This window comes from Lathyrus oleraceus, chromosome 6 (genome assembly GCF_024323335.1).
Source record: "Lathyrus oleraceus cultivar Zhongwan6 chromosome 6, CAAS_Psat_ZW6_1.0, whole genome shotgun sequence".
NCBI lineage: Eukaryota > Viridiplantae > Streptophyta > Magnoliopsida > Fabales > Fabaceae > Lathyrus > Lathyrus oleraceus.
The window spans coordinates 472,151,175-472,223,263 of record NC_066584.1 but is presented as its reverse complement, the minus strand read 5'-3'; the positions used below and the strand labels follow the sequence as shown (position 1 = coordinate 472,223,263).

General features: G+C 38.2%; 1 protein-coding gene, 1 long non-coding RNA gene and 1 pseudogene across 2 annotated transcripts; all 3 read left to right on the top strand.

Annotated features, from left to right (window-relative positions):
* Positions 1–19,059: 19,059 nt before the first annotated feature.
* LOC127092253 (histone H4) lies at positions 19,060–19,621 on the top strand. Its single transcript, XM_051031101.1, has one exon. The coding sequence runs from the start codon at positions 19,152–19,154 to the stop codon at positions 19,461–19,463; it is 312 nt and encodes a 103-aa protein (XP_050887058.1). The 5' UTR covers positions 19,060–19,151; the 3' UTR covers positions 19,464–19,621.
* Positions 19,622–24,160: 4,539 nt separating this feature from the next.
* On the top strand, positions 24,161–68,837 carry LOC127092251 (endo-1,3;1,4-beta-D-glucanase-like; annotated as a pseudogene).
* Positions 65,954–67,237, top strand: LOC127092252 (uncharacterized). Its single transcript, XR_007792139.1, has 3 exons — positions 65,954–66,133; positions 66,255–66,515; positions 66,781–67,237. It is a non-coding gene; the product is annotated as an uncharacterized LOC127092252 (long non-coding RNA).
* Positions 68,838–72,089: the final 3,252 nt, after the last annotated feature.

Sequence of the window (72,089 nt, the reverse complement as noted above, 5' to 3'; positions counted from 1 at the left end):
GTTTTAAGTTAGATTATTCATTAATGTTATTTCAAATTATGTTCGTATTTGTTTCTTTTTCGCATTTTTGTTTTTTTCTTCCAATGTTACATTATGACTATTTTATGAAGCTATTGATTTATTCTATTTTATTATGAATTATGCAATATCTATCAATAATGCTCTCTACTGTTGCTGCCTACATAAATTATTAAAAATATAATATATTTATGCACTATTATACAAAGTAGAATAGCATGCAGGGAAATTTAAATAGCAGAATAAAATAATCTGAAGCAAAACAAAATAAATAATAAAATAAATTACCAAAATCATTATGAAGAACGCAAGCAGAAACCATGTCAATATGACTGTGTGACGAGCGTCACACAATCTATCACGGACGTCACGCCAAGTGCTTGTGACGCTCGTCATGCCCTTGTAACGAGCGTAACACCCCTCTGACTAGGTGAACGTTACAAAGCCGTTGGAGACGACCGTTACACCTCTTCACCTTTTTACCTTCCCCATTTATTCACATTTACCCACATTTATTTACTTTTCAACCACTCCCTTTCCAACTTCAAATTTTTTCCTATAAATACCCACCATACCTTTCTTCCTACATCACAACTATTCTATACAATCAAATATATTTTCTTTTCTTTCCTAATTACTTCTTCCAACTCATTCATCAGTATGGCGGGAAATCAAAATTTTGGAAACATCATCTTCCGATCTGAAGATGATAACTATCAAAGAGAGAAATTCGAGCGTTTACAACAACGAGGTGTCACCTCTACCAGGTATCCTGATTCCACTTGTTTACAACAATTAGGATTACTTCAAGGTATCGAGTGGATGCTCCGCCTTACTGATTTAACCTTTCTATGCACGCATAATCAACCCACCTACCCATCCCTAACCTTAGAATTTTTAAGTTCCTATGCGTACAACACTCCCACCGGTGAAGACGAATTCTTAACCGGTACCGCAACCTTCCGTATGTTCAACACCGAATACTCCCTATCCCAAAACCAATTGAGCACCATGCTAAAATTCCCCATAGAAGGTCAAGTCTACCCCAGAATCCCTCCAAACTTAAACTGGAACACAGTTGCCGCTTTCGACATCTTTAGGAAAATATCCGGTGTAGATGCCAATAACTGGGAAGAGCTCCTTGTTTCCCATATACATAACCCAACTATCCGGTACTTTATCCGCATCCTACAAAACACAGTTTTTGGAAGACCGAACAACAACAAGGTCAACGCAAAGGAACTATTCTTCCTCGAATGCGTCTTCGAACCGAATGCTAAGGTAAACGCCGCCTCCTTCCTATTTCATCATATCCGCACCTTATGTGCTAGAGGCCGACAACCTTTTGTAATTGGTGGATTAATCACCACCATAGCACTTGGCTTAAACCTAGGGGACCGACTCCAAACTTTAGAATCTTTACCTCCCCTATTTATGGACATAAGCTACTGTCGGTCCAGCCGCCTAATAAAGAACAGAGTAGGCGGAAAATATTACCTTATGGTGAACAACCAAGAGGTCCCAAGCGTTGTTCTACCCAACATTGCCTTAACCGATGTCACCAATCCCAACCGCCATCTCTATGATCTTAATGCTCCCGAAGCTACCGAGCCTTCACAAGCAAACTCGTCCACCGACGAGTTTGAAGAAATGGAGCACGGTGATCAGATTCCTGCACAACAGTCAGTCCCGCTCAACCCTTCCGATAATGCAGCTGGCCCATCCTCACGACGTCGTCGACGAAGAAGGCCTGCAACCAATGACGACATCATGGATGCTATTGATGGTATGCAAGCACAAAATCTCGAAATGATGCAAATGATGCGCCAAATGCAACAACAACAAGAAGCGAGGAATGCCATAACCGACCAGCGGTTCACTGATTTGCTTAGCAGGTTTGATAACTTAGAAGTACATCAACGATCACCAGGTCCAAGAACAAGAGGCGGCAGGCAGCATTAACTTTAGTTTCCTTTTCCTTTCTTTTTGTACTTCATTTCTTTTCCTTAAAACATTGGGGACAATGTTTCATTCAAGTATGGGGGGGAAAACCGTGTTCTTTCTATCCTCCCTTCTTCAAGTATGTATCTTTCTTTTCATTGTTATTTCCCTTATAAAAAAATATATATATATTTCTTATAATATAGATTTATTTTAAGTTAAGTCCCTAGTGTGAAAAATTTATATTATCTATTCCCTCAAAAATTTTCATGAGCCATAACAAATATTCAACACACTCAGTAAGTATAAAGGTTGCTTATTTTATCAAAATTGAGACAAATTAAGACTAAAACTATTACCGCCCCGACACTCTAAACAAACCTCAACATGTTAGATCAGAAAGGCAGCTGTTATACAAGTCCCTGGATTTTTAACCTTATAGTAACCCCGAGTAGTTTATACAAGAAGTCAGCACCATCTTACTAGCAAACTACGTGGAGGGCCGATGAATATAAGTGAATGATTCCCAAAGTAACATAAAAAAAATATATATCAGGAAATGCACTAACTAAGTTAGGTGATCCTTACCAGATCATTTAATCTAAAGGTTGCAGATCATACAAAAGCATAATATGAAAGATCCATTATGAGTTGGTTCAGCAGGTATCTGGTACTGAACTTGGTAGGGCGGACTACGGTCCGATCCCCCGCAATTCGCAATGGACTAAATAACGAAGTTATCCGACTCATGTACCAGAGCTTCAAGCTAAAAAGGGGATCAGAATCACTAACCGGTCACTCCACTATGTGCGCGAAACGATAAAGGGCTTAATGTGATTTCGCTAGAATGAAAACGGGTGAAATAAGAGTAAAAGAACCAGGCTAGCTATACTAGCATGACTCGAACTGGCTTGCATGAGGTGAGATTATCTGATGTGGTAGCGGTAGTCCTTGCTGTCGAGATTAGACTCAAGATACTTTAAAACGAAATCTACTTGCAACCTAGTACGAATTGATGTGTGTTTTGGAATTTCATCTGGCTAAATTCTTAAAACAAGTTCTACACTGTATTTTGCTTGAGGACAAGCAAAGATCTAAGTATGAGGGAGTTTGATAACATGAAATGATATAACATTCTAGGACTCAATTTAATTAAATTATATTATTATTTACTTCAATTTATTTCATTTTATTAGATATTACGCGGTATTTTCTTTCTATTTATCTCAGGTGGTTTATTTGAAGCACAAGTATAAAAGGAAGAAAAGGAGGTGCAAAAAGGAATGAAAAGAAGCAAATATCAAAAGCCAAAGCCCAGCCCAAAAAGCACAGGCGCTGCACCTGTGACGAGCGTCACAAAGGCTGTGACGAGCGTCACGCTTTTCCCACTTGTGTGACGAGCGTCACACATGGTGTGACGGACGTCACACTATTCTCCTATATTTTTGGCACAAGGAACGCAACAGACCACGTTGAAGCCGACTATCACGCTTGACCGTTTGCAACGTGAAGGCTATGTACACGGAAAACCCTTGGAAGCAGTTACAAAAAGTACCAATATAAATAGTAGCTTTTGGAAAAGCTCTCGGGGCGTTCAATTTTCCTCCGTCGTTCAATTTTCCTCCGGCGTTCAATTTTCCTCCGTCGTGCAATTTTTCTTCTTCCAGCCGTGCAAGCATACCACTATTTTTCTTTACTGTTTTTGCTTTTAATTGCAGTTTTATTTTTATTTTCTTTTCCAGTTAAGCTTTCAGCACTTAATTAATTCTTTTTCACACAATAGTTTCTACACCGGAAACTATTGTGTATCTTTCACCGGATCTAACCTTACGTTAGAATCTAGTTTTTTTTATTCCTTTGCTTTTATTTTTCTGTTTGATTGAAGAATTCAAGAACAAATCCAACCGGTCTGTGGTGGAGTGTTCAAGACTGCTGTTAATTACTCAGGTTCTTTAATTATTGTTTGAATTTATATATGCCCTGCTTTACTGTTTATTTATATTATTTGCCTGAGATGAATTTGTTTATGCATGATAATTATTTAAGTCTGTTTAGCATGTCTGACTAATTTATTTAGGTATCGGTATGTAGAGTAAGCGGAATGAAGGAATCAAAACCAAGTTGGTTTAATTAAGTTTAAAATTAAAATCACTGTTTTCACGGTCTCAATTTACAGGTTTAATAACAAGGTTTTTGTATGAAAGTAAAAGACATAAAGAAGTTAAAAGCAATAGAACGAGAGTTTGAGTTTTTGACTGGACAGTGTAAATTGGACATTAACTCTAGATCAAGGCGAGAGCAATTTTTAGAGTTAATTAAATTCTAATCTTTTTCAAAAAGTATTTTTAAAGATTGAATGTGAGGAAGAGAGTTAAGCATTTGAATTTAATTATATAACCTAAGTCAACAGAGCGAGAGTTTGAGATAAGGGTGTTTAAACGATTAGTGTTTTCTTAAAAAGAGTTTCTACGGATTCTATTGTTTTCAAAAAGTGGTTTTTGACTTAACTAATAAGTGACAACTACGTTAATATAAAATCATAGTTTATTCAACAGAGCGAGAGTTTGAGATAAGACTTTTAAACAATAGTGTCAACTGAAAGGATTTATTTTAAAACCAAGAAACCAACAAAGAATTGATTCCTTAATTACGACGAACTACACACCGATATCCGTTTAGTTGATATTTAATTTAGATCTTATTTTAGTTTTAGCTTTTCCCCCAAACAATCAAAGTATTACCTGCCTTAGCTTTACGAAGTAACCTTAGATAATGGTATATCGATTCATAAGTCCCTGTGGGATCGATATCTTTTAAAACTACGCGATAGAACTGTGCACTTGCAGTTTGTACCCCAAATTCGACTCATAAAGTCGCGATCACTAAGCTCATTTGCAAATTTGCACATTACTTCATAATTCCCTAATCATGTTTAACCAATGCTTAATTGTGATTTCAGCATGATTAGCACCTCATATAAATAGCAAACCCTAACTGTATTTGCTCATCACAGAATTTCAGATCAAAATTTCCAAATTCCCTCCAATTTTCTCTCTCTTCGAAACTCAAATTTCTTCACATAAACCTTCAATTTCTTTGCATAATCACGATTATGGAGCACCACTGAGCAAGAATCAACGCGTGGTTTGAAGAATTCTGTCCATATTCAGGCAGATCGGGCACATGAACATGTCAATGGATTTCTGAATTTAAGCTGGATTCGAGTGGTTTCAGCTGCTTTTTCTTGCACAAAGCTTCTAGTCAAGCATAGAGGAAGAGATCTGGAGAGTTTGGAAGCCTGAGGACACGAGTTCATAGCGCTACATTTCAAGTAGGTGAAAATTCGATACTTATATTTTGCTGTTTTATGTACATGATTGTGTAGATCTTGCATTGCTGAGCATGCTGATATGTTTAATTTTGAAAATGGATGAATATTGAAGCTGTATGATGAACTTTCAGTTTAGATCTTGAAAATGTTTTTGATCGATTTGCAAAACCTAGCATGAATTAGGTTAAATGAACATGATATTTGGATTCCTCTTTGCATGCTGGTTCGAATGATGTACATTTCATGAATTTCTGGAAAAATATTGTTGAAGCTCCGCCGGAGACGGCTGGAGAAGACGGTTGCTCCGCCGTCTGCAATTTTCCTAGGGTTTGTGCCACCTGTATCCACGTGTATGCTTACCTGTATGAACCATTGGCTTGTGCGTGTTTGACTTGCTCGCGTGTGCATTGACCTCACTGATGTGTGTGATGATTGTGTAAGTGAAATGCACCGTTTCACTTAAGTGATGTGTATGCCATGTGTGTGCTGATGTAGCGCTTAGGTGTGTGAATGATTGGCTGTTAATCCTTTGGCCATGCTTGTGTGTGCATTGACCGTTGATGTGGATGCTGATGTAATAATTGAAACTCTATGTTTTGCTTTTTGAACATGGACCGTGAGATGTGTTTTCGCGCCAGATCCAATGGCTCTCATTAATTCCTGATTTAATTCAAATATTCATTTCCCTCCATTTATTTTACATATTTCATTTATTTGCTTATCTTTGAAAAATCATAAAAAATAGTAAAATAGTCCAAATTGACTCCAACTTTTTTTCATGATCTTGTTTTAATCTCTAGTTTTTTACAGCATTTATTTCATGATTTGTTTGTTTCTGTATTTTTAATTGTGAATTTTTGATTGAACCTTATGCCAAATTGACATGTTACATTCAATGCCTTGTGAAATGCTCATTGTTAATCCAATTGATCTAAATTTTTCTGTGCTTAATCTCCACATGTTATATGAGTTTTTGGTAATTGGTCTGAATTTTTTCTCATATGCTATCACTGTTTTGGACACATGAAGATATAGTGTGACAATTTGTGTCACATTTTTGGCATTCATTTTGTGCATTTTTGTTCACCTATCATTTGAACTCTTCTGGATTTGATTTGTTGCATGATGCTTATTCATAACACGAGAATCTTGTATAAAAAATTTCATAGCCTTTGCATGCTTTTCTGTTTTGATTTGGATTTCCTAATTTGGATGTCCATTTTGTGCCCATTTGCTTGCCTTTGCATTACATGGACCATTTGATGCCTTTCCTTTTTGAATTGATGTTGGTCCTTTTGAGGACATTTTATTGAATGTTTGAATGTGCAATAGGTAAAAGATTGACTTCTGTTTTGATCATTTGGTTTGGTTTTGGACCTAGTCTTTGTACTAGTGTTTTGTACATGAACTAACCTTGACTTGTGTTTCAGGTTTGGACATTTAGCATTAATGGTTGAGTTGCTCACCTTTTGAGATGCAAATTGGATTGTGTCCTAACTTCTTTGTGTTTTGTAGGAATTTGAGTTGATATGTTGAGCTCATTGCCTCATTTGATTGCTTGAACATTGCTCATTGAATTGTGTAATAGTTGGATGGTTACACTGTTTGTTTTCTGATTGGTTTTCTGTCTGAGATACTAACTGTTTAGCTTTTGTACAGGTACATTAGTTGCTTGCTAGATTTGCTTTTGCTTAAGCTTTGGAGTGTGGTTCATACACCACTTAGGTAGTTAGCCTCTTACTCCATGTAGTCTGGAAGTCCTGTCACCTTTTTGGCAGGCATTTTGCTGGAAGTCCTCCTTAAGAGGCTCTGTTTGTGTTTGTTTACATTTGTGCCAAAGACCTCCAGGTGAGGCATGTGTTACTTAATAAGTCCTCCTAAGTGAAGAGGCAATTGACAGATAAAAGGGATTAGTAGCCAATCCCCCGTTATTCAGTGTGTCGTTCATTATGCTCGCACTACGTGCTGATGCTCTAGAACATGTACCCAAGATCTTTGTCCAGAGTCTGTCAAGTGGAATAGGATCCCACTTTCTGGATCCCCACGCTTTCGATGTCATGAGCTCACCCTAGCCAGGGTTAAGAGCATGAGGTCTCATCCTCATTTACACTTTGATCAGCTTCACCCTAACTCTCAATGTTAGTGGTTAAGAGCTCACAGATTACACTTGTACAGTTTGACTTGTTTGTCGAGGTTGATATGACCCCTCTTGACTAAAGCTCACCCATTGTTTGAGCCTCTTGTATGTATATAGTGTGTGATGCTTGTTCACTTGTGTTGGTGTGTTTATTTGCTTTCCTCTTCTCATCTCCCTTTCTGTAGGAGTCGTACGATTAACTTCTGAGGATGCTGAACGTATGTAGAGGATAGACTTGAGTTGACTCACTTCCTGTGTGAGTTAAGTTCTTGTTAGAGACCTCAACTTAGGGATATTGATTGCATGACAACTATTAGGCTCGAGTCTTAGTCTCCCTATTAGTTTGTTGTTTCCCTGGTCTCTGGTTAGAAGAGTGTTGTACCCCTGTTCAGGGGAACTACGTCGCCTTGATTCTCATACCAGATGAGATACGTAGGCAGGAGGTTGTGAGCAATCTCTCCGGGCAACCTTTTTGTTTCTTTTAACGTCTCAGCGTCTCTTTTTGTTTGTGTGACAACTATTAGGCTCGAGCTCTAGTCTCCCTATTAGTTTGTTTGTTCATCCTTTTCCCCTGTTAAGGGGAACTACGTCGCCCTGATTCTCATACCAGATGAGATACATAGGCAGGAGGTTGTGAGCAATCTCTTCGGGCACCCTTTTCTTTTTTTGAGTCTATGTTGGTTCAACCTTTTCTTTTTCTTTTGTTGTTTTGTGTGTGTTCACCCTTTGTTTGTCTTCTTTGGTGTGAGTACTTGTTTGTCCAGCGTGGGCGTATGTGGTATGTTTATACCTTGGGGTTCATCTTTGAGACTCACTTGGGGTTCATTTGTGACGGTTGTCACTCATTTGGGGTTCATTTGTGATGATGGTTATCGTCTTTGGGGTTCATTTGTGACGGTTGTCACTCACTTGGGGTTCATTTCTGATGATGGTTATCATATTTGGGGTTCATTTGTGACGGTTGTCACTCATTGGGGTTCATCTTTGGATATCTGTTTACTTTGTTGAGGTTCGTTCTAAGAACCTTTTTCTTTGGTGTACGCTGGTTAGCGTTTATTGTTGTTAGGAGTCGGATATAAGTCCATGTATTGGCATTCTGTTTCCTGTTTGTTTGTTGTTGTTAGGAGTCAGATATAAGTCCATGTATTGGCATTCTGTTTCCTTTTGTTTGTTGTTGTTAGGAGTCGGGTATAAGTCCATGTATTGGCATTCTGTTTCCTTTTGTTTGTTGTTGTTAGGAGTCGGGTGTAAGTCCATGTATTGGCATTCTGTTTCCTTTCTGTTGTTAGGAGTCGGGTGTAAGTCCATGTATTGGCATTCTGTTTCCTGTTGAGTGTTTCTTTTGACGTCTCAGCGTCTCTTTTTAGTGTCTTGTTTCGGCGTGCGTTAGCCGAACTACGACAGCTCTGATTCTCATTCCAGATGAGATACGTAGGTATAAGACGCGATGTCTTAGCGAGCATGCCTCCATTTCCCCGAACTACGTTGACTCTGATGTTTGTTTCTGACAAACTACGTAGGCTCAGGATGCGACATCCTGCCGAGTCTCCTTCCTCCGTTTTCTTTCTTCTTTCACCTGTGTTATTATTCCAGTTTGTTCATTTTCTTTGAGCAGTTTATTAGCAACCTTTTTCTATTCTTTTGAGCGTGGATCCCGTCGAGTACGGCGGACGTGAGGGGTGCTAATACCTTCCCCTTGCGTAACCGACTCCCGTACCTTGTAATCTCTGGTCGTAAGACCGTTCCTTTCTCTTTCTTAGGTTAGTCCTGCGCTCCCTTTCTGTCATAGGATGAATAGCGTCGGTGGCGGCTCTGTATTTTTTCCGCCGGTTGTTTTTCGCGTTGCGACAGCGTAAACCTTTTTATAAATCTTTTTTTATTTATTTTTATTTTTAATTATAATTCTGAATATTTTTGCACGAGAGTGAAAACATTAAGGTTTGAGTCAACAAAACGAGAGTGTGAGACTTGAACTATATAGTAAAAATCAGACATTAATCTTAAATACAACATGAGCGCTTTAGGATTAATTAGAATTTATTAATTTTCAAAAAGTATTTCCTGATGCAAATGGGCTAACGAGAGCAGACATTTGATCTTGAGGTATAACTAGAGTCAACAAAACGAGAGTGTGAGATAAAGGATTTTAAATTAATATTTCTCTACTAAAAAGTGATTCAATATATTAACACACGCCAATGAATTATTGAGTCCCCGAGGTACGTCGGGATCCATTTTTTGGGCTTTCCTTTCTGCTATATTTTCCAAACTTTATTTTAATTTTAGTACTAATTTCCCCCAAATTAAATTTTCACATGCCTTAGATTTACATAGCACCAATAGATATCAATAAGTTGATTATTGGTCCTTGTGGATTCAATATCTTTTAAAACTACGCGATACTATTGTGCACTTGCAGTTAGATATTTCGATAAACTCACTAAGTCGCGACCAATGGTTTTGCAATTTAGGTTACAGGTGATAATAAATCCTTCTATTGCCTGCCAACTTTGTTGTTCCTGGTTTTTGAAGACACCATTATTGAAGATTTGAACATTGGAAGAGGAAAAGCTTGTGTGAGTTATTTCTGAGAAAGAATCGCAAGAGAATCAGAGGTTATGAGCTCAAGAATGGAAAAGTTTTCGAAGGAGGAAGATGAAGAATATTTATAGAGGGAGAACAAGTCGTTTACATTTCATTTAAAGTGACAAGTGGAACGAGTAGTGAGACGTGTGTATGTTTTTCACTGGTTTAGTAGTCGATTGTCCTTTTAGTTGCTACATTACTCCCATAATATAAGGATGATGGTGGTATTTGCAGTTCGCATGTCTCTGATGAGACGTTTTGGAAAAGTGGTCATGATGACCATGACGTCACATCAATAAGTTTTGTCGCGTCAAAGCTTTCAAAAAATGTTCGTTTCTCTATATGGTCGAAAACGATATTTTTTGGGGGCAACTTATTAGTTGTAATTACGATGCTAAAAAAGATATAAGAGGTCAAGTATAAAACTTAAGGAAATATTTGGAAAATCCAAGCTGACTTTGATGGAAAGTTAGGCAAATCCTTTCGACTAGAACTTGGCAAAGAAGTTGTCATACTGTCGAAATAGCATTATAATAGGACTTAGAAGTTATTGAAACAATTCAAAGATGAGTTCAACAAAAATAATTCAAAACGAGGCTAATAACCATAGTTTAGCCTTACCCATTCCTTTAAAGGACGCGTGGAGGCCTATGAAAGGCAAAACACATGCAAGCGAGAATGTGTCATTTTCTAGAGAAAAGACCGTTTGTTACCGTTACTGTTGAAGTAGTATAAATAAAAGTCTTAGCATTGGGATTCAGGGTGTTCAATATTGTATCAAACTCAAAATCACTCAAAGTATCTAGTATTATTGAGAAAAGAGTTTATGAGAATATGTAGGTATGAAACACCATATTTTCATTAGATGTCAATCTATTTACATTAAAGTTATTTTCATTCCATTTACATTCCTGTCGAAATTATTTTTCGTCTTTATACTTTTCATAAATCTTCTTTGCATTACTTCTAAATTTAACATTATTGTTGAATAACTTACTAGTAAGAAAACTTTAAACAAGAACTATACACATATGTCCTAGGTTCAATCTAGTCGATCCTATAAGTAACCAAAGTATCAATTTTGGAAGACTAGCGCTTGTTTACCAAAATCCAAGGTAAACAAATTAGCATACTCGGTGGAACCCTTGTGTCTAGTTTTTTCTTGTATTTGAAACAAATTCTGCATTAGTTCTTCATACAAATTTTTCTCAAACTTTGTTGCATGATATTGAGAAGTGGTACGATAGCCATAAATAATGAATCAAGATAAAAAAGGAAGTATGTTAGAAAGATGGTTAATCCACCAAATAACAATGGAGATCAAATTCCTCATTTGACATGAGAGAAGACGACTGCAACGAATGTGACTGAAGATATGCCTTCTACAACGAGCACGGTGATAATACCGTCGAGCGCACAAAGTGGACCAGTAATATCATCTCTTGTGTGAATGCATGGGCAACCAGTAACCCCAAAACCAGTAGGGACCAATAGTTTTAGGCCTTATGTGACTGGGTTTACAATGCCAATGAATGGTTGTGAACAACCATATGGCAATGCCAACTTCTACGATGGAAAATTTTCATAATAGTACGTCAACATTTACTGATCCAATGGTGACCATAATTTTGCCATTACAAGGGTCAGGATTGGCCGTTAACAATTTGGGTCGAAGAACCCAACCCCCGAGGGTGGGATTTTCTGCCCAATTACCCGCTTTCACAACCAATAATCTTTCTAATCTTTAATTAATTAACCATTATGTTGCTATTGTCTTTCATTGCCTTGTCTCTTCATTATCTCAAATCTAATAGTGAGACCAACTTTTATGATTTTGATTGTTATGGTCGTTACACCATTACTGCCTTGTTCTTCAGTCTATATTTCACCCACATAAATTTCATCCTAAATCCATTGTATGACTCAAATTTTAGTTAATTTATTGCCTTATAATTGAGCCAACTGTTGGAGTAAGCCCTAATAACCAATCAATATTATTTGTATTTACTTTAGTTCATAACCTTGTGTAGTCTTATATTTATAAAGAACCTGGTTAGGGGGATGACTATAGGCTGCCTTCAAGTGAAGCGTCAATCATATATCGCCCTTAGGGAAGTACCATCTCACCCTTAAAGCTTCCTTATCACACATTTGCGGGAAATATGGGATAATATGTTTTTGGGGGTAAATAGAAGTCAGGGTATATAACCGACTAGCGTCCTCCTTGGAAATAGGGATTCAATGGTCCACCATTGACTAGGTGGGCAATGACCTTTTCCCAAGAAACCCTATTCCCATAGCCTTTATAAATAACTCTCCCCCAATGGGAGAGGTCAAATCTTAATTGAGATGAATATTACTCAAAGCACAATATTTCACACCTAGCCTATCATCTTACATGAGCAGGGCCTTTTAAGCCACCTAAAACACCACCGTATAAGGCTTCTCAGCGCCGTAGGTAAACCCTAACCATCATACAATGTAATATACCCACTAAGGCCTTTAAGCATCTCTGTCTTTTATAGGGCTGACACGTTCACCTGTACTTTTTGACAAGTACAACTTGAGATACATATTCCCTTGAGAGATTCTGGGGAAGCCATGAGATATTACATTTGCTGCAAACACCCGTTGTAGCGGGAAATTCATGATCATCAGGCTATTGACAAGCTAGAGATCAATTAACAAGAGTCGCCACCGCGCTTTTATTGTTTCCAAGGGAAAAGGGAAAAAGTACGAACAAAACCCAAATAGTAAGAAGTTTTCAAATAAAAACTAATAAAAGTCAGAGATCATAGGTAAGGGGGTTGGTTTCATAGAGGGGAGATGTTAGCACCAAAAGTGTCATAGGTACTCCTAGGGAGCCCTTTTTGTGTGCATATGTACTTGGTATAAAGTGATGTTTACAAACAAATAGAATGGAGGGATGAGAAAAGAATTCATTAATTACATTTTTTGTGTTTGACAAGACCTTCGGTCTTGTGCCTACGTACCAACATATGAATGAGGGATCAAAACCTCGTAGTTCATGCTATAAATTTCAAAAATAAGTGTGTTGGTTTTAACAAAATTTAAGTTTGAAAGGCACAAAGGCCTAAAATGGTTTGAGTGAGTTAGTTCTTTTTGACTTTTTGAAAGTTTAAGTCAAGTATGATTAAGTTTATTTGCAAATTTGATTTAAGAAAGTAAGTTTGAAAATGCAATGGCATAAGGCCAAAGTTTCTATCTTTTTTTGCAAAAAATGGTCAAAGTTTAGAACAAAAGTAGTTCGCACAAAGAAGGTTTTGAAAATGGAGGGAGTGATTTTGAAATTAAAGAAATGGGGAGAAGATGAATAGACTACCCTATGTATAAGAATTTAAAAGTTTAAAGTTGAAAAGATCTGACCAAATGGGAGCAATCCAATAGACAAGTATGTCAATGGAAACCCAAAATTCCCTTGGACTTTTAGAATCAAGTCATACACAAATGCACAGTTATATCAATCTTGAAGAGCAAAGGCATCAAATAAAGATGGCCTCATCCAAGCTTTACCCACTTCAATGATCTTCTTCAAAACAACCGATGTAGCAGATGAATTCCACAAGTCACAAGTTCAACGTAACAACTCAACAATGATCAATTTTTAGATGAAACTAGAGAGATCTTCAAAGATGTATCAGATGAATTCAAATTGCAAGTTCTTGGTTCTTCAACAAATTGGCATTGGCCAAGTCCATTAGCAAAGGAATGTTGCCTAAACTCTAAGTCCAATTGGGCAAGATCAAACCAACAGTCCACTCAAAAAGTCTTTTAGGGTTTTTGTTATTATTATGTACATTAATGGTCAAAGACCAAACAAGCAAACAAAGAATACACAAAACAAAATAATATCACACAATATGGTCCAAGTGGACAAAGTGAAATTTACATTAACATAAACAACTAGAATGATATGTATAATGACAAATGATAATAGAATACTAAAAATAAATTGCATTAAAAGTAAAAGCTTGAAAGTAAAAGTTAACAGTTAGTAAGTTAGTAGTTAGTTTTGTTTTGCTTTTTGATTTCAAGACATTCTTTGGAGAACACTCAACCCACTTGCCACAATCATGGATCCTTGAACCAAAACATCTTCCAAAGGAAGGAAAGAAGACCAAGTTTCCACACAATACCATGGAAGAGGGGAGACTTACAATCTCACTAACTAGAATGCTTATGCCTTTTATGTCACAAATTCAACGCTATGTTAAGCAATCATAATTGGACTTATGTAGAATTCACAACTATTTGAGGTCGGGCAATAAACTTTTGGTGTTAATGCATGTTGGAGACATAGTATTAAGAACTATGCTCATTAAACATACCACACATAAAAAATATGCAAAAAGTGTGGCCTAATCTCATCCATACTCATGTTAATCTTTCAATCAACTAGCATTAGGACTTTGAGATGTCATTGGCCAAATGGAAATGAATGGATGAAGAAGGGGAATTAGATGAAGAGGGAAAGGGATGAATGAGATCACAAATTGGTCAAAGGAGGACTTTTACTAAATTAATATTATTCATTCATTTTGGGAGATGGAATGTACATTCCATCAATCCCCTAAACCCAATAATATTAACTTGACAAAGTCAAATCAACCTTGACCAAGGCCCAACAACAAATAAGGAACTCAATTAAGTCAATACAAATGGTCAACACAATTAAAATGACATTTATTCAATTAAAAATAGTAAAATAATGCATTAAATTCAAATATGTTTTATCCAAATCCTAAAATCTCATCAAAACACCAAATAAATGGCCATGAGATTTATCATAGGTCAAACAAGGTCAAAGGACCTTGGAGAAAAAATTTCATAATTTTTGGACACTTAAAAATATTTTTAAACAATTAAAAACAAATGAAAAATCAATTAATTCATGAAAAATATTAATAATGATCCAAAAAATATTTTTAATTCAGAATTTGAAAGAGAAAAATATTTGATTTTTTTTTGTGAAAGTCCCATATTTTTTGGATCAATATTAAATTTATTATGAATTATTGAAGAAAATGGAATTAAAATGAAATTCAGAAAATCCAAAAATACGTGGACCATCAGATCTCCCTCATTAATTGAGGTGGCAAATCTGATGATCCAAAACATGCGTTCCACCAATGTCCTAGTCAAACACATTGTAACATGAGTAATCACAAGGCACAATCAAGATTAAAACGTGAGAATTATATCCCATGGTCCAGATGCAAGCCACATCATCGCCGGAGCCAGAGCTCCGGTCATCTTCCCCGGTGAGCTCCACTAGACTGGTCAAGATGAACCATCACTAAAATTCAAAACAGGGACATGATTTTAAAGAGAAAACATCATTGAGCACGAATATCACCTCCAATTCCTCTAATTCCAAATATATTAAGAGATATGTGGAATTAAAAAATGAGGTTCATGATCTGAGTTGCTTCGATTTGACCTCAAAGCAACTCAAACTCCTTGCCTACATTGGTAGGACTTCAGACAACTCAAGAATCAATGGAATTGAGCAACAAATTAAGAGAATCAAAGAGTTTAAAATTTCTACAAATTACCTTCAATGGAGGTCTGAGCTTGCTAGATCTTGATCTGAATAATGTTTGGCTTCACGCCACTTACTTGTAGGAGAGGAATGGAAAGGTTTAGAAGCAATGGACTCCTGGAGAATTGAATTCCAAAACAGTGGAGATTTAAGCTCAAATTCAAATGAATTTATCAGGGTTATCCTCTTAGAGTGAAGGGTTTTCAATGGAGATTTAAAGCTGGCGCCATGTGTCTGTTAATTTTGAGCATAAGGGCCTCAATTTATAGGGAAATCAAATGATATTTGCACACTCTTTCCACTTTCCAAATTTGGTAAAATGATGATGCCATGCTGCATGGGCGTGCATAGGCCCATGGAATGATGGTTTTAAAGTCCAAATGAATGATCAAATACTTTGAAGATGGATTGAATTGCAAGGTACATGTGCATTGTCACTTGAAGATTGATCCATGCCAAATGAGATCAGCCTGTTTAAGCCATGCGCAGTCTATGCATTTCTCATCCAAAATGAATGAATTTGAGCTATTTGGAAAGATGAGATCAAGAGGAACAAGTTTGATGTTGAACACTTTTTCATTTGGAGCTTGGAACTTGGAGATATTTGAGGTGGAAGTTTGGAAAAATTTGACATATCAAAATTTTTCTAAGTGTCAAGCCATATGTCTCAATATTCTACCTTACTTAACTTTTCATAGGAGCTTCAAATGAGAAAAGTGTATTCATAAAAGTTGTAGCTCTCTCAAATTACTTCAAAATGGTCACCAATTTCATGTCATTTGGATTTGAAATGATAGAGTTATGCATTTTTGAAGTTTGGAAAATCACTTGGTCAATGGTATAGGTCAAAAGTGACCTATAATGTAGCCTCATATCACATGTTCAAATAAGTTGAATTAGCTCCCACTCCAAACATCAAATCTTAATTAGACACATTGAATTTAATCGTGCAACTTGGAAATCTTTCATCTCATAAAAATTGAGCAAGTTATGGCCTTGGGAAGTTGACTTTTAAATTAGGGTTTAGACAAAATGATCTATAATGTTTCAACATAGGAAATGATTTTCCAAGAAAAACTAGCTCTAGATCTCAACATGAAAGTTGTTTATAATGTCATTTAGAGTAAGTTTTCTCTTGGAATCACTTTTATATGGTGAAAATTGTAGGAGATAGGGTCTAAGGAGACCCAGTTTTGATAAGATGAATTCATCTGTCCAACCACCATCAACCAACTTGCTAATTTCCAATTCTATTGACTTTCTTGGCTCATGGTAGGTCATATATGCATAAGATGATGAAATTTGAAGTGTCCCTTGAGAAACTTGATCAATTGGTGAGATAGCTTGTTGGAGAAGTTACTCAAGATACCTAGTCAAATTAGGGTTTCCAAGGCAAATCACCCTCAAACTCTTGAAGAAAACTTGATCCATATAACATGTAGAGAACATTGGGACTCATATATAATACTCATAACCATTATTGTATCAATTCTTGGTTGTGCTCTTTGTTCATGAGAGTCTCAAACCTTAGATATGATCAATGAATCAATGAGATCATACCCTACCTACAAAAGAGTTAGATAGATACAAAGGTATATTTTTGGTATTTTTGTTAGTAAAATGATAATATACAAGTATGATATAATCACAAGGTGCTTGGTGATCTCTCCCAAAACAAACCAAATGGAAGAGGGGTAAGGAGAATGCCAATGTGTGATCCCAATGCTAATGATTATGATGAAATTGCATGAGGGATCTTAGGGTCAAAATTGGGGTCTTACACCCGCCTCACATATTTCCTTTCGGAAGATCTAGAGCTACCTCCATCGGCAAAACCTCCGACGATAGTGTTTATGTTGTAGGTTATGGTTTTGTCGACCACCATCAGATGGAAGATGAAAGGAGTTATAGTAGTAATGCGACACAAGTTTTTTTTATTGGGGCTCAATGGTGGGCGCCACTGTACTGATAAAAAATACATGTGAACTTGTTTCTCCTGCAATGGCATGGAAACTTAAATGCCTTAGTAAATTTATAATAATTTGGATGGTTAGGATTTTCCCACGACGGTGAGAAGCCCTGTGTGGTGGTGTTTTACGGAAGTTTAGGGGTTCTGCTTACGTGCGGTGAAAGACTCTATTGATGACCAATGTGCTTAGGTTTAAGCTTCTTAGGGGTGTGATCGTACAAAATATGATATTTTGTAAGTGATATGCTTTGGGGTGTAATTATAAACATGACTTAATATCTTTCTGTTTATCCTACATAAGAGATGTATTTATAGAGGCCTATAGGGCCTAGGATTTTCTTAGGAAAGGTCCGCCCACTCAGATAATGGTGGACCATTGAATCCCAATTTCTCAGGAAGTAGTGGATTCGTTATTGGCACTGATTTCTCTCTGCCCCATAAACATTTTATCTCACTTTCCCACTACCGGACGATAAGAAAGTCATGGAATGAGGCAACACCTCTCTTTGAGCGACATTTTAATATCGCCTCTAATAGATTAGTCTAAAGACATAATCCTAAGTGAATCGAGATCCTTTACAATTATAACATTATCATTTTCATTTCAAAAGTATTAATATACACATAATATCAAACCGTGGTAATGTAGCTACCTACTACCTTGTATGAATATATTAAATAAGATAAAACTAATTAATAATTCTATTATTTTTTTTAAATCAAATAAAAATTCAATCATATACAATTTTATATATATATATATATATATATATATATATATATATATATATGTTATTTTTATTTCAAAATTATTAGTATATACTACTTAGGGGTGGCAAAACGGATCCGGTCTCCTGGGCATGTCTGTTTTACCCGCACTTTAGTGCGGGACAGGTCAAGGATTTAAACTCTCACCCTCTAATGTGTCTGCCCTGCCTCGCCTCGTTTTTTTCGTGGACTTTTCCGGACACGTGCATTTACATAAATTTTTGTATTTTTAGATTTAAAGAGTGCAGTGTCCGCAGACTTTTCCCACCACACCCTCACTTTTTTGCGGGATGAGCCTAAATTTTAGACTCACATCCTCAATTATGACCGCTCCATCCCATCCCATTTTTTTTGCGGGCTTTTGCAGGGCGGGTTTGAACGGGACGGACATCGTCTGCCACTCGTGATACTACTATATATCAAACCCATCTAATGTAGCTACCTTATAAAAACTAATTAAAAACTACTAGTATAAGATAAAAAGTAATTAAAAACTATAAATGAAAATTTGAAATCCTAAATCACCAAAACGCGGCTAGATTTTCAAGTGGGAGGAGCACTTTCATTCAAAATCAAAATTGTTGGCGGGTTCATTTCACAAAATAATAAATTTACACCTCATCAATCGCCCCCAATCTTTCCACCAATCAAAATCAAGCATTTTAAATCCAACGCTCTATCTTTTAAGTCCTCCTCTCACACGGATTGTTACAAATCCAACGGTTTGAATTAAGTAAACGTACCCTATATAATATTCCAAACTTTCATTTCTCCAACAGCATTCACATTCACCTTCAACTTCACATTCAGCTTAATCTAAACTCAAGAAATTTCAGCCATGTCTGGAAGAGGCAAGGGAGGAAAGGGTCTTGGAAAGGGAGGAGCCAAACGTCACCGTAAAGTTCTCAGAGACAACATTCAGGGAATTACAAAGCCCGCCATTCGCCGTCTCGCAAGACGTGGTGGTGTGAAACGTATCAGCGGTTTAATTTATGAAGAAACTCGTGGTGTTCTCAAGATCTTTCTTGAGAACGTGATTCGTGATGCTGTTACATATACCGAGCACGCTCGCCGTAAGACTGTTACTGCGATGGACGTTGTTTACGCGCTCAAGAGACAGGGAAGGACCCTTTACGGCTTCGGCGGTTAGAATATTACGGATTGCTGTATCAATTAGGGTTTCTTTTAGTTCGAATCTCAATGTTGATATGTATTGTGTAATATTTCTCGAGCTTAAGCATTGACAAGGTTTTTTTTAATACTTTTCTGAGTTATTAATCAATGATTTGAATTTTCAATATTTTTCAATTCTTATTGTCTATTGTGATTTTTTGTTAATTGTGTGGTATTTATACCCGGTTAGTCTAATGAAATACAAACAGATGGAATTATACCTGGTTGAAGTAAATAATCTATGACAATAGTCAACAGTGATTGAAGCGTATAATTTGCATATAATATGCACCGTCTGTGATAATGATATTCAATTTTGTAGTTCTATAGTGATTGAATTCTGCCACCATTTAGGATTAAAAACCAAATTAATTTTGGAGAATACCCACGGCAAAGTGAATCTTCCAACAAAGTGATCCTGTCCAGGAATTAAAAGAAGTTTGATGAAGAAAGGAGATTATGGTCTAAACAATTACATGAGGTGTTTTTATTTTGTTTTTAAATTTGTCGCCAGTGTTTTATTTCTTTGGTGCACCTTGCCCCCATTTATTATACTATTGTTGAGGATTATCCATGAGTGCCAAAAGTATTATGATCATACCATACAATGCCATTCTTCCACCAAAGATACTATCAAAATTGTATATGGCCGGAGATGTCATGCTACATGTAGAAACATGACGCATACCCATTTGGTGATGCGAGCAATCCAATGACGAGGAGAACGAGACATGCCTTAAGTATCTTGCTGACTAGCTTAATGAAGTAAGGGACATAGTTCAAAATTTGTAGCAAAACAAAGCCGTCATGTACTTATCAACGGAAATGAAAGAGGGCAATTAGAGATCTATTTCAGTACAATGTTGCTGACTAGCTAGTGGTTTTTGACTAGCTTAATGAAGTAAGGGACATAATTTATATATGCCTTTTGGTCTTGGGTTAGAGATCTAATTAGTGGTTTACCCTAACTTAATGACTAAGAAATGTGGTCATGGAAGGTTTTTGACTCCTTGGATCATGGAGGAAGAGGTTTCTCATTTTGATTGACTTTTTGTCAGTTAGTCATTGTGGGTCCATGTCATCACCCATCTTTACTGGCGAGTGGTCAGCAGGAACCTGCTCAGGCGGCCTCGCGACCCCTTTCGGATGACTTCATGGCCCATTTTGGACCGTCGGGGGCTTCGTCGGAAGACTAGCCCCTCGTCCCTCTGTTGGCCTCCCTCGCTTTTACATAGTTTGTCCCTTTTTAAGGGCTGGTAAAAATATAACACTACTTAATCCCTCAAGCACGAGGGCTTCATAAAGGGCGAATTAATTAAGAGTGCCCATATCTTTAAGACTCCAATTATACGGATTTATCCCAGGTGGACTTTTATTGATGATGGCTAGTCCCTAAAACAAAACTTGGGACGAGTCCCTTAGGCGATACTTAATCGCAGAGTCTTTTAGGCGAGGCTTGAATAGTCAATTCTCTTAGGTGATACTTTATGTTGATTCTCTTAGGCGAGACTTTATGTCACATCCCGTCTGAGGAGACTTTAAGTCTCTCAGACGAGGAGTTTAATTAAGCTTGTTTTAGGGGACTCTTAGTCCCTCAAGCAAAGTTATATATTTAGCCCGGTTGATGAAACTTCAAGTCTCTTAAGAGAGGCGTTAGACCTCTTGGGCATGACTTCTATCAAGCCATTCGATAAGATGGCTGATGAGTCTCTAAATCTCTTTGGCGAGGCGTTGAGATGAGTCTGTTGGGACTCTCAGTCCCTAGGGTAGGCATTTAGGCGAGCTTATTCGATGGGACTCCAGGTCCTCCATGCAAGATTATATGTTGAGCCTATTTGATGAGATTCTAAGTCCCTCAGGAAAGGCGCTTAGGTAAGAATGTTTGATTAGACTCATAGTTATCCAGACGAGGTTATATGTCGAGTCTGACTAAGGAGACTCAAAGTCCCTCAGGCAAGGCATTGACCCTTCTCAAGCAAGACTTCGATCAAGCCCTCAAACAAGACTTAAGACTAAGCCTCTTAGGCAAGACTTCAGTCGCGTCTCTTGGGTGAACTTTACATGTCTTATTCCCACCCAAAGAAACTCTAAATCCCTCAGGCGAAGAGTTTCCCTCAAGCATTGCTTTGGGCAAGTTTAATTTTGTGTATCATGCACATGGTTCATAGAATTTGGTGTTGATTATCCTATTTAAGGCATCAATGATTCCTTAATGATGTATTCTCCTCGTAGCGCGACAAGGATCCTTAAGTGAAGATCCAACATTTTATTCGCCTCGTAGGGAGACATGGACCTTTAGGTGGCAAGCCCGACATTTATGTATTTCCTTAAGAGACCGTTAAGGATCTTCTGTGGAAGTCCAGCGTATTTGTGTTTCCTTGAGAGGTGACAAGGATCTTCTTGTGGAAGTCCATCGTATTCATATTTCCTTTAGGTGCCACAAGAATTTTCCTATGGAAGTTCAGCGACGTGATTACTCTGTAGGGAGACGAGGATCCTTTAATGAAGATCCAACAATGTAATCACCTCATAGGGTGACAAGGATCCTTTGGTGAATGTCCAACACTTGTGATCGCCTCGTGGGAGACAAGGATCCTTTGGTGAAGGTCCAACAATGTATTCGCCTCGTAGGGCAGCAAGGATCTTCCATAGGAAGTCCAACATTTGTGATCGGCTCCGAGGAGGTAAAGATCATTCGGTGAAGGTCCAATAACGTAATCGCCTTGCAGAGCGACAAAGATCTTCCATTGGAAGTCCAACATTTGTGATTGCCTCGTGGGCAGTAAGGATCATTCGGTGGAGGTCCAACATTTCTCTAAGGTTTTATCAAATTTTCCCCAGCATATAACCCTGCAAAAATCGAAGCAAGATGATAATGGGGCACCTCATTACAAACCCTACCCACGTAGGGGAGAGAGTGTCGCCCTATTATTCATAGAAAACTAGAAGAGTTATTAAGTAAATTACAAACATCAAAGGCATTCACTCACCTTACAATATAAATACTTAATTAAAGCATTAACTTGGGTATGTCAAGCCTCTCGATTTTGTCGGCGATCTCTCTTGATAAAACTCATGTTGTCAAGATGTAATAAGTTAGCTCGTGTCTTGATATTCAAGATTTGACACTTTTGAACGAAGCCTCTTCCTTTTCGCAATTCATTCAGCTTTTAACTTTAAGTCTAAATAAGACAATGTTCACTCAAAATATAACCTATGTCTTTTTGATAAGATATTTTTGCTAAATCCTTACTGGCGACCTCAGTATTATTCTCGACTTTCAACCAGAGATGGGTACATAAATAAATAGTTAAACATATTTAACAAACAAAATAACCAACATGGTTATCAAGAGTTAGAATATATTATATTCTTATTAATAAGCTTATCATCTTGGCTCAAGGTTGTTTCTCATAGGGATAACACCCAACACACTAAATAATGATGTCAATGAAATAAATGTATAATAAAAATAACATAAGCAATATTGGATTTTTTTTGCTAAAATGCACTTTTGGTCTCCCTAGTTTGGGCATTTTAAACAATTGATCCCCCTATTACAAAATCAACGATTATGGTCCCTTAGTTTTGATGGCCTTCGGATTTTTGTGGTTCCTCTCCACTTTTGCATATGTGGCAGTGATGACTAGGATACAAAAATTATTTTTAATTATATGTCATTGGTGATTAAGATATTTTAATATTTAATAATATTTTTAACTAATTTAATATTTTTTAATACTTTTTTAGAGAATTAATTATTAGAGAATTGATTATTTAAATTGTTATTTAATTAATTAAAATTTTGGAAAAGAAATCAAGGCCTAAAGCCCATTTTGCAATATCTTATGCAATATCTTATACTTAATCAAGCTTTATAAACCCTCCCATAATACTCTGAAAAAACGATGTGGGACTTATGCAATACCTGATTATGGAAGAATTTCTTTTACTAAGGTGGAAATCCTATTAGTATTGAAGCATGCATGTCGAATCATTTGCATGATGAAGTTTTTTCTTGGTGAAAAAATTGGTTTGTAAACTCACCGTTTATTTGTATGAGGAATCATTTGCGGGAATAAAGTGCAAAGAGCACATAAATGACAAACAAGTTCATCTTGTACCTCAATCTCCACAACACTTTTCTTCATCCTCATCAAAATATATGTCTCAATCTCAAAGTCATAGTCGTCGTCTTCATCGTCGCCAAACATCGAAGTGCAATATTCAACTTGTTGTGCATTCCACAATGTTCAGTTTACCACAAAATTAATGATGTATTGTTTTGTATTAGACACGAGTTATAGATAAATTCAGTGGCGTGTATACATAATACAAATTTAAGTTTCTTCCTGTGGACAGTTGTAATTTGTGATATTAAGAAATCATATTTTAAGACTTCTATTTTAAATATATGGTTTTAATCAACTTATATGTTCTTTGTTTATTCTAAGGTGAGTGAAAGGAAACTTTGCAAAGGTGATGAAATAAACATTCATCACCTCAATGATTATGTTGTTTTTAGTCATCACCTCAATAATAAATAAGTAGTAAACTCAGAAAGTGTTACCATAAAATCTTAATCTAATGAACATCTTAGTTGATGGTTTATATATAAATATGAAAAAGAGAAAATGAGACCATGTTGTGAAGAAATTACATTATAGAAGAAAAATGGAAGGTACTGAATGTTGCTCAAATGCATCATTCCTCAAACCCAAACTCAAGGGTAGGCCATGCTGAAAAACTCGGTGGTCTAGACACCTATATAACCGGTCCCTACTGAAGCTAGCGGAAATATACCCGAATGTATCGCACGCTCGAACATACAATAAAGTCGCCATCGAACTTTATTTATTCCCGAAGGAAAGGGAAAACATCGATAAAACGCAGGGGAAAGAGATATGATGGGTAAGGAAGTCGGTTATGCAAGGGGAAAGTATTAACACCCCTAACATCCATGGTACTCCATGGGAACCATTTTAATTGTTCTTACCCAAATAAGTGTTATCTAAAGATTACTCGCGAAAGAATGAGGGAAAAGGAAAAGAAGTAGATAGAGTGCTCGGTGAGGATTGAGGCCCTCATGCCTACGTATCCTCATAGTGCAATGAGGAATTCAGAGCTCCGTAGTTCAAAGAACTAGTAGTGGGATATGAAAAGAATTGTGATAAAGGTATGGTCTGAACCAAAGGATAGTGTTTTGAACTCCAACAAGGGTGAAAACATGAACCCAAGAGTAAAACTGGTATGAACCAACAAGGGAGGGCCTACAACATAGTATCACTGTGTCGGAACAACCGAAAAAGAAGGAATTAAGTGTTTGGATACAAGCCAAACAACTCTTGATTCACAAAGGGATACAAGACGGAGCACAAATATATAGTGTATTTGGCTCAAAGATAACTGGTATATCACATGAAGTGAAGGAAGGTAGAATATGAACGCTTCATGGAAATGAATGGAATGAAGTGACCAAAGTCACAGAAATGAAGGTTTGGTAACAAGTGACTCAAGAAGTATGATTTGAAACCAAAGGTCGGATATACATTGGAATCCATAAGAGAAATGGAATTCGTACCATAGAGGGAAGGTGGCACGGACCACAAGTAAGGGCCTACAGCACAATGTGACTGTATGGTTGAGCCGAAAAAGAAGGAATTAAATGTTTGGGGACAACCCAAACAACTCTAGGTACAGATGTGGATTCGTCACTATATGGTCCTAAAAGGGTATTGTCATACCCTAAATTTTACCCCAACTAAGTCATTTGCATTCATTCATCCACATCTCATTATTTGAATCATTTTCTTATGACCATTTCATCTGATCATAAGGGTTTAATTTTCCATACATGATTGAGAACTCTTTGTCACTTTTGTTTGATTTATTTGTTCTGACCAATCCCTACTTTTCTCTATTCAGACCCATAATTAACATTGGTTTGAATTTCATTTAACCTTTGTTAGATTGATAACTTAAGTTTTTGCTATGTATTCCCATTAGACTTTCTAGTTGATTTTAATCGATCAGAATCACATCACTATGCATTCATGTTCACATCTATCATATACCATCTTCATTCATACGTTTTATTCTTTTGTACACTTCTTTATCATACATGTCCATTTGAGCATTTGTCTTGCATCATATAAGGTGTTTGTCAGCATGGATATTTAGAGATTTGTTTTGTAATTTTCATTAAAGAGATAGCCTTGATTAACTAGGTTTATTATCTTTACATTTCATTTCAAATTAAGTTAAACTTTTTTTTTATTTTTGTTTGATTTCTTTTCTTATCCATTAAATCCTAGCAAGGAAGTTTAAGTTTTTATTTTGGTTTTATTGTGTCAATTAGTATTAATAATAATAATGTCAGATTTAAATTGAATTAGAGTCAAGTAATAATAAGTATGATAATTTCATCTTTACTTTTGATTCTATTTGATTTGATTAAATGTCATACGGTGAACTGACTTTGTGTGTTTTTGCTTTGGAAAGCAAATGTCGCGGATAGCAAGAGTCGCCACCGACTTTTCTTTTATCCAATAAGGAAAGGCGGAAAAGAACAGGAAAGACCTTGATTAGATTTTGGGTTCGGGAGGTACATTATACAAAGGGAAGGTGTTAGCACTCTTTGTATCCATGGTTATCCATGGGCTCTTAATTGCTTAATCACTTATGTTTTTCTTGTTTGAAAAAGTGTTTGAGAAATGTTTAGAAAATGTTTTGAAAGGAGAATTTAACTTTGTAATGATTCTTGTATGAATGTATACAAAGTGGTTATCTCGTTTAGTTTTGAAAGTTGTTTAGAAAAATATAACTCGGTAATGATTCTAGTATGTGTAATACCCCAAAATTTACCCTTCATTTTTCCTAAAAAAAAAAAAAGTTAAAAATAAATAAATAAATAAAATATAACAATTTTTTTTTTGGACTTGGGTCTCCCTCATTTGAGCCCACTACCCACGAAAATCAGTCTATAAATACTGAAGTTTCAGTAGAGGAAAAGACACTTGGAGTTACATTGGGAGAAACAAAATACTCTGAGGTTTCCTTGTAACAAAACCCTGAGGAAAAAGATAGTGAGAGAAGAACTAACAGAGTTCAGAGCAGCCTCCAAACCCTGAAGGGAACTCAACTGCACATAATCACCTCTGCCTCACATAAACCCTAAAGATTGTTTTGTAAACCTCACGGGTGCAACTCAATTTCAATCAAGCTCTCCAATCAGGTTTGCCATATATCCATCATCTTTATGCCTTTAATTTGAATGCTCTAAATGTATGAGGTATTATGGGTGAATTTGATACCCTTTTGATGCATGTGTTTGACAAGAGGTTTAGGCCTCCTACCCTTGGTTGCTTTTTGTGAGCTTTTTGTGAATTTTGATGGAATTATTCATGTGGTTACATTTTGATTTGGGGGCAACTCTTGGTTACCCTATCTTGTTTGACTAACCCTTTTGTTGAGTTTTTGTGAAGGCACATGACTTTTGCAGGGATAACTTGCGTGGTTTCCCACTTTATTTGTGGGATAACCCCTGGAGGTTCATTCCGATTACCTGTACTGACCCACTTTCTTTGATGATGTTAGCTTGGAAGGATCTCAGGGTTTATCGTTCCTTTAATTGCTGTTACTTCAGATCTTTATCCGTGTGGTACTTTTACATTTTTCCCGCATTTTACTGCTTTCCTAGCTGGAAGACCTCGATAGGAGGCAATGTTTTTGTGTTTACTTTATGCAGGTTCCTTTGTCCAGGGTTAAGAGCTATGAGGTCTTATCCTCATTACCCTTTTGCATGCGCGTTCCTACAATGCAAACAAACCCTTCATTGATTTTTCTTCTCCATAACACACGTTTACTCCTTCTATTACAGGCGAGTAAGTCTCCAAAGGTCGAGCATCCGGTAGATTGCGTAGTGACGTCGTTCGTCCAAAACCCAATCCACAACCCCGTAGTTAGCCGAACTATGGCTTGCTCTGATTCTCATTCCAGATGAGATACGTAGGCATAAGACGCGATGTCTTAGCGAGCACACATCCCCCAACCCATAGGTCAGCCGAGCTACGAAGACTCTGATTCTCATATTCAGATGAGATACATATGCAGTGGATGCGACATCCGCGCGAGTCATTTCTCTTAACCTTTTTAGTAAATAAACACATTAGGTAAACCCACACCCTTTAGACAAAAACCACAAAAGTGGATCCCGTAGAGTACTATGGATGCGTAGGGGTGCTAATACCTTCCCTTCGCATAACCGACTCCCGAACCCAAGATTTGGTTGCGAGACCCCGTCTTGTCCTTTCCTTTTTCAGGTTTACTTCGAGCGTTTCCTTTCCCTCCTTTGGGATGAATAACGCACGGTGGCGACTCTTCTGTCTTTTTCTTTCGCCGGTTGTTTTTTTTGCGCACTGTATTTTTCAGATTGCGACAACTGGCGACTCTGCTGGGGAACAAGAAGTTGACCTCTTGCTGGTCCATCTTCCCTAAGCGAGTCCCTCCTAGCTTGTGTGATTTTCTTGTTTATTGGGTGTTCATGCTTTTGTACATTTATTTACTTACCTGCTTGCATTCATCTGCTGTATCTGTTGGATCTGTTGTTTGTTTGTTGGGATGGGGTGTTCTATGAGAGATAAGCCCATTACCCAGGCTTGAGTGTACACACAGGTTTTAGAGTGGATGATCATGAGGCTTGCGTGGCATGTTGTTACGTTAAGTCGTTCGTGAAGAACCACACCCAGACGAGGTTTCTTTTGGATATATTATGTCCTACGGATGTTCCGTAACGACATGATGTTCCTTTAGAAATCGTCGACTCTGGTGACCATTTCCCGAGAACTCAGTCGAGGCCTCTCCTCCGAGACGTGATTATGTTAGCTCTGGTGGGCGCATTCTCGCTGATCAATCCGAGGACCCCGAGACTGGGAACTTGCTTTAGGATGTCCTATTGAGGGGAGTCAGTGGAGGTCTTTTATCCCGTAATAATGTCAAACCTTCAGTGGTAAACGTATTATTCGCGACTGAAGGGCTGAAGTTGACAAACTTCTGTTCTTAGAACTTACCAGTGAGGGGCGGGCTAAATTCAGGAAACCTTAACCTCCAACCAACCCGGTTTTCTGGAGCAGAGCTTTGATCTTGTATTATATTCCTCAGTGGTTTTCTCTTCAGACAGTGTAACCCGACAGATGTTCAAGCAGATACAGCAATCCTGATTGACATGCCACTGCATTGCATTCACATCATCACATCATTTGCATTCATATCATTCACACATGTTTATCCATTTCTGTGGGGTTTATATCTTCTTCTTGATTCTAGTCGGGGTTTTCTTCTTACACTGTTTATCAAATGTGAGACTGGAATCAAGGGGGTAGAATGCCTTTTGGAATTGATAAACATGTCATTGCATTTGCATAGTCATCCGCATGTCTTGCATAACAGGTACCGCCACAGTGTTCTCAGTTGTTTGGTGTCCCACTAGCAGGATAGCTGACTCAGGCATTCACCGATACGGTACCCGAAGGAATCAACAGAGAGCGATGGAGAGCCTACAAGCAGAGCTCGCCGAGATGAAGATTCGCATGAATCAATTCATGGATTTGGTTCAAGGGGTGGCTCAAGGACAGCAGGAGCTTAAATTGTTGGTACAGAGGGATCCCCCTATCACTCAACCGGAGACGTTGGCTGATCCTCCAGCTGGAGAGGCTAATGGTCCCAATGGACCGGGGCCTATCCCGATCCCGCATGTCAACCTAGATCAACAACCCATTCAGGATGGTCAGGATGATCAGTTCCCCTTGCTTCAGGAAGACTTTGGCATGGACCCCCTGTTTAGAAGATTGGAAGAGAGGTTGAAAGCAGTGGAAGGACAAAATCTTCTGGGAGTAGATGTTGCTGACTTGGGGCTGGTCCCAGGTGTGAGAGTGCCACCGAAATTCAAGGTCCCTATATTTGACAAATACCATGGCATCTCTTGCCCCAAAACTCACATGCAAGCCTATTTCTGTAAAATGGTTGCATACTCTGATGACGAGAAGCTACTTATGTACTTCTTCCAGGATAGCCTAGCTAGGGCATCCTTGGAATGGTATATGAGGCTGGACAGAGCCCACATCCGTTGCTGGAGGGATTTGGCAGAGGCTTTCGTGAAGCAGTATCAGTATAATGCAGACATGGCTCCGGACAGAACTCAACTTCAGAATCTGTCTCTTAAAAGCAATGAGTGCTTCAGGGAATACGCTCAACGCTGGAGGGATACATCTTCCCGTGTTCAGCCTCCTATGTTGGAAAAGGAAATGGCCAACATGTTCATGAATGCGCTGCCTGGACCTTATCTGGAGCGTCTGGTGGGGTGCAATGCTTCCAACTTTGCTGATGTGGTCTCTACTGGAGAAAGGGTGGAGAATTACCTAAAGACCTATAAGAGCCAGAGTGGAGGTGGATCCTCATCAGGGGTGAAGAAGCCGTTCATTCAGGGACAGAAGAGGAGAGAAGGGGATGCAAATGCCATATCTTCTTATCAGAACAAGGATAACCGGAGGAATAACTTTCAGAACTATCATCAACAACCGTATGTTGCGGCTGTGACCATTCCAGCTGCAGCGCCACTACAACAACAACAATCACAACGTCAACCAGCTCAGTATCAACAGCAGCAGCAACCGGGTAACATACCCGCCTATCAACAGAGGCAAAGGATGATGGACCGGCGTTTCGACACCCTTCTAATGTCGTACGCTCAGTTGCTTTCTAGTCTTCAACAACTACAACTTGTGCAACTGCGCACTCTGGCTCCTCCTATTGGTAGACTTCCGGTGGGTTACGACGCCAACGCTAGGTGTAGCTTCCACTCTGGGGCACCTGGCCATAACATTGAGAACTGCAAAGCTTTTAAGCACGTAGTTCAGGACCTCATAGATTCAAAAGCCATCAACCTTGCACCGGCTCCTAATGTCGTCAACAATCCCATGCCGCAGCATGGTGGTGCAAACATTAATATGATGGAAGGAAAAGCCAAGTCCATTAAGGATGTGTTGAAGTTGAAGACTCCATTGTTGGATATCAAAGGATGCTTGCTGAAGGCCGATGTTTTCCTCGGTTGTGGGAAGGATTGTTTGGATTGTGCCACTCAGAGTGGAGGTTGTTTGAAGCTACAGCAGGGTATCCAGGCCTTGCTCGACAAAGGTATCCTCCAGGTTGAAGATTTGTCTGTCCAAGAGTCTGTGGAAGAGGTTAAAGCGGGTGCCTCTATCTCATCCTTTAAGCAGGCACGAGCCGTGGTGGATTCAGGTGTTGCTCCCGGTTGGGGGCGTCTGTTGGAATTACCAGTGAAAGAAGATAAGTTCGGGATTGGGTATCAGCCAGTTTTGACTTCTACAACACTTCAGGAGCCGATCACTTTCTCCAGTGCTGGCATCATTTAGTATGGTCAAGTCTCTGCAGTCAACGAAGAAGATGGGGATAGTGATTGTGACATTGACAACTGGGTGCGTCCGAGGATCCCGGGTGAAGTCATCAACAATTGGTCTTCTGAGGAGATTGTCCAAGTCACTTTTCTGAAGGAGTAATTTTCTTTGTTTATTCATGCATGTCCAAGTCTTACGTTCCGCCCAGGGCGTAATGACTCATTGTAGGGCTCATCTATGTGACACTTGCATTTTTTATCATAAATAAAGGACGTCTTTTTGCATTCAAATATTTCGTTCCCTGTCTTTCTATTTTTGCAGTTTTTCAAAATAAAAAAAATGGCAATGTTTTGTTTAGTTTCCACTTTTTTCTTTCACACTCATAAGCACATACCATCACTCATGCAGATGCACGTCACCGGATCCTATTGATAACGGTTCTGCTATGGCTCGCTTCGACTTTGAAAATCCAATCTTTCAAGCTGAAAAAGAGGGTGATGAAGACTGTGAACTCCCTGAAGAACTTGCCAGGTTCTTAAAACAGGAAGAAAGGGTCACTCAACCGTATCAAGAGTCTGTTGAAGTGATTAATCTCGGCACCGAGGACGCCAAGAGAGAAATCAAGATAGGGGCTGGTTTGGGAGATGATGTGAAGAAAGGGTTGATTGAATTGCTGCAAGAATACGTTGACATCTTCGCCTGGTCTTATCAGGACATGCCCGGGCTGGACACAGACATCGTGGTACACCGCTTGCCTCTCAAAGAAGGTTGTCCTCCGGTCAAGCAGAAGCTCAGAAGAACAAGACCAGAGATGGCCGTCAAGATAAAGGAAGAAGTGCAAAAGCAGTTGGATGCAGGGTTTCTAGCAGTCACCAATTATCCGCCATGGGTTGCAAACATCGTCCCAGTACCTAAGAAGGATGGAAAGGTACGGATGTGTGTCGACTACCGGGATCTGAACAGAGCTAGCCCTAAAGATGATTTCCCATTACCTCACATCGACGTTTTGGTGGATAATACAACTCAGTTCTCGGTATTCTCCTTCATGGATGGTTTTTCTGGCTATAACCAAATCAAGATGGCACCAGAAGACATGGAAAAGACAACTTTCATAACCCCATGGGGCACCTTCTGCTACAAGGTGATGCCGTTTGGTCTGAAAAATGCTGGAGCAACATATCAACGAGCTATGGTGACTCTGTTCCATGATATGATTCATCATGAAATCGAGGTTTATGTGGACGATATGATTGCCAAATCTCAGACAGAAGAAGAACATTTGGTGAATTTGCAGAAACTGTTTGAGCGTTTGAGGAAATTCAAACTGAGACTTAATCCGAACAAGTGCCCTTTCGGGGTGAGATCGGGAAAATTGCTGGGTTTTATTGTTAGCGGAAAAGGGATTGAGGTGGATCCCGACAAAGTAAAAGCGATAATGGAAATGCCAGAGCCAAGAACAGAGAAGCAAGTCCGTAGTTTCTTAGGGAGGTTGAACTACATTGCAAGGTTCATCTCTCACCTAACAACCACGTGTGAGCCAGTTTTCAAATTGCTGAGGAAAGATCAGGCTATCAGGTGGAATGAAGATTGTCAAAGGGCTTTCGAGAAGATAAAAGAGTATCTACAGAAACCTCCAATCCTTATACCTCCAGTTCCTGGGAGACCTCTGATAATGTACCTATCAGTGACTGAGAACTCGATGGGGTGCGTATTGGGACAACATGACGAGTCTGGTCGAAAAGAGCATGCCATATACTACCTTAGCAAAAAGTTTACCGACTGTGAAATCAAATATTCGCAGCTTGAGAAAACTTGCTGTGCTTTGGCCTGGGCTGCTCGCCGACTGAGGCAGTATATGTTGAACCATACTACCTTGTTGATTTCTAAGATGGATCCAGTGAAATACATATTTGAGAAGCCAGCTCTCACCGGAAGGGTCGCTCGTTGGCAAATGATTTTAACAGAGTATGATATTCAGTACACGTCACAGAAGGCCATCAAAGGTAGTATTCTGTCAGACTACCTTGCCGAGCAGCCGATTGATGATTATGAGCCGATGAAGTTTGAATTCCCTGATGAAGACATCATGTTCCTCAAGATGAAAGACTGTGAAGAGCCAGTTGTTGAGGAGGGACCTGATCCAAACGAAAAGTGGACTTTGTTGTTTGATGGGGCTGTCAATGTTAGACGAAGTGGAATTGGTGCTGTCATTACAACTCCGAAAGGTGCCCACATACCTTTCACCGCTCGTTTGACTTTTGAGTGCACAAATAATGAAGCTGAATACGAGGCCTGTATCTTGGGTATTGAGCAAGCCATTGATTTGAGAATCAAGACTTTGGACATCTTCGGAGATTCAGCTCTGGTGATCAATCAAGTGAATGGTGATTGGAATACTCTCCAACCCACTCTGGTCCCCTACAGAGATTACACGAGAAGACTGTTGACTTTCTTCACAACAGTAAAATTGTATCATATACCTCGTGATGAGAACCAGATGGCAGACGCACTTGCTACTCTATCCTCCATGATCAAGGTAATTCGTTGGAACCATGCTCCCAGGATCGATGTGATGCGCCTTGACAGGGCCGCGTATGTGTTTGCTGCTGAACTGGTAGTCGATGACAAGCCCTGGTATCACGATATCAAGTGCTTTCTGAAGAATCAAGAGTACCCTGCAGGGGCATCCAACAATGACAGAAAGACTTTGAGAAGATGGGCAGGCAGTTTCTTCTTGAACAAAGACGATGTGCTGTATAAGAGGAACTTCGACATGGTTTTGCTCAGATGCGTGGACAGACACGAGGCGGACATGTTAATGCAGGAAGTTCATGAAGGTTCCTTCGGTACTCATGCCGTCGGACATGCAATGGCTAAGAAATTGTTGAGAGCGGGTTATTATTGGATGACCATGGAATCAGATTGTTTCAAGTATGCTCGGAAGTGTCATAAATGCCAGATTTATGTTGATAAGGTGCATGTACCGCTGAATCCTCTGAATGTGATGTCTTCGCCGTGGCCGTTTGCTATGTGGGGCATTGACATGATTGGAAAGATTGAGCCGACTGCTTCCAATGGGCATCGCTTCATCCTTGTTGCCATCGACTATTTCACCAAGTGGGTCGAAGCAGCGTCGTTCGCGAATGTCACCAGACATGTGGTTGCCCGTTTCATCAAGAAAGAAATCATTTGTCGCTATGGGATTCCCGAAAGAATCATTACTGATAATGGTTCTAATCTCAACAACAAAATGATGAAGGAGTTGTGTCAGAACTTCAACATTCAGCATCACAATTCTTCCCCTTACCGCCCTAAGATGAACTGCGCTGTTGAGGTGGCAAATAAGAACATAAAGAAGATTATGCAGAAGATGGTCGTCACGTACAGAGATTGGCATGAGATGCTACCCTTCGCCTTGCATGGGTACCGCACTTCAGTACGTACATCGACCGGGGCAACCCCTTACTCCCTGGTGTATGGTATGGAAGCAGTCCTACCTGTTGAAATGGAGATTCCTTCTCTAAGAGTCTTGTTGGATGTCAAGTTAGACGAAGCCGAATGGATTCGGACAAGGTTCAATGAGTTGAGTCTTATCGAAGAGAAGCGAATGACAGCCATTTGTCATGGGCAGTTGTATCAGAGTCGGATGAAGAGAGCCTTTGATCGGAAAATGCGTCCTCGTTGTTTCCAACTCGGAGATTTAGTGTTGAAAAGGATCCTTCCTCCTCAGACAGATCACAGGGGCAAGTGGACTCCTAACTATGATGGACCGTATATTGTCACCAAGGTTTTTGATGGTGGGGCCTTAATGCTTGCAACTATGGATGGTGAAAACTTCACTTCCCCTGTGAACTCAGACGCAGTTAAAAAATACTTCGCATAAAATAGACCCGCTGGACAGTAAAAAGAATAGTCCAGGCAAAAATGGGCATCCCGACGAACCAAGAAAATGAAAAGGTTCGGGCAAAAATTAGGGATTAAAAATGAAAAGATCGTACACCCGGTAAGTTGAAAACCTGAAAAGGCAACTTAGGCAAAAATGGGTATCCCGATGGATTGAAAACCCGAAAAGGGCGATCTAGGCAAAAGTTAGGGATTAAGCGAATGACTGTGTTCTGAGTTAGTTCTGAATCTCATCTCATGTCGATGACTGGAAATTTTCGAAAGGTAGGAAACAGTCCAATCACCTTTTCAGAAGGCTGATCATCTGGAGGATCTTGAAGACGGGCAAGTCATAGCAGAATTGGAACCCAATAGAAATCCATTTCACATTGCCATTAGATTAATTTCTTTTTTTATCTTTTGTGCGATTATCTCTTTCCAGGGATTGCTTCCTGATGTAAATGCCTATTCAGAGGCCATTCAATCAATAAAATCATGTTATTCAGTATATCTCTGTTTTCATTTTACTGTTTTGTTTGCAAAAATGACGTCCGAATTTTTGATAAACATTGCATCATGACACATAAGGGCTTTACAGGTACATGCTTAATAAACATTTAAAATTGCTGTAAATTTTAAGTGCTTTGGATCGTCTATTCAGAATAGGTACCCTCGGGGCATTTCCTTAAAATCCCCTGCAGATGATCGTGAATATCTTCCCCAGTGAAGTCGCCAACAGACGAATCTGGTGTCTTATCCCTGCAGAGCTGATCAGAGTGTTGGATTCTTCAATCCCCAGCAGGTTCTCACCACTGTGCTTCCCTAAGCGTTTGTTTCAGAATATACACTCCCCAGTAGAGTTGACAGTGCCAGACTATATATCCCCAGCGGAGTTGACAATGCCAGACTGTATCTTCCCAGCAGAAGTGGCTGCTCCTTAGAGTTCGAGGCCAGATCGATAATCCCAATGCCAGATTCATGGTTTCTTTCCTTGAAGCAGAACCTCGGTACCGTATCAGTGTTTGCTTCCCCTGTTGAGTCATCTCTCGCAGATCGTGGTTGCCAGAACCACTATCGCTTTCCCCAACAGCAGGTGTTCAGTGTCGTTCTCTCCCCAGTCAGAATCTCGGTATTTCGTCATTGCTAGAACACCGTGTGGCGGGTCATTTCCCCACAGAATTCTTTGCGCTGTGCATCTCCAACAGCCTTGCCAGGGTCCAGAAGATGGTGATCATTTCCCCAGTAGATCCCCTTGCCTCAGCTTGGCATTCTACCCAGCATTTCGCATCCTTGCATGTAGAATCATATTGCATTGCATCCTTCCAAATCGCGTAGCATTTCCATTTTCATGGAGCATTACGTCATTGAAAAATTCAAACATACGCACGTAAGCATAAAACATTCTCGGTATCCCAAGTGATAAGCTAGAAGTTGTTTCCAGTACTCAGACTGAAGATTGTTCATGACTTACCTTTGTTATTCCCAGCAAGTGTCATTGGCCCATGCGCCGCCTCTATTATCTTTCCATATTTCTGCCGATGCTGACAGGCATGAAGTTTTTCCGGTATTCAGACCGAAGTGGCATTCAGGCCAATTTCCGATATTCAGATCGAAGTGGCGTTCAGGCCAGTTTTCCGGTATCCAGACCGAAGTGGCATTCAGGCCAGTTTTCCGGTATCCAGACCGAAGTGGCATTCAGGCCACTTTTCCGGTATCCAGACCGAAGTGGCATTCAGGCCAGTGTTCCGATGTTCAGATCGAAGAAGTTTCCGATGGTCAGGTCGATGCGACTTGTGGCATTCAGGCCAGTGTTCTGATATTCAGATCGAAGTGGCATTCAGGCCAGTGTTCCGATATTCAGATCGAAGTGGCATTCAGGCCAGTTTTCCCGATATTTAGATCGAAGTGGCATTCAGGCCAAGTCTTTCCGATGTTCAGATCGAAGAAGTTTCCGACGTTCAGGTCGATGCAACTTGTGGCGTTCAGGCCAGTTTTCCGATGTTCAGATCGAAGAAGTTTCCGACGTTTAGGTCGATGCAACTTGTGGCATTCAGGTCAATTTTCCGATGTTCAGATCGAAGAAGTTTCCGACGTTCAGGTCGATGCAACTTGTGGCATTCAGGCCAGTTTTCCGATGTTCAGATCGAAGAAGTTTCCGACGTTCAGGTCGATGCAACTTGTGGCATTCAGGCCATGGTTATTTCTGTGTTACCATTTATTTTGGTATCCAAGTTAACATTCTTTTTCGGTATTCAGACTGACTCTCACCGTACCAGACGGATTCTTCTTTCAAGACCACCTCTTTGCCGATTCTGATAGACATTGTTACTTCACTTCACTTCAGTGCAAATTTTTGGGCTTTTATTGTATTCAATCCCTTGATACCTCGAAAGTACGAAAGCAACTGCCATCTTCTTTCCGGGTCTCTAGTTGATTGAATAGGGGCAGCTGTAATACCCCAAAATTTACCCTTCATTTTTCCTAAAAAAAAAAAAAAAAAAAAGAAAGAAAACGAAAAAAAAAAAACGAAAAAAAAAAATGAAAAAAAATTTGAAAAAAAAATACGAAAAAAAAAAGTTAAAAATAAATAAATAAATAAAATTAATTAAATAAATAAATAAAATATAACAATTTTTTTTTTTGGACTTGGGTCTCCCTCATTTGAGCCTACTACCCACGAAAATCAGTCTATAAATACTGAAGTTTCAGTAGAGGAAAAGACACTTGGAGTTACACTGGGATAAGCAAAATACTTTGAGGTTTCCTTGTAACAAAACCCTGAGGAAAAAGATAGTGAGAGAAGAACTAACAGAGTTCAGAGCAGCCTCCAAACCCTGAAGGGAACTCAACTGCACAGAATCACCTCTGCCTCACATAAACCCTAAAGATTGTTTTGTTAACCTCACGGGTGCAACTCAATTTCAATCAAGCTCTCCAATCAGGTTTGCCATATATCCATCATCTTTATGCCTTTAATTTGAATGCTCTAAATGTATGAGGTATTATGGGTGAATTTGATACCCTTTTGATGCATGTGTTTGACAAGAGGTTTAGGCCTCCTACCCTTGGTTGCTTTTTGTGAGCTTTTTGTGAATTTTGATGGAATTATTCATGTGGTTACATTTTGATTTGGGGGCAACTCTTGGTTACCCTATCTTGTTTCACTAACCCTTTTGTTGAGTTTTTGTGAAGGCACATGACTTTTGTAGGGATAACTTGCGTGGTTTCCCACTTTATTTGTGGGATAACCCCTGGAGGTTCATTCCGATTACCTGTACTGACCCACTTTCTTTGATGATGTTAGCTTGGAAGGATCTCAGGGTTTATCGTTCCTTTAATTGCTGTTACTTCAGATCTTTATCCGTGTGGTACTTTTACATTTTTCCCGCATTTTACTGCTTTCCTAGCTGGAAGACCTCGATAGGAGGCAATGTTTTTGTGTTTACTTTATGCAGGTTCCTTTGTCCAGGGTTAAGAGCTATGAGGTCTTATCCTCATTACCCTTTTGCATGCGCGTTCCTACAATGCAAACAAACCCTTCATTGATTTTTCTTCTCCATAACACACGTTTACTCCTTCTACTACAGGCGAGTAAGTCTCCAAAGGTCGAGCATCCGGTAGATTGCGTAGTGACGTCGTTCGTCCAAAACCCAATCCACAACCCCGTAGTTAGCCGAACTACGGCTTGCTCTGATTCTCATTCCAGATGAGATACGTAGGCATAAGACGCGATGTCTTAGCGAGCACACATCCCCCAACCCATAGGTCAGCCGAGCTACGAAGACTCTGATTCTCATATTCAGATGAGATACGTATGCAGTGGATGCGACATCCGCGCGAGTCATTTCTCTTAACCTTTTTAGTAAATAAACACATTAGGTAAACCCACACCCTTTAGACAAAAACCATAAAAGTGGATCCCGTAGAGTACTATGGATGTGTAGGGGTGCTAATACCTTCCCTTCGCATAACCGACTCCCGAACCCAAGATTTGGTTGCGAGACCCCGTCTTGTCCTTTCCTTTTTCAGGTTTACTTCGAGCGTTTCCTTTCCCTCCTTTGGGATGAATAACGCACGGTGGCGACTCTTCTGTCTTTTTCTTTCGCCGGTTGTTTTTTTGCGCACTGTATTTTTCAGGTTGCGACAGTATGAATGTATACCAAGTGGTGATTTTCTAAAAGATGTTTTGAACGGGGTGAGGTGTGAAAAGTATTTTAAGTTGTGAGTAAGCATTTAAGAGTTATACCTACCCGAGGTCTTTATGGGTATTTCCTATCCTTATGAGGGTAAAACTGTCCTTACTATTGAGAAGTAAGTAGTCTTATCCTTTGGATGTAAAGGCACATCGTAGGGTCATCAATTGGTCATTGAAGGCAACATTTATAAGGATACCTTAGCATTCGAAGGGACAATCATCATTTAACCGTAGGCTACAACGACGGGACATCGAGGGACAAAATCATATATTCGAAGGCAACATCCGAGGGACTATGATTTATCTTATAGGGACATGATGATTTAACCGAAGGGTCTTTGCTAAGTGTATCCCCACATTCGCGGGACATGACCGTAATACCGTAATACCGTAAGGCAACAAAGAGAGGTCCAAGATCACATATTCAAAGGCAATATTTTATAATCAATTAGGTAATTAGGATGAATCTCCACGTTATAATCAATTAGGTAATTAGGATGAATCTCCACATGATAATCAATTAGGTAATTAGGATGAATCTCCACAAGGGTATCCCACAAATAAAGTGGAATACCTAGCAAGCTACCTTTTCGGGAGTACGTGAGCCCTTACAAAATTCAGCAAACAGGTCAGAATACCAAATCAGGGTGCAATTGAGAGTTGCACCAACCCAAAAGGAATCACAACAGTAATAATGTCAGGTAAACAATGCATGGTGATAATAAAACATGTCAGATGGGCAAAGATCAGATCAGAAAAATCAGCGACTGTCATGTTCGCTACTGCCTCGCCTAGCGAGGGCCTGGCGAACACTCGCTATATGTTCGCTTAGCGATGTGCTAACGAACGGCTGCGGGTTTTGGATTTCAGAATAGTACGATTTCAGCAAGCTTCACACCCTATGGCATCCATTACAGAGATTACATGGTTAAACATTCAAGATATCCATGCATACTTAAATCCACATGCAAAGCTTAAGATATTTTCATGAATTCAATCATAATGCCACATGTAAATTAGGAACATAAAGCGGTAACGGTAATGCAAACCTGTTTGCAATTGAATTGCAACCTTGAATTGGCAGATCCCCCTTGAGGTTGGTGCCGGATTGAGTTGGGCGGAGGTAACCTTTGTGCAGATGAGTTTCCTTCAGGGTTTCCTTTAGGGTTGCTCTGAATTCTCTGGGTTAGCCTCTAGGGTTTGCTGTCTATGTTTGTGTTTCCTGGCTAGGTTTTCTGTCCGTTTTCGTTCCCCTTTTTCTGAATGAAGCTTTGGTATTTATAATGATTTCTGTGACCTAATGGGCTCAGAATGAAGCCCAGAATTTCTGGTATTCGCAAGCTTCGCTAGGCGAGTGGTGTAGCGAAGGGTTCGCTAGGCGAAGGATTTGCTCGCCCAACGAGCAGGCCAGTTTGAGCCATTTTCTGGGTTTGGCCACCTGTGAGCTGGGTCTTTGTTCCTTTAAGATCAGTGTCTTGAAACACAAGTTGGAGTGCCTTGAAAAATGCCTTGTAATATTAACGGGCAAATTTTGGGGTATGACAGCTGCCCCTGTTCAATATTCTTGAACCGAGAAAGTTAGAATGGTGTGTACGCCATTCGTGGTCTGGAGGTGGAAGATTATTGAACACTAGAATGCCCCAAAAATTTGCACTTGTTAATCAAAGGTTAGTCTTGATGGAGATGGGCTTAAAGATGTCATCCAGGAAGTTTGATGATGAAAGATCAGAATGGGTCATACACTGCTGGGGATAAAGGATCAGAATGGACCATACACTAGATCGTATCTGAATCGCAGAATGACCCATCTATTAGGCTGCCTCTGGAGAGGTAAAGATCAGAATGGATCGTACGCTAGATCGTATCTGAGTAGCAGAATGAGTTATCCATTAGGCGGGTGACTTCGCTGGGGATGAAAGATCAGAGTGGATCGTACGCTAGATCGTATCTGAGTTGCAGAATGAGCCGTACGTTAGGCTGTATCTGACGAAGGTAGAATCAGAATGGATCGTACGCTAGATCGTATCTGAGTTGAAGATCCAAATGGGTCGTACATTAGACCGTATTGGAGTTGCAGAATGAGCCGTACGTTAGGCTGTATCTGAAAAGGGGTCAGAATGGATCGTACGTTAGATCGTATCTGAGTTGAAGATCCAAATGGGTCGTACGTTAGACCGTATTGGAATTGCAGAATGAGCCGTACGTTAGGCTGTATCTGAAGAAAGTAGTCGTACGCTAGACTACACCTCGGAATGTACCGTACGCTAGGTAGTATCTGAGGAATGAAGATCCAAATGGGTCGTACGTTAGACCGTATTGGAGTTACAGAATGAGCCGTACGTTAGGCTGTATCTGAAGAAGAAAGTAGTCGTACGCTAGACTACACCCCGGAATGTACCGTATGCTAGGCAATATCTGAGGATTTGAAGATCCAAATGGGTCGTACGCTAGACCGTATTGGAGTTGCAGAATGAGCCGTACGTTAGGCTGTATCTGAAGAAGAAAGTAGTCGTACGCTAGACTACACCCCGGAATGTACCGTACGCTAGGCAGTATCTAAGGATTTGAAGATCCAAATGGGTCGTACGTTAGACCGTATTGGAGTAATTGAAGGTCAGAATGGATCGTACGTTAGATCGTATCTGAGTTGAAGGAGTCATATGTTGAGCTGAATCAGAATGAACTGTACGCTAGGCTATATCTGATAGTATTTGTATATGTTGTATTTGCAATGAATATCTGGGGTGGGCTTAAAAATGCCACAATTGGGAGGATATCAGAGTGCTTGTCAGAATGAATGTTCATATGGATTATATCTGAGAGATGTAGTTGAATCCTGAATGTAATTGATAAAGATGTCCGTCTGAATGGACCTTTGTTTTGACTGTATCAGGAAGATAATTAACCTGAAAAATAAAGTTAGCTTCATGCTATGTCATGATGCATGATATGTTTTATGCTTTCGGAAGTAAATGCGAACATTGTATGCATGTGTATGCTGTGAAATGACGTAATGAATGAATTATGCGTCCGAGAAGTTCTGCCAGGGGAAAATAAATCCTGAGATTCCGGTCGGAGACATTTGTGCTGATGACCCTTTCTCAGCTGGGGGTATTTGATTTCTGTCTGATGGTAGAAATATTCACCAGAAGCCTGGCTGGGGGATGGAAGAGATGATCAGTCTGTCTAGTGATGCCAATTTCTTCTGGGGAATAACTGGCTTTGCCGGGGAATAGAATTGGCAACGGATTCATTGGAAAGCATGGTCAGGCCTTCTGCTCGATCCTGAAGTCTTGTAGTAATCACTATTTCTATTTTATGCATGCATTTTTGGTAAACATCGATCATATTCAAATGCATATATCAATTCAAATTAAATCAATGGACGTTTTTTTGCAAACAAAACAGAAAAAGTAAAACAAAAGCATCTTTTTGGAAATAAAGTTGTATTGATTTTGAAAGAGGGCCTATAAACAGGCAATTTGAATACACGGAGACAGAAATCCTAGTAAGTGGAAATTGTCGAGAACATAAAGAAAAAGCTATGAAGGAAAAGCCCTGTTGATTTTAATTCTACTACTGTCATTATGTCTTCAAGCATCTCATCTCCTACTGTCGGATTAGAAGTGATTGGCTTGTTCAGTCCCTTTGGCTTGAGTGAAGCTGACTGAGAATGGGACATAGTCATACGCTTTAATCCCTAATTTTTGCCTGGACCACCTTTTCAGGTTTTCAGTCCACCAGGATACCCTTTTTTGCCCAAGCCGCCTTTTCAGGTTTTCGACTTGCCGGGTGTACATTTTTATATGTTTATCCCTAATTTTTGCCCGAACCCTTTTGGTTCGCCGGGATGCCCTTACTTTTGCCTAGATACGTCGACCTAGCGGGTCTCTTTTATGCGTAGTATTTTTTGACTATGTCTGCGTTCACGGGATGCGGGAAGTCTTCGCCATCCATTGTAATGAGCATCATGGCTCCACCAGAGAATACCTTATTAACTACAAATGGTCCTTCGTATGTGGGAGTCCATTTGCCTCTGGGATCACCTTATGGTAGAATGATACGCTTCATCACCAAGTCGCCAACTTGATACACCTGTCTCTTGACCCTTTTGTTAAATGCCTGGGTCATGCGCTTCTGATATATCTGCCCATGACAAACAGCCGCAAGTCTCTTTTCATCAATCAAATTTATCTGATCGAGTCAAGTCTGAATCCATTCATCCTCATCTAAGCTTGCCTCTTTCATGATTCTTAGAGAGGGATTCTGAACTTCCACTGGTAAAACGGCTTCCATTCCGTAGACTAAAGAGAAGGGAGTTGCCCCTGTCGAAGTGCGTACTGAAGTGCGATAACCATGAAGAGAAAATGGTAACATTTCATGCCAGTCTTTGTATGTTACTGTCATCTTTTGTATAATCTTCTTGATATTCTTATTAGCAGCTTCCACGGGGCCATTCATCTTTGGCCGGTACGGAGAAGAGTTATGGTGTTTTATCTTGAACTGCGTGCAGAGTTCAGTAATCATCTTGTTGTTCAAATTAGTGCCATTGTCAGTGATAACTCTTTCAGGGATGCCGTATCGACAAATGAGATTATTCTTGATGAACCGTGCCACCACATTCTTGGTGACGGAAGCAAATGAGGCTGCCTCTACCCACTTTGTAAAGTAATCAATAGCAACAAGGATGAAACGATGTCCATTAGAAGCAGTAGGTTTAATCTCTCCAATCATATCAATGCCCCACATTGCAAAGGGCCAAGGGGCTGTCAACACTTTCAATGGAGCAGGAGGCACATGTACTTTATTCGCATAGATCTGGCACTTGTGACAAGTTCTGGAGTGATGGTGGCAATCAACTTCCATGGTAGACCAATGATACCCTGATCTCAGAATCTTATTGGTCATTGTATGTCCACTAGAATGAGTCCCAAAAATACCGTCATGCATGTCTTCCATAATCTTTTCTGCTTCCTTTTTATCCACACAGCGAAGCAGAGTCGAATCATGATTACGTTTGTATAATACTCCATTACTCAGAAAGAATTTAGCGGAGAACTTCCTCAGAAATTTTCTGTCATTGATGGATGCCCCTTCAGGGTATTCCTGAGCTTCTAAATATCTTTTTACTTCGTGGAACCAAGGTTTCTCTTCTACTTCATCAGTGTTAAGTTCATAACAGTATGCTGGTTCATCTAATCGTTCAATGGTGATCATGGGAGCTTCATTGTCCCATCTGACTCTGAACATAGATGACATGGTAGCCAATGCGTCTGCCAACTGATTCTCTTCTCGTGGAATATGTTCGAATGTAATCTTCTCAAAGTATGGGATTAACATCAACACCCGTTCTCGATAAGGGATGAGATTCGGATGTTTAGTGTCCCATGCTCCTTTGATCTGACTGATTACTAATGCTGAGTCTCCGTACACACTTAAAGACTTGATTCTTAGGTCTATAGTAGCTCTGAGTCCCAAAATACATGCTTCATACTCAGCCATATTATTGGTACAATCAAAACATAGTCTAGCAGTGAAAGGCGTATGGCAACCCCTGGGAGAAATAATTACAACACCAACACCATTGCCCAATGCATTAGAAGATCCATCAAAAACCATAGTCCATCGGGATCCCAGTTCGGGTCCTTCATCCGGTCCAGGTTCTTCATAATCAGTAACAAGCATGACATCCTCATCTGGGAACTCAAAATTCATAGATTGGTAATCATCCACTGCTTGATGAGCCAAATGATCAGCTAGCACGCTTCCTTTGATTGCTTTCTGGGTAGTATACTGGATATCATACTCTGTTAAAATCATCTGCCATCTTGCTATTCTTCCAGAGAGGGCAGGTTTCTCAAATATGTATTTGATAGGATCCATCTTAGAAATCAACAAAGTGGTATGATTCAACATATACTGTCTTAGTCGGCGAGCAGCCCAGGCCAGAGCACAGCAAGTTCTCTCGAGCAGTGAGTATCTTGTTTCACAGTCGGTAAACTTTTTGCTAAGGTAGTATATGGCATGCTCTTTTCGACCAGACTCGTCATGTTGCCCCAACACACACCCCATTGAATTTTCTAACACGGTCAAATACATAATTAGAGGTCTTCCTTCAACTGGTGGCATCAGAATTGGAGGTTCTTGGAGGTACTTCTTGATTTTGTCAAAAGCTTCTTGACATTCATCATTCCATATCATCTCTTGATTTTTCCTCAGTAACTTGAAGATGGGTTTGCAGGTAGCGGTCAAATGGGAAATAAATCGGGCAATGTAATTCAAACGTCCCAAGAAACCTCTGACTTCTTTATTTGTACGGGGAACTGGCATTTCTTGAATAGCTCTCACCTTGGCCGGGTCAACCTCAATTCCTTTACCACTGACAATAAAGCCCAAGAGTTTACCGGATCTTACTCCAAAGGTGCATTTGTTCGGGTTCAATCTCAGCTTGTATTTCTTCAACCTCTCAAACAATTTGTACAAATGGTCGAGATGTTCTTCTTCAGTATGAGATCTGGCTATCATGTCATCCACATATACTTCTATTTCATGATGAATCATATCATGGAACAAAACCACCATAACACGCTGGTACGTTGCCCCGGCGTTCTTTAAACCGAATGGCATTACTTTGTAACAGAACGTGCCCCATTGCGTCACAAACGTAGTTTTCTCCATGTCTTCAGGTGCCATCTTAATCTGGTTATAACCCGAGAATCCATCCATGAAGGAGAATACTTTGTGTTGAGCGGTGTTATCTACCAGAACATCGATGTGCGGAAGTGGGAAGTCATCTTTGGGACTCGCTTTATTCAAATCTCTGTAATCTACACACATTCGCACCTTACCATCCTTCTTTGGCACTGGTACCACATTAGCAACCCATTGGGGATAAGAAGTAACAGCTAGAAAACCAGCATTAAATTGTTTCATAACTTCGGCTTTAATTTTCTCGGACATTTCAGGACGCATGCGACGAACCTTTTGCTTAACAGGATGACAATCTTCCTTCATCGGCAAACGATGCACTACTATATCAGTATCCAGTCCTGGCATGTCTTCGTAAGACCAAGCAAAAATCTCAATATAGTCATGTAACATCTGAATCAATCTTTCCTTGACACTGTCTCCCAAGCCTGCTCCTATTTTGACTTCTTTCTTGTCCACTTCAGTACCCAGATTTACAATTTCGATCGACTCTTCATGCGGCTGTATAGTCTTTTCTTCTTGCAGTACCAGTCTGGCAAGCTCTTCAGGTACTTCACAATCTTCCTCACTTCCATCCTCGGTTTGGTAGATCGGATTTTCGAAGTCATAATTGACAGTAGCAGAACTATTATCAACAGGATCCAGAGTGGGTGTGGATCTGCAATTCGTTACGTGAGTGTGTGTAAGAAAACATAGCTTGTTCGAAAGATGACAGGAAAGATAAAGAGCGCAATATTTGAATGCAAAAAGGTCCATTGATTTATTGAATATGAATATGCATATGAAGATGACAAAACCCTTAACAAATTAGCTATTGTGCCCCGGGCACAGACACAATGCTTTAAGAAGTTCAATTTAAAAATTTGCAACACTAAAATAGACAATAACAATTACTCCTGACTAAAGGAAATCGAGATAGTGTCTTCAGCCTTCCAATTATTGAGTCCGTCTCCAATTGTTGGGAAAATCCAGCTATCCAAGTCACCATCGTTATCAGCATCTTCTACAGCATTAATTTGATCTTTGACCATCTTTTCAGAGTTAAACCCCAGACCAGACTTGTCAGACTTGTACGGTACGTTGATCAGTTGACCCCAACCAGTACGACCACCATTTTCAACCACGGCTTGAGCATCTTTCAGAGAAATCATAGCAGGAGGGGCATGAATGACTTCGGGCACAAGGGAAGTTGGCTTAAGGACAGGACTGGTCGGGTGAACCATTTCAAATGACTGAGAGGGAGTCTCAAAGAATTCGCCATCCATCTCGACGTATCTGAAGGCCTGCACACTACTAACAATATACTCTTCTTCTCCACACACAGTGACAATCTTGCCCTCTATCGGATGCCTCAGCTTTTGATGGAGTGACGAAGCTACCGCACCTGCCCCATGGATCCAAGGGCGTCCCAGCAAGCAGGAATAGGCAGGACGGATGTTCATCACGTGAAAGGTAGTGTTGAAGACTTGAGGTCCCATCTTGATAGGGAGAACCACTTCACCATGGACAACACTTTTCGCACCGTCGTACGCACACACCATAGTATCACTAGGTTTCAATTCGATGCTCTTACAATCAAGTTTACACTACGCCAAATAAGGGAAAAGAGGGCGCTTATTTTGGCCTATAACAGCGCTTTTAAGCGCCCTCTAATCTGGCGCTGGCATAGGTAAAGACAGCGCTTTGTTTTCCTGGAGAAAGCGCTGTCTAAAGGCCCACATTATAGTGCGCTTTATGAAAAAAGCGCCCTCTGGAGTGGTCCATAAAGGGACACCTTAGAGGGCGCTTTCTGGAAAAAGCGCCCTCTAAAGTTGTCAATGTAAAGTGTTTAGAGGGCGCTTTCTGGAAAAAGCGCCCTCTACAGTTGTCAATGTAAAGTGTTTAGAGGGCGCTTATTTTTTTAAAATAACTAACACTTTAGAGGGCGCTTTCTGCAGAAAGCGCCCTCTAAAGTTGTCAATGTAAAGTGTTTAGAGGGCGCTTTCTGGACAAAGCGCCCTCTAAAGTTCTCAATGTAAAGTGTTTAGAGGGCGCTTCCTACAGAAAGCGCCCTCTAAAGTGTTAGTTATTTTAAAAAAATTTGTTTGAAAAACAGTGGATATTTAATTGGTAACCTGTTCGCATGCTGCAAAAGTGTAAAATTCATATTGATTTCATCCTTTAATCCAATGTTATACACCATTAATCCATTGATATATACAACATGAATCCATTTATATACAACATTAATCCTCCATATATACAACATTAATATATGATTCTTTGATCAACAATATACAACAACATATTCATGATTTAGTAAAAGTACAACAACAATATACAACATATATACAACAACAGCATACAACAACAACATTCCATACATATATGTACAACAATATACAACCTAGCTATATGATTCTTTGATCAACAATGAATTGACACAATTCATCCTTCATTTCATCCAAATGAGCTCTTGAGTAAGATTTGTATTCCTCAAAGTACTACAATTAAGAGAATAAAACATATTCATGATTTAGTAACAAATTAGATTAGTTATCCGATAATATTAAAATAAACCCTAAGTTATTATTCCATACCATTTTTGGGATGTCTATACGATTCAATGCAATGATATCTCTCATAAATCTCAATACAAAAAATCCGCAATCGACCGAATTATTTTGCTGAGGACACTACACAGAAAAACAAACAATATATATATAGTTAATTTCTTACAAACACTATTATAAGCAAAAAAACAAACACTATTATAAGCAAAAATAAGATACTTAATATATACCTGAACTCTGACCCAGGTAATGTCCTTCCTAATGCGGTAATTCTTTTTCGATCTAAATTTTATTATTGCCCTAACAAAATAAAAACGTATATTGAGATCAATCTGACAGACATAATTAAATATAGAAATACACACGAATATTTAGGGGAATTTCACTTACGTGTCAACCGTCTTCTTCAAACCCGGATATTTACTCCAATCACCCGATAACGAATCGAGATAATACACTATTAGTCTCGAAAGATCCATAGCAACCAACACCCAGTGGCCACTGTAAAATAAAACAAAAATTTAGATGAATGAAAATTTTCTACGTAAAAGATATACATAGATTAGAATGAAATTATTAGAAAGAAAATCTAACCCGTTGCCAGAATTAAACGGTAAAAAATACAAACTGCGTGTAGTATTATCGCCGGCCGCCATGAATCTATCGACTAGATCATTCTTTACGGATGTTGGATTTTTCGATATTAACGTTGCGTTGACACGGGAAGCAGCAATAAAATTGAAACGGTTACACAATTCAGTTCCCCGCATCAATTTGTCATACATATACCTTAAATAGAAACATAATAAATATTAGACTACTCATTGAAATGTGTAAATAAATTGTTCAACTAAGTAAATTATAGATTGATCGGAGTACCATATGTATGTATGAATGATAGCGATGCCCAATTCGTCGTGCTCAAAAAGTTGTTGCATGTCCTCCTTTCCAATTATTTCGAAATGAGCTTTTCCGAAAACACCTTCATCAAAATCTATACTACGAATGGACCCGTCCATAATATCGGACTCTTCCACCATTTTCTCAAGACGCATCATAATTTGAGATTTTGTCCCGGCCGTCGTTGGAATATCCTTCGTTGGAATATCCTTACCATCGCTTTTCAACTTTCGACCGGGAACCTAAAAATTCATATAAAATAAATCATTACTTTTTGTGATGCAAAAGAATCGTTGTGTATATAATTCAATGGGTATATATATTTGTACCTCTTTTTGAGATGCAACCGACTCGATGCGTCTTGAAATCCCTTTACCAGCTTTAGGGGTGGGTCTTGTAGGAGTCTAACATTACCATGTAATAAGGATTGATTAAATATCATAATTGTAGCTGAATTGAAATGTGAATTCTAAATATTCATAATCATTTAGAACATATATACCTCGGCATCAGGGAAAATTAGATCTGACGGCCAACCAACAAAGGATCCGACTGCATCTCGCATCAACGTTGTCTCTGAAACAACGTCGGGTAATGGTAGACGGGCGTCCGTATCTAATACGAGGTCAACCGAAACTTTCATAAATCCCACCGGGAGGGGATTATGGTGAAGTAATTCACCCGAAGTATTGTGCACTTTTCCCTCGCCAACCATGCGATAAGTTGGTGACGATAGATACAGCTGACAAGGTGAAATGCCCTAAACCAATAATAAATGTTATTGTTAACTTGTATATGTGTCAAGTAAAAAAGTGCTATTTTAATTTCATAATAACATATATAATTACCTCGGGAAATTTCGGTTGATGATTGATACTAGCTCGGTCACTAGTATCTTTTGCCTCGGAAGCGCACCTTTCCTCTCTATACCTTGCATTCTCGTTTTGCAGTTGGAGTACTTGTGCCCTTAACTCCGCCAAGGTCTCCATCACCTCTTTGTTGGTAGGATTTTTTGTTTTTGTTTTTTTATAAAATGACGACGGAGTCACACCAAAACCCTTACCCCTCACACGACCGGAATACTCAGGAACATTTAGTACTCGACTAAGTACGCTCCTGCAATCCTGGACCTCGGTTGAAGGTACGGTTTGGGATAAAGTCTCCTGAAATATTATTAGAGGAGATTAAAAATGAATTATATGTCTAACAAAATTTTCGATATAATTAAAGAAATAATGTTACATATACTTACACATTCGTCATAAACATTTTGGACCGCTTCAACGACAGCCCCATCCTTCCCAACCCGAGCAGCCTTCCATAATACGTGGTCCGGAAGAGATGTTGCGTCACTTTTCTCCTCGGCTAGCTACACATTGAATTAGATTATAAGATCATCAATTATAACATATTGTGACAATGTATAAGCTCATAGCATTTGAATATACTCACAATTCTTTGTTGTAACCGTGCATAACCCGTACGCCCTTTTTTGTACGGATACGCGGGTTTTGATGCCCTTTTCCTATTTATGTCGCTTACTTCCTGGATAAAAAAGTTTAAGGCATATTAGAACCAAGTAACTTAACAATTGTATAATACCATAATTAATAGACATTACATGGAATTTTTCGTTTCTTCGTTTGGCGACAAAGTTATCCCATTCATCGGCTGAAATAATCTCGGCATACTTCATTGGCCGTTCTCCTTCAACAAATTTTCCTTCCTCATCCTTGAGAAATTTGTTGCACAAAAAGGATCGAAATCCTCGGAGTCTTTTTCCGGCCAATTGAATACAATATTTTTGCCGGCTTTCATCGATGTGAAAGGATCTCTAAAAAACATACAAATGGAGTGTGTTATTATAAAGTAATATTATAACAATATATGGTTAACAAATAGTCAACAAAAAAAACATATAACAATATATGGTAAGTACCTGTATCTCCGACCATATTTTTTCCTTGCCAACCTTCAAGTCCGGACTTCTCCAATTATCACATGTAATCGGAATATGTTGGCGAACAAGGAAACCAATGTAACTTGCCAACATTGAACCGTTAGGCTCAATTAGTTGGTCTTCAGCACTCCAATGTACTTCAAATTTTACACCCTTGTCTCTTGCACGAATGATTGACTTCATAACAGTCAATCCTCGTTTGATTTCTTTTTCAACATTATTACGTGATTCATTCGCGGCATGGGTATCGTCTTGGTTAGCCATTTTATCTGTAATATAGAAATGATTCAATAAGACCCAAGTAAGACAATGATTCAATACGTGAACACATTTACTGCATGCACAAACTTACTGCATACACATTTACTCACACACACCTACTGCATGCAAAAGACCAATGCAAACTTATGGTGTTTGGAACATGAACAAACTTGCATCCATAATCATCAAACTTCCAAGCACAAGCTCAAACACACTTCAAATATATCAGTTTTCAATCAGAAATAAAAAACTCAGTTTGCCCTAAACAACATTAATCAACATAATGCACAAAATGAAAAACTAAGTTTAGAAAATGCCCTAATCAAACACATGAAGAAAGTGAACGGTAACGATGGAGAAGAGAAATACCTTAAAGGTGACGGTAACGATGGAGAAGAAAGTGAACAGTGACGGTGGAAGAGGTTAACGCAGTGAACGTGAACGGTGAGGGAGGGAGAACGAACGGCGACGATGACGGTGAGGGAGGGAGAACGAACGGAGGACGAGAGTAATCGCAGTAGAGAGTAATCGCAGTTGAGAGAAAACCCAGTTACGTAAACGAAATAGCTTATAGAGAGGGAAAATAAAGAGACATGCAGTATATGTTATAATTTTAATGTTTACTAAAGGGGACCTTAGAGGGCGCTTTTTTAAAAAAAGCGCCCTCTAAAGGGGGCCTAAGAGGGCGCTTCTGAAAGCGCTCTCTAAGGCTTTCCAAAAGCGCCTTCTAAACTGGAAATGTACATGGACTTAGAGAGCGCTTTTTCAAAAGCGCCCTCTAAGGGTAACCTTAGAGGGCGCTTTCACAAAAGCGCCCTCTATTGTTGTCCCTCCATTTTTTTTTTGGCTTCACTTTAGAGGGCGCTTAGTTACAAAAGCGCCCTCTAAAGGGGGCCTAAGAGGGCGCTTCTAAAAGCGCTCTCTAAGGCTTTCCAAAAGCGCCTTATAAACTGGAAATGTACATGGACATAGAGAGCGCTTTTTTAGAAGCGCCCTCTAAGGTTACCCTTAGAGGGCGCTTTCAATAAAGCGTCCTCTATTGGTGTCCCTCCATTTCCTCATTATTTTTTCGCTTCACTTTAGAGTGCGCTTTGTTACAAAAGCGCCCTCTAAACTGCGCTGTCTATTCCAATAGTATGCTCCTTATTTTTTCTCTTTACTTTAGAGTGCGCTTTTGTAATAAAGCGCCCTCTAAGGGGCGCTGTCTATTCCAGTTTTTGGCGTAGTGTTATCGAGCACAGCTGTCGGTAGCACATTCAAAGAAGAGCCATTGTCGATTAATACGTGAGATAAGGTGATCCCCTCACACTCAATGGAGATATGCAGAGCTCTATTGTGATTCTTTCCTGCTGGTGTCAGATCAGCATCGGAAAAGCCTAGGCCATTGTCAACAACCAGGTTAGCAACATAGTTTTCGAACTGATCGACGGAGGTCTCCTGAGGTACATGAGCAGTCTTCAAGAATTTTATCAACGCTTTGGCATGAGATTCAGAAGATAATAACAAGGATAACATCGAGATCTTAGACGGAGTATGCCCCAACTGTTCTACCACATCAAAATCACTCTTACGGATGATTTTCAGCATATCCTCCACTTCCTGCTTGGCAACATCTTCAGTAGTAACTTCGACCGGTGTCTTTGACTGAGAAGGATTGATTACTGGTTCCTTTCCTCGAGTTTCAGGGGCGGGAGGTGAGATTTCTGGAGAGAAGATCCTTCCACTTCGGGTAATTTTACTAGTCCCAACAATGTCATTAGGATTAGCAGAATTATCAACTTGCTTTATGCCATGGATGTAAACATCACCTCCATAATTCCACGGAATGACTTTGCTTGAGGAATACGGTATTGGGCCAGGTGCAACAATGATTAGGGGAGCTACCTTGGGCTCAGCAGTAATCTTCACAGGTACTCTGGTAGCGGTAATCTTCACTGGAACTTTGGACCTAGCAATCACAGATATTTCTTCAACAGTGTTTTCCACCTTAGGAATCCTTTCAAAGAGAATTGTACGATCATCCATCAGCCGTTGAATACCATTCCTCAATTTCAGGAAATTATTGGGTCGGGGTACACAGAGATCGCAATTTTCAGCACAACCTGGAAATAAACCAGCTTGCAATAAATTCTTCTTGATGATCAGGAGAGGAGATGTTAAGTCCGCTACAGTAGTAATGTGAGAATTGTCATTCACAACATTAACAGTCTTGTCATGATTAGGCATAGGTGCAGTGATGACATTGGGAGTCTCTGGAGGATCAAATTCAATTTCTCCAGCGTCGATCATATCCTGAATCTTATTCTTCAATAACCAGCAATCGTTTGTATCATGCCCGGGGCTATCAGAGTGATATGCACACCTGGCGTTGGGATTATAACGAGGAGAAGTAGTGTTGAGATTGGCAGGAGGGCCCCTGAGGATAATTAAATTTGCCTTTAGCATACCCTGCAGCGCTTGCGCTAAAGTCATATTGATCTTGGTAAACTGCCTTCTTGGCCTGTCTTGTCTGTGCTGGAAGTTTTGAGCTGGCGGGGCTGCAATTGTAACTGCTCCGATGGTATGGTCACGGCTTTTCTTGTTATGACCCCTTTCACCGTACACAACATTTGACTCATTCTTTCCCTGATGGGGCTTTCTGGTGCTTGCAGAGGTAGCTGCATGTATCTTTCCACTTCGAATACCGCTTTCAACACGTTCACCCGTCAATATAAGGTCAGTGAAACCTGATGAAGAACTTCCCAGTAGATGGCTCTAGAATGGGCCAGTCAGTGTACCCATGAACATGTCCACTAATTCTCGATCAGTCATAGGGGGTTTGACTCTGCCAGCCAAATCTCTCCATTTTTGAGCATATTCTTTGAAACTTTCTTTAGATCCCATAGTCATATTCTGAAACTGTAGCCGAGTAGGCGCCAATTCAGAATTATACTGGTAGTGCTTGTAGAAAGCTGTCGCTAAATCAGTCCAGGTGCGGATGTTAGAGCTCTCGAGCTGATAATACCACTCCAACTGTGTGCCAGACAGACTCTCTTGGAAGAAATGGATCCATAGCTTCCTATCAGTGGTATACGGCTGAATCTTTCTCACATAAGCTCTCAGATGCATCTGAGGACAAGACGCACCATCATACTTAGTGAAAGCGGGGACCTTGAATTTGCGAGGAATGACCACATCAGAGACCAACCCCAAGCTTTCAAAATCCAGGTCGGGCGCCTTCTGACCCTCCATACCTAGCATACGTTCTTCCAACAACTTATATTTATCATATTTTGGAGAGTACTGTTCATTTTCATAATCTTCATCGTCGTCCTCATGGTTGAGAGGATCAACATTTTCATCTTCCGACTCATTTTCTGTCTCCTCTTCTTGATCCTTCGGAAGTCTAATCTTGACTCCTGCAGCCTGTCCTTTAAGCCTTCTTCCCGGGTTAATGTAACTCACAGGTTTCTTGTCTTTCTTCTTCTCGAGTAAGAGAGCCTTCAGTTCCTCCTGCCCCTTGGATAAGTTCAGGATCAACTCCTGGAATTGAGCATTTTGAGCCTGGAGATCTTTGACAGTTTGTTTGAGGGCCATTTTTCTGTTTAATAGGAAGACCGTGAGAATATTGATCCTTTAGAATACCTGTTATGCGATGTTATGTTATGGAATGTAATGTATGAAATGTTTTCAAGGACTTTTGGAATTTAACTTTGCGTAAACTACCAAAAAAGGAAACTTTTATTAATATTTTTTAGTCAATATTCATTACAATAACTAATAAAATACAATAAAAGCTCAAGTCTCCCAGGGACGGCTTCTTTTTGGGCGAAGATATGCGTTGAGTCTTCGTTCCTCATTAAGCTGGCTGGTGAGCTCTAACACTTTCTTCCTTTCAGCACAGAACTGAGTTTCAAAAGTATCCCTTTCCTCTCTCAACTGGATCCAGGATTTCTTTAATTCTTCAACATTGGTAGGCATATCTGGATAAGGAATGATCTGAGGAGTACCTCCTTCAACTTCTGGTTCAACAATCGGCGGTCCGACTGCAAGATATGGCATGACAAGTTCACGAGCTCTGGCGCGTACCCATCTGAGATAAGGTTCCATAGGAATAGAGTTTTTCTGTCCTAAAGTGCTTCTTTTCACCATGCCCCAAGCTCGTACAAATCTTTGACGGAGACCTTGAGAGTCGTTGTCATAGTCAAACACAGTGCCTTGGATAATTATTTCATGTGGACCATCTCTTCGAGCACAACCAAACTGACGTAGGGCTAAAGCAGGATTATAAGTAATACCTCCCCTCATCCCCATGAGTGGTATGTTAGAGAATTCTCCACAACGGTCGATGATGATAACATTTTCTTTGGGATGAGGACACCAACGGATGTCTGAATGGGAGAGCGACATTATCCTTTGAGACCATTTCAAATTCTGCTCATTCTTCAAGACTGATGGAGGAAGGTGCGAAATAAACCACCTAGATAATAAAGGTACGCAGCACATGAGAGTCCCTTGCCTTTTCATAGTACGAGTGTGAAGGGAATGCAAAATGTCTCCCAGCAAGGTAGGCACAGGGTTATGAGTGAGAAATATCTTAATAGCATTCATATCTATGAATTGGTCTGGATTGGGGAACAACACCAAACCATAGATTAGTAAGGCTAGGACATCTTCGAAAGCATGGACATTCATAATTTTAAAGAATTCTCGGGCCTTATTTATCAGAAATTTGGCAAGTAAACCCTTAATTCCACTTCTTGTTACCCAATTGGTTTCAATGTCGGACTTTGTCATGTGTAAAGCTGCGGCAACTTTTTCGGATTTCGGACTCTTTTCTAAACCACTAAAAGGTGTTTGATCAAGGATAGGTATCCCGAGCATCCTGGAGAATTCTTCTAATGTGGGTACCAACTGATAATCTGGGAAGGTGAAGCAATGATGTTTAGGATCGAAGAACTGGAATAGGACTCTCATCATATCTTCTTTGAAACCAGTGGTAACCAAATTGAGGAGAGAACCATGTTTCTTGATGAACTGAGCCTGATCGGGAAGTTTTGACACTAAATCCTTGAGTTGAGGAGAGATGGCTACAAAATTGATCCGGATGGTCTTCCTGGGAGCCATAGCCTTACAAAACAGAGCAACGTTAAATCCCTAAGTCCTTGAAATGGTTAGTACAATGCCATGATGTTATGATGTTATGATGTTAAATAAGTAACAAGCACAAACAAGTCACACAACAATCATTCCTAGGTTTTAAGGCCTGCATGAGTTCCATAGGTAAGTACCCTCCCCACTGAAGTTTGGTTGGTTCAACCTGTCCTAGAATAGTAACCGGGTTCTAGAAGGATCTCAAATCATTGACCTTTCCTTAAGTCCACTTCAGTGCAACACCAAGTGGTTGACCAAAGCTTCCCTAAAGTCCAATCTCAAAGAGTGTAGTATCGAGTCTCAACCAACCCCAGTCGGAACCGAAGTCAGTTATCTCACTACTTTCTAATGGCTAGGATGAGTTAATTAGGGTTCTAAAGGTCTGGTTAACGCCTTGATGACACCACGCGGACGCCAAATTTTTCCTCAAGTAAACATGAGGAACATCAGGACATCCAAAGTGTCACATTAACTGTAGCCATCATTTTAACCATTCCAGTATACGCCGGATAGTCGCGATGATCTCTTGCTACTTACCTAAGGTACACTAGATCCGGGTGTAGGATCTTTCACTCAAGCATAAAATACCCAAGCAATCCCTTAAAAGTAAATCAGATAATTCGAATACATAAGTGATCTTGTTTTTTAAGGCAACCTCTCTTTCTGGTGTCCCCAGCAGAGTCGCCAGTTCTGTCATACGGTGAACTGACTTTGTGTGTTTTTACTTTGGAAAGCAAATGTCGCGGATAGCAAGAGTCGCCACCGACTTTTCTTTTATCCAATAAGGAAAGGCGGAAAAGAACAGGAAAGACCTTGATTAGATTTTGGGTTCGGGAGGTACATTATACAAAGGGAAGGTGTTAACACCCTTTGTATCCATGGTTATCCATGGGCTCTTAATTGCTTAATCACTTATGTTTTTCTTGTTTGAAAAAGTGTTTGAGAAATGTTTAGAAAATGTTTTGAAAGGAGAATTTAACTTTGTAATGATTCTTGTATGAATGTATACAAAGTGGTTATCTCGTTTAGTTTTGAAAGTTGTTTAGAAAAATATAACTCGGTAATGATTCTAGTATGAATGTATACCAAGTGGTGATTTTCTAAAAGATGTTTTGAACGGGGTGAGGTGTGAAAAGTATTTTAAGTTGTGAGTAAGCATTTAAGAGTTATACCTACCCGAGATCTTTATGGGTATTTCCTATCCTTATGAGGGTAAAACTGTCCTTACTATTGAGAAGTAAGTAGTCTTATCCTTTGGATGTAAAGGGACATCGTAGGGTCATCGATTGGTCATTGAAGGCAACATTTGTAAGGATACCTTAGCATTCGAAGGGACAATCATCATTTAACCGTAGGCTACAACGACGGGACATCGAGGGACAAAATCATATATTCGAAGGCAACATCCGAGGGACTATGATTTATCTTATAGGGACATGATGATTTAACCGAAGGGTCTTTGCTAAGTGTATCCCCACATTTGCGGGACATGACCGTAATACCGTAATACCGTAAGGCAACAAAGAGAGGTCCAAGATCACATATTCAAAGGCAATATTTTATAATCAATTAGGTAATTAGGATGAATCTCCACGTTATAATCAATTAGGTAATTAGGATGAATCTCCACATGATAATCAATTAGGTAATTAGGATGAATCTCCACAAGGGTATCCCACAAATAAAGTGGAATACCTAGCAAGCTACCTTTTCGGGAGTATGTGAGCCCTTACAAAATTCAGCAAACAGGTCAGAATACCAAATCAGGGGGCAATTGAGAGTTGCACCAACCCAAAAGGAATCACAACAGTAATAATGTCAGGTAAACAATGCATGGTGATAATAAAACATGTCAGATGGGCAAAGATCAGATCAGAAAAATCAGCGACTGTCATGTTCGCTACTGCCTCGCCTAGCGAGGGCCTGGCGAACACTCGCTATATGTTCGCTTAGCGATGTGCTAGCGAACGGCTGCGGGTTTTGGATTTCAGAATAGTACGATTTCAGCAAGCTTCACACCCTATGGCATCCATTACAGAGATTACATGGTTAAACATTCAAGATATCTATGCATACTTAAATCCACATGCAAAACTTAAGATATTTTCATGAATTCAATCATAATGCCACATGTAAATTAGGAACATAAAAGCGGTAACGGTAATGCAAACCTGTTTGCAATTGAATTGCAACCTTGAATTGGCAGATCCCCCTTGAGGTTGGTGCCAGATTGAGTTGGGCGGAGGTAACCTTTGTGCAGATGAGTTTCCTTCAGGGTTTCCTTTAGGGTTGCTCTGAATTCTCTGGGTTAGCCTCCAGGGTTTGCTGTCTATGTTTGTGTTTCCTGGCTAGGTTTTCTGTCCGTTTTCGTTCCCCTTTTTCTGAATGAAGCTTTGGTATTTATAATGATTTCTGTGACCTAATGGGCTCAGAATGAAACCCAGAATTTCTGGTATTCGCAAGCTTCGCTAGGCGAGTGGTGTAGCGAAGGGTTCGCTAGGCGAAGGATTTGCTCGCCCAGCGAGCAGGCCAGTTTGAGCCATTTTCTGGGTTTGGCCACCTGTGAGCTGGGTCTTTGTTCCTTTAAGATCAGTGTCTTGAAACACGAGTTGGAGTGCCTTGAAAAATGCCTTGTAATATTAACGGGCAAATTTTGGGGTATGACATTAAAGAATGTCAACTATTTGGTCTTTTTATAAATAGATATTATGTTTACATTAAAATTCAAAAAAAAATTTACATTCCTTTTTATATTGATTTTTAATTCACAAAAAATAGAAATTTAAGTTTTACATTATAATAATAACACACATGTTTTACATTAAAAAAAAAAAAGCAAAATTACAAAAGAAAGGTATGTCTAGGTGGTGGTATGTCTAGGTGGTGCTCTTAAGAGAGATTTGCTTGTTTTGTTTGGATTGATTCCCTTGGCAAGGGATTGTTTTTTGTCTTGTTTGCACCTGCACACACAGAGGCAACAGTTAACACAATTTTGGATAAAAAGACAGAAGACCATGAAAGTTAAAGAACAGATAGCAGTAGCAGAAGTTACACTATTTTGTTCTTTCTTTCTGCAGCAAGCTAAAGGGTATGTCCATCTTTCTCTTTTTTCTTCTTTAACACACATACTTTCAAAACTAAAAAAATATAAGAAGGCAGCTAGCAACACATAAAAAGGACGATAAGAAAAATTTCTAACAAAAATATTGAAACATTTTTCAAACAACAAGAACAGTGATACATTTTTAAAACAAAAAAAACTGCAAAATTCTAAATTATTTTTCCTTACTCAAAGTTTAAAACCCCTAACCTTATCAGAGCTTCATGCGAAAGCTTTGAAGAAGGTGATCATAATCCGAAACTTAAACACAAACCCATACACCATAACTACAGTGTAAACAACAAACCAAACAGTCATACACAGAGGAAGAATCAGAGTAGAAGCAAGATTCAAAAGGTGAAAAGCATCAGACAAGGAGGAAATAAACAGAGGAATGATACAGTTTGACTCGCCTAAGATATACTTATAACCTTCGGAAGACTCATCGGAGCCTCAAAATTTCGGCAAGGTGTCTGTTCCATTTAATTTTGAATTTCATGTGCATATCCTTGTCAATACATGTTTGTAAGAACCTTTAATCATTGATTTCATCTGGGTTTTTTTGAGATTGTTGAAAGCTAGGGTTCATAACCGTTCGGATTTGATCTGTAGATTTAGGTTGTTTATTCGGTAAAATTGATGGAGGGAGTGATTTTGGTCGAATTTTGTGGTGAGATTTATCGTTTTGGTGAGGTTAAAACTGAATATGGGTTATCGTTTTTGGTGAATTTATCTCATATTCTTCACAAAAAAAGGTTAATTTTTATCTGTATTTTTTTTTCTTTTTCTGATTAGTGTTTTGAGAAGAGAGGTATGAGGGAGTACGTATAAGAAAACGTGTGGAATTGGATAAAAAGAGAATATGCATTGTGTGTTTACTTATTTTTTCGGTTTTTTGAAAGGCACTACATTAATGGTCATTTCATTTCAATATTAAAAACCCATAAATGACATGTGTAAAGAAGGGGAAGGTCGACCCAATGAATAAGGTGAGGGAGGATGTACTAAGTTATTGATTTGCTTTTATTTCCTTCTTTTATTATTCTTTTTAAATATGATGATGTTTATTTTCCTTTCATACTTTAGTTGGTGCACCACGTGTCATCATTTAATTGGTGATTGATTTTTTTTTTTTTGCAAAGCCAAAATAATTGGTCAAAGTACATGTTGGCTAAAGAGGAAAAATGGGACGTCATCCCCTTTCTTTTCTCTATTATTTTTTTATATTTTATTTTGTTTTATTATTTTTCAAATTTTATTTAGTTAGTATTAGTTAGTTTGATTAGGGTTTTAGTGAATAGGAATTTTGGCTCAAGTTGATATTGATATTCACCTCTAACTTGATATGTCTACGACCCCCTCTATTTCTATTTTTTATTTATTTTTTATTTTTCAAATTTCGATTAATCATTATTATTTCATTTAGTTAATTTCATTGATTAAATTTAACTAACTTGATTAATCAAGTGAATTAATTTTTCATCGATAATTCTTGATAATTAATTCTAATTAGTCTAATTAATTAATTTAATCAATTTTGACCGATTAATTTTACTAATTAAAAATCTTTTCAAACCCGATTAAACAGTTTCTTATCCCAATTCAAACGTCTTATCATTTAAGCTAAAATATAAATAAATTTTTAAAAAAAATAAAATACGAAAGAAGCGGACCATTGAAATATAGCATTCCAGTGGGAACCCTCGAATGATCGATCCTGAGCCACGCGTTTTAGGGTTAACCGTTCATTCTCTTCTTTCGTTTCTTAAAACATTTAAATCAACTTATTGCTTCTCTTTATTTTATTTTTATTTTAATCCTAGTTTTTTAAAAGAATAAAAAAGGGAGAACAAATATAAAAATAGAATCAACTTTTTCATTAAAACTATAATTTTGACTTTCTTTTTCTTAAAACATCAAATAAGATGAACATTAGTAGAAATTTAGATCTTTTTATTTATATCTATTTTAATTTTATTTATATTTTTTTAGTGGATGTTTAGAAGTTCTCTTTTGTTATTTCTTTTAAAATAAAAATAAATAAATAAATACATAGAAATCATAATAATAAAATCACAAAAAGAGTTTTCCATTTATTTTTTTTGTATTTTAGATTATGTTATAAAAAAAAATTTAAAATTTTTTTTTAATTATTTTCATTATTATTTTTAGATTGTGTTATAAGAATATTTCTAAAAAAAGTTAATTTAGTTATATTTATTATTATTTTAAAATTATGTTAGGAAAAAATAAAAAAAAGAGTTATGTTTAATTTTATTTTCTTTTGTTATTATTTTAGTTAGATTTTAAAGAGAACAAAAAAATATTTAATTGTTTTATTATCATACTTTTTTTTTAATAATATGCATATGTCTAATATTAAGTTGATATCATTTTCTCACTTTATTTTACTATACATTAAAAAGAATTGTATTTTTCTCCAACTTAATTTCTTGCTATTTTCTCTAAATGTTTGAATAACTATATAATTATTATTTTTAAATAATATCGTTTTCTTTGTAGTTTTATTTATTTATTATTAGAATATTATGAATAAATAATTAAATAAATATCTAGTAATGATGTCGATTAATTAATAGAATAAAATACTTAGGACTAATTTCTTAAACTTTGGTCCTACCCCAAGTTGTACCTTTTAATCTGATTAATTTGTTTCTTATCCCGATTCAAACGCTTTATTATTTAAGTTAAAATATTAAAACCTTTTTTCAAATAACTCGAAAGCAGAGGACCATTAGAATCTAGCATTCTGGTGGAAACCCTCGAATGATCGGTCCCGAGCCTCGCGTTTTGGGTTAACCGTTCATTCTTTTCTTTCGTCCCTAAAACACTTTAATTAACTTGGACGAAATAAGGGCCGTTGGGATCAAGCATTCTGGCGCAACTCTTTGAACAATTGATTCTTATCAAGCGTTTGTTGTTCATCAAACAATATTCTCAATTAATTTGAATGAAAAAGGACCATTGGAATCTAGCATTCCGGTGGAACCCCGAATGATTGATCCCAAGGCTTATGTCTCGTTCTCATCAAATGTTCGTCATTCATCTATAAAATACATCCAACACATCAAACTCTTTCCTCGCCGCTGCGCGATTAATCTTCAAAACCTTTTCAATAACGAAAAACATCTTGTCTTAAGATGATGTAAAGCAATATTTCATCCATAATTGTTGAGTTGAGATAAGTGACGTTTTTCCGAATGTTGATTTGTAAATCCATTCGATGTGTGGTATACGTCTGCTCCCCATCTGTTTTGGATAAAACAATGTTTTTCGTTGATTAATACAATATAGCTTTCGCTAAAATCGACCAACAAACAAACATTTTTCTACCATGAACTACGTAAGCCTTGAGTTCTCTATTGCACCTGGAGATACGTAGGAGCAGGATTTGTAAATCTTGTCAGGCCTATTAATAAAAAACTTAGGTTTAGTCCCCTTCGTTACCAAAATCCAAAAACATTCTTCTCTTTCCTACTCTTTCTTTTCCACTTAATAACTTGAGAAACCTAACCTTTCAAACTAACACTAGTACACAACTAACCTAATGGTTCCCGTTGAGTACAACGGACGTGAGGGGTGCTAATACCTTCCCCTTGCGTAATCGACTCCCGAACCCTGATTTGGTTGCGACGATCATAATCATTGTCGTTCTTTCTAGGGTTTTATCGATATTTTCCCTTTCCTTTTTAGGAATAAATAAAGTTGGGTGGTGACTCTGTTCAATCCATCATGCGAGCGTGTGATTGCGCTTCGCTTAAGTCGTATTCTCATTTTTTCGAGGTACGACAGGTATATATGGATATCCAAGGAAAACTGTATTTCAGTTTCAAATAAACAATATGTCACTAGGTGAACGGTTTATGATCAAAGGTAAATAATGGATCATGAAAGATATGAATGGTGCCCTAAGACGGAAGTAAGAATAAGAAATAAGTACGCTCACAAAGGATTTGAACCCTCGTGCCTACATATTCTCATCGTGCAATGAGAAAATCATAGCAATCGTAGTTCATCCTACTATGGCTGAAACAAAAGGGAACGAGATTGATTTTCCAGGGTTCAATACCCATCGAGGCTGCAAAAGGGGTGCCAAGGTCCACGACCTTCAAGGTGAGGTATCAACTACCAGAGTTTAAAACTGATGATGTCAAGGAATTGAATTGCCAAGGTTTAACACCTACAGAGCGAATAGAATCAAGTGTCAGAGTCTAAGACTCTCATGGTTGAGAATTGAATCGATTAACGAATGTTTAACACCTCACAAGGCGAACGAGAACATATTCCAGATTCCATGACTCTCAAGGCAACGATCAAAATCGAATAGCCATGGTTTAACACCTCACAAGGCAAAGAATAATTCCAGAGTCCATGACTCTCAAGGAAAAGATCAAATCGAATAGCCAAGGTTTAACACCTCACAAGGCAAATAAAGTTAGATGCCAGAGTCTATGACTCTCAAGGCGAAGATCAAATCGAATAGCCAAGATTTAACACCTCACAAGGCAAAGAAAGTTAGATTCCAGAGTCTACGACTCTCAAGGCGAAGATCAAAATCGAAGAGCCAAGGTTAAACACCTTACAGGGCAAAGATAGTTAGATGCCAGAGTCTATGTCTCTCAAGGCGAAGATCAAAATCTAAGATCCAAGGTTTAACACCTTATAGGGCAAAGACAGTTAGATGCCAAAGTCTATGACTCTCAAGGCGAAGATCAAAATCGAATAGCCAAGATTTAACACCTTACAAGGCAAAGAATGTGCCAAGGTTTAACACCTTACAAGACAAAGAATGTGCCAAGGTTTAACACCTTACAAGGCAAAGAATGTGCCAAGGTTTAACATCTTATAAGGCAAAGAATGTGCCAAGGTTTAACACCTTACAAGGTAAAGAATTGATTGGAAGATGGTGAACAACCACAAGTTGTCGATAGCAAAAGATGCTCCACTATTGGGGTGTTAAAAGATTGAAGTTTGCTTGAAGAAGAATACTTGTCAATTGTGCGATTCAAATTGCACTAGAGTTTAGGAACACGGGTGAGTGCTTTGAATAGCTAGGGCCTACGCCCTGTATGCAAAGTCACTCTGGACAAGGATAGACACTTCGTCTCATCATTCCTTATTACTTAAAGTTCATAGCTTGCAACTCGAATCAAAATTAACAAGTTATTGATAGGAGACCCTATGTTGATCTTGATGATTCCATGTTATTTGTCGTATTGAAAAGGCTTGACAATTGTTTGGTACGAATTGTGCTAAAGCCTATGAATGAGGGCGAATACTTTGCATAGTTAGGGCCTACGTCCCGTACGCAAAGTAATTCTAAACAAGGATGGGAGAAACTCCGTCTCATCATTCCTCATTACTTAAGCCTCATAGCTTACAATTTGAATCGCACTTGTCAAGTGTTGACGCATTTGTTGTGCTTGAGAATGTAGTCCACTTTGTTAGTCACGCTTGATAGATGTAAACTTGAAGTCTTGATCTTGCATTTGAACCTTGAGGTCTTAAGCTCTTTAGGTCCAGCGTATCCATAATAGCTTGAGCGTAATGAACTTGCATATCAAGTGATAAATGGTCTTTTGATCACTTGAAATAGGCTTGGGGATTATAGCACAATTACAAAGGATTTGGTTGACCAAAGTGTCCTTTGGTCAACACTAATCAATGGGATTAAAATACTAGTTGAGATATATACAATAATAAATACTATTGAATTAATCAACTAAATGACATTAGACAAATCTAGTTAAAGCCCTAAACTAGGGGAACATGTATTTAAGTCAAGATTTTTCTATCCAGGGGCAAAATAGTCATAAAAAATAATCTAACCTCGAATTGAATCTAAACAATTTCTTAATAGTTCTAATTTCTTCTAAAAGAAGATTATAATTCTAGAAGAACATAATTATAGTCTAATATTCTAAAAAACTATTATTAACTAAAATTATTAAACTAAATGTTTCTACACAAATAATTAACTAAGATTCTAAAACCCATTAAGCTAATTAATCTACTCCAGTCCTAATTATCTAATTAACCTAAAATTCATGATCAATTCTAAAATCTAACTAAATAATTAACAATCTTAATTATTCTAATTAACCTAAATTCTAATACCTAACTAATCACCAACACAAAGAGGTTAATGAATTCAAAAAACGATGGATGGACCTAGAAGTCCGGCCCAATGATAATTGGAATTGAGAGGGGTGCTGGCCCGAAGCAAGTGTTTTTTTTGTCCAGCAACACCACAAGAAACTTCTTGGGCCTGACCTAGGCCCACAGAAAATACTGAATTAGGGAGGGGGTACGAACCTGGAGGGTGTGAGGTTGGAACAGTGCGTTCGGGCTAATTCATCATTAATGTGCTTTCGGATTCCGATTTCGACTCAGTATTGACATGTTTGCCTCGACGATTCGACCTAAAGGCATCGCGATTCCAATTTCAACGGTTCGACATCGCATTTCCAACAGTTCAATCCGGTTTCGTCGTGGTGGTTGCGGCGACATTACCGGCTTCACAGGTACTTTCTTCTCCAATTTTCCTTCCTTATGCTGCAAGGTTTTCGGTTTCTTCCCCCTTTTCGACCTACCTCTATTGCTGTTCTGATGCGATATCGTCGCGTGGTTGATGATATATTGCAGGATGGATGAAACTTGGTTGTAGAGCCGAGAGACTTTCTGCAGAAGAGACTCTGATGTAGAATTGCAGAAGATGAGGATGGTGAAGTACAAGGTCAAAAATGCAGAGTGAAGATGATGATGATAGTGATGCAGATGAAGAAGGGTTGAAGATTGAAGAAGAGGTGAAGAAGAAGATTGAAGTTCTGGTTGATGAAATGGTGAAGATTGAAGGTGAATGATTGAAGAAGATGCTGAAGATAAATGAAGATTTTTTCTTGAATGGTGAGTACATAATCCTTTTTATATAGTTTTCTCCAAATCAGTTAGAAATGTAACTGAAATGCATATCTAATGCAAATGAAATTTAGGGAGTCAGTTACAAATTAATAAATTATGTTTTGGAAATTAAATTGAAATAAAATTGAAATTCACTTGTTATTTAGAAATTAAGAAATTTGTTAGATTCAAATTCAGCTGAAATTCAATTTAATGTAAATGCAGTGGGTTAGTCTGAAATGTAAACAATGAAATGAAATTCTAAATGCAGGGTGAAGAAGGTGCAGAATGAAGGAGATGCTGAAAATGAATTCCTCCTCTTGGCTGCAGAATATGGATTCCTAATTATAAACTCTCTCCCTTTCAACTCTGTTGGAATTCAGGTGAAATCCTCTCTAAATCTCTTTGAAATTAACAATCAGTTAGGAGTTAGTTACCACATGTGAATGTTAAGTGAGGTGGTATCCTTTCATATTGGAGAACCTCTATGGTGCATGATATGTTAAGATGTATAACATCTTCATGGTTCAGTTGGAGACCATGCTCCCTCCTACTACAAATGCGCCCAAGGCAAATGCATACGGTTCGAATGAGGGACAAGCACATAAATGCTATGTATTTGAATAAATTAGAAATGGTTTGTAATTGAATCAAAAATGTGTATTATCAAATTTGGGATTTATTGTAACTTTGAAATTGGATCAATGGTTTATGGTTTGCATATTGGAATGTGGATTGAATATTTAAATGGATATTGGATTTGATATTCAAATACAATTACAATTTCTAAAAATAAAAGATAGTTTAAAATCAATTTGGAATTAAAATCAACTTGAAAAATTAGAAAATCAATCAATTTAAAATTAATTTAAAAATCTAAAATTCATTGAAATTAAAATTGATTAATTTAAATTTTGAATCATCTTGAAATTAGAATCAATTTAAAAGTTAAAAATTAAATTGAAATTCCACAATTATATTGAAATTAGACTTAATTTGAAATTAAAAATCAATTAAAATTAATTTGAAAATAAAAAAATCAAATTAAAAATCCCAAAATCCAATTAAAATTAATTTAAAATAAAAATTGAATTAAATTAAAATTGGAATTGATTTAAAAAACTAAAATCAAATTGGAATTCCACATTTGAATTGAAATCAGACTTAACTTGAAATTAATCAACTTGGAATTAAAGATCAATTAAAATCCGACTAAAAATCCAAAATCTAATTAAGATTAATTAAGATTAATTTCAAATTAGAAACAATTTTGAAATAAAACTAAATGTAGAGTTAATCATAAAACCATGATGGATATAACAATGATGTGCGTCGAGAGGGCATAGATAATGATCAATATTACTCAAGTCGAGACAATATGGACTTAGGAGTGAACGGTCAAAGTCAACTAGTTGACCAGAAAGTCAACCAATGACCTCAGTCAACCAAGAGGTGTGACTTAGGGATTGTATTAAGCATAGGGTGACAAATCAAGCCGTAAGGCACATTAGGATTAAAGCTCCCCCTGATTAGGGTTTGAATCAATCATTAGTTTTGAATCTATAGATTGACCAATGCCAATATGAATATATATGAATGAAACATGAATATATGCAGATGAATCTCAAGTCATAGGTCAGATGAAAAGTGAAAAGGGGATGACAAATTTTGGGGTACTACACCTCCGACTCCAACTTTGCGATTCTTATGGTTTCTGAAGTTTTTGGTACATTAAAACTCTTCTCCGTCTTAGAACTTGGGTTATCATTTGTCATCATCATGCCTTATTCCATGATGTACGGTTGCGTTTACATAATTCATGAATATATGATCAACTTATTCTGCAGGATTTGAAGCTCCAAATCTAAGGTATGGATGATTTTAATGTCTATCTTTTCAAAATGGTCCTTAACTAATAGTTGAACTCGATGAAAAATCACATGTTCTATTAGTTGTGATGCAAAATTTAAGCTCTTTTGCTTCTGTTGAAAAGAAAACTTGCAGACAAAGTTGCAATTGCAGGGTACAATGTACTGGTTCCTGATTTTTTACACGGAGATCCTTTTACTTCTGAGATCCCTATAACTTATTAGCCAAGACCATTGTAGAACTTGCCAGGTCTAAATTAATCCAAGTTGCTTTACTACCACACTCGTCATTTATCGCCTTGGACGACATCAAGGGTAAGAAGTTTTACATGCAAATGTTATGTGATGATTGACACTTCTTAACAAATTCATTAACTTACAAATCTTTTGTTTATGTAACGCTAGAATCATACATGTTTCGCAGAATGTCGCAACATAAATAGATCACCATTCGATTTCATATTCTTTTTTGTGTGCTTGATTTTGGTTATGTTCATTCACAAAATTATGTGTTAGGAGGAAAAATCATTTGTTTGTTCACTGTTATTGGAATGAGTTGATATTAGACTTTCAATGGGAATTCAAGATACATAAGTTGTAAAAGAGAATTCAGATATTGTTATATTAGATGACAATTTTGCATCTATAGTAATATTTTTAAATTGGGAAAGATGTGTTTACAACAATATCCAAAAATTTATTCAACTTCAATTAACAGTGTAGTTGCACTTCTTATCAATTTTATAGCAGCAGTTTCATGTGAATTTGCAGAGTTCCACATTGTTTTCTCCTAGTATTATGGAAGAGTTTATAAAGCTTGATCAACTATAAGGTATTGCATAAGTGAGTTGGAACAGAAGTGGACCTTTGACAGTTAGACATATCTTGCAACGAAATGGACTTTAGACCCTGAATGCTTTTCAAAATTTTAATTAGTTAAATAACAATTTAAATTATTAATTCTCTAAAAAAATATTAAAAGTATTAAATTAGGTACAAACATTATTAAATATTAAAATATCATAATCCTCAATGATAGATAATTAAAACTAATTTCTTTATCTTAATCATCATTGTCGCATACAAAAGTGGAGGGGGACCGTAAAAATTCAAAGGCCATCAAAATTAAGGGACCATAATAGTTGGTTTTGTAATAGGTGGACCAATTGTTTAAAACGCCCAAACTAAGAGGACCAAAAGTTCATTTAAGCCTTTTTTTTATACGTGGTATAAATATTATGCATGAAGTGGTGATTAGTCACATGAAATACCCTCGGTCATGTATCATTAATAAATTAGAAAAATTCGAACGAGTGTTCCAGATGCATTCTTTAAGACCTTAAAATAGTAAAAAAAAAATAGAAATATACTTCAGAAATTGAAATAGTTAATTTTTCTATAGAATATTTTCTTTATTTAAATTTTTTAAAGAGTGCCCCTAGAGCACTCGCTAACAAGACATAATAAATTATTATTATCATTACCTCATAGTGAAATTAGGATGGCTTTGAAAAAGTCTCCCCTGATTCCAAGGACTCTCACATTGGTACACACACAATTGTTTTTTTATAGGACACAAGTTAAACACGTAATTCTAATATTCTAAACTCAAACATTATTGGGTCAAAGGCAGAATAGAAACCATGTTGACATTAATTTAATACTAAAAGAGTAAGGACTTGACAAGCTTATGCGAGTTTGAGAGTGAACACCAAGACTTCTCATACAATCTTCTAACAACAATAAAGATGCACGCCACTTTCTTGATTTCCAACAACACCAACAACAATGGTGGACTTTGAATCAAACAAATTCAAAGGATCTTTTTACAACAATCATCAAAAACTTGATGATCACAATAATACATATTTAACACTTGAATTTGTATCACTTTTGACCTGTTTGTATTCCAAGATATATGAAAGTTTTGGCTTTTCTCTTTCTCTTTGATCATAATTCAGACATACACACTTAAATTCTCACTAATGTTATGAATGAAACTTGTTTAAATGATATGAAGTTTATGCATAAAGTTCAATTTTGAAAGTATATGAACACTGAACAACATTATTTGAAAACTACATTTTGAAAATAGTTTTTTTTCTTCATTTTTCTGATGTATAAACCTTATATACATCAATAGGAACCCATTTGAATGAATACAAATGTTTGGAGCGGTTCCATGAAGTAATGCAATCTTTAGGAATGAAACAGATTGATGGAAAAAGTTGTTGCTTCAGTGATAACCGGTTACCATAATGCTGCAACGAGTTACACCTTGTAACGTTATAAAAAAAACAAAGTTTTCGTACGTGTAACCAGTTACAGGTTTTGTGTAACCGGTTACACCTGTTACAAAATTGTCAAATACTTGTTTTTATGATTTTGAACCAAATTTAAAACATTTTAATGATGCATAAATGGTTTTAGATGAATATGCGTGATATATTTTGAGCCTTTAGGATATATAATATAAATTGTAATGCATACTTTAACCATCTTGATTCTTTTCTTTAATTTCCAAAACTTATGATAATTTGAGCTTGACTGTGCTAACCTTCAAGATTTGTCTTCTTTTTGTTAATACAACCTAGTATTAATATGTGTACTTTTAGCATAAATAAATATTGGTGTGAAACAATTACATTCCCCATGCTACACCATCCTTTAATATGTTTACAACTCTAAGCCATGTTCCAGGGTCGAAATCCTTCACGACAATCGTTAAATGCGATATATTTATTTATTTATCTACCTCGACCAAAACTCCAAGACAACTAATGTAGTAACTCATTATCAGTCTAAAACATGAAAGTACTAATTCAATAATCTTTGGCTTAATTCATCTTTTAGTCTCTCAAGTTAATTTATGGTTTCTATTTAGTCCCTAAATTCAAAAACGTTGCAATATATGTCCCTTATGTTAAATCATAGTGGAAAAACGTTAAAAAAACGTCAACATGGCATAATGAATTACTGACATGACATATTGTTATTGTTGTTTCAATTATTAATATGCATATTGTTATTGTTTTTTCAATTATTAATACACTTATTTTAATGTAAAGAATGAAAGATCATTCTCTCTTTTAGACACATAATGTATGAACTTTAGTTCATAGTTCTACCCTCATTGTCTGAAACCCTAGCTATTGCAAAGAAGAAGAAATTGGAGCGAAGAAGACGACGATAGTTGGAGCTACGAAGAAGACGCCACTTATCAACTTTCACCATTGTTCATTTTCAGTCTAAGGTACATTTATGTGCTTACTATTTTAAAAAGCAAGCCTTTAACATTTTCTCCTACTTCGAAGACTCATTTATGCATTATTTGGTGTGATTAGGTCATGACTAATACGGTTGGGTGTGTCATCCATCATGGGGGGGGGGGGGGGGGTGTTGAGTTTAACATATTAGGTTACAATGGGTTAGAGGAGGTTTGGCAAGTTGACCCTGATTTTCTGGAGTTATTTTGAGGTGCTGGATGGGTTAAAGGATTTAGGGTACTCAAAAGTGGAGAGTTTGTGGTATTCTGATGCAATGGATGATAATGAGCTAGTGTTGTTGAAAGATGATGCATGAACAAATTGAATGAAAATGATTGCACTGATCAATGGGAATGTACATTTATATGTCATGCATCTAGTTTATGGGGAAGAGCAAATATTGTCTTTAGAAAACAGTGTAGGACCCAATGGTGTAGACAAAGACA

Excerpts from the sequence above, each read along its gene's own strand:
- LOC127092253 (XM_051031101.1), top strand. The coding sequence starts at position 19,152 with ATGTCTGGAAGAGGCAAGGGAGGAAAGGGTCTTGGAAAGGGAGGAGCC.